Genomic DNA, 72089 nt, shown 5'->3' with positions numbered 1-72089 from the left:
ATCTACATTTTACAATTCTAGTCTAGGATATAATCTTAGAAGTGAACTTTCCATTAGGTTTCTGAATTATGTTGTCCATTGCTTCAGCATCTTCTATTCATGGTTTGCAGGGAATGGATTATCATGCCTGAAGATAATTGTTTCAGATCGAGAAGCATGTTGGTGTATGAAACCAATATATGATGTCTTAATAGAGCTATCCAACTGGTAGGCTGCCATTCAAGTTGTATATTGCATATGGAGTGCATGTTCAACTACGCGTTTACAAGATGTCTTTTGCTTAGCTTTAGATGAGGTGCATCTGGATGGGGTACCACACTTTTTGACAACTCTGAATAACTATTTGTGAATGCTTTAGGAGACAACCGATTGAAGAAACACTAAAATTTTTTGTTAGGTTTCATTTTATGCAATAGTCAATTACATTTGGGATAACCTTCTTCTCTCCAAATAATAGGCTTTTTGCATACTGTATACTTCGAACTAACACATTGCACTTCGAACTATTGTTGACCATAAAATGATATCTTCTAATACGATTTGCTAATCAGAATAATATCATATAAGCTATGTTTTGTCATCTTAATAATCAGACTTGGACATAACCCCCTAGGGGTTGGCTCAAGTGGTAAAAACTTTGGGCTTGAGGTATGCTCCCCCCAGGTCTAAGGTTCAAATCTCCTTGAGTGCAAACAATCTCTAGGAGCCATCTGACTGGAGGATTTTCTCTTTGAATTACCTGAGGTGCACTTGCAGGAAATTCCTTGCCAAGGGCTTGTGTACCCCCAGGATTAGTTGTGATGTTGCTTCTGAACACTTTGTACCAATAAAAAAAATAATCAGACTTGGACATAAAAGCTGTCGGTGGTTGAAAACTAATAGTAGTTGGAGGATGTGATTTCTTAGTTGCGATAGTTTGAGATGCAAAGTCCAAAATATATGTAAGCTGTAGGATGAAAATTGTGATAAACTCAAGTTGAGCTAAGTTTTGAATGTTCAAGCTTGCTTTGTTTTTAATTCAAATAGGAGTCTACTTTGAACTGATAATCAAACTATAATTTATATTCAGGATTTGTTAATTTATTTTTCAAATGAATCTGACCTTATGTACTAGTTATTTGATTTACTATATTTGAAATATTATACATTTTCCTAATTTTTTTTTAATATTAGCTACTTAATGACTAATGATACCCACATAACACTTTTCGCAACACAGTTGTAAAGTGAGGTAATATGAGGGTATTTTTGTAAAGTGATATTATTTTTATAAGGTATTATGCAATAATACCTCTTATTTTAAAACATGATTGTGAATTGCGTTGTAAAAAGTATTGAGTGTTTATCATTTTTCTTGTTTCTTGTCGTCTGAGATTGGAAAAGAAAAGGCAATGATCATAACCAAATTCGTAAATGTAGGGGATAGATTACAATAGGACAAAACATTGTACCATGCAAAACCTTCCAATTTTCTTTGGAGTAGTTGCTCAATCATCCCGAAAGCGCGCACCCATTGATGCAGCTTGTAAAGTTGAAGTTCCCTTCATTCTTAACACATTGTATCCCTTGATGATAGCCCACCTCCCCATAAGAAAACAATAGTGGATGTTGACTACTGTATCCTTGGATACTTGCAACTTGAAGCAACAAGAAATTTGTTTGGTGTGTTAGGTATAGTTTGAAGGAAAGATCTAAGACTACTGATAGGTGATCGCATGCCAATCTTTCCAAGACACACGAGAGATCATTTATATCACTAACCCTCACCAAAATCGAGTGACAATTCCAAACACCATATAAGGCAACCATTTGTTTCCTCCTCTTTGCATACACCTTGCTGATTTTCTTTTGACGCTCCTCCGTTTCTTCCTCAAATACCAACTTATATCTACCAGTTCTAGTGGGAGCATGTCCACCAACCATAGCTATATGTCCTAGTGGGAAAAGCCTAAGATAACATACTATGTTGGTTAGTATATATGGCTATTGCTAAAAATTCATCACCTATCTGAAATGTTTACAAAACATTCCTAAAATAAAAGCATATAGAAGGCATAAGGTATTCCATCTTGTTAAGTAGCCAAAGTTTTTTTTTTTAGTCCGCTAAAGCAGAAGTGGTTTGTTCAGTCGGTACAAGTTATTAGAATTACAGCATTAGCCAATCAAGAGACGCACTTTGCGTGGGTTAAGATAGGCAAGAGTTGGCCTTACGAGTTTCATAGCACATTTACAGCAATCAACACTATAATTATTACTCTTACAATACAGGGAAACACATTCATTGCCATTACCTATCACTGTTATTATAAATATCAATGTTGAACCTAAGATTTCAAATTTCGTATAATTATATATCTACACATAATTGTAATAATAATAAATAAATTCAAAGAATAAAAGAGTTTCAATTTCAAGTTGTCTACACAATGAAGTCAAGCATATCAAGGAACCAAGCATGAGTAAGAAGGAAACAAGTTCAAATTAAAATCATAGAGTAATATTGTAAATCTCTTAAAAATTAGAAATTAGGATTAAGACTCAAAATTAATATTTTATCATAAAGCATTAAAATATATTTTCCACATGTGCATGAATATTTTGAAAATTTTGAAAGATAATTGATTGTCATCTTTCATATGTACATGACAAGATTAAAGGTTTGAATTTTGAAAATATTAAAAATGATTAAATGTCATCTTTCACACGTGCATGCTTTATTTGAATATTTTTCAAAGTAATTGATGCTCTTTTGACTTATGCAAAAAATAGATGATTTTATTTGAAAATTTTGAAAATAGTTAAGATAATTGATTGTCATCTTTCACATGTGTATGCTTTATTTGAATATTTTTAAAAGTGATTGATGCTCTTTTTGATTTATGCAAAAGGTAGATTTTGTTTGAAAATTTTGAAAAATAAAGTATGCTCCTTTTGTCATATGCAAAAAGTAAAAAGATTAGGTTTGAAATTTTTAAAAAGTGAATGATGTTGTCTTTGACATGTGAATCTTTTTAAATTTGAATATGAAATCTTATATGCCTATAAATAGATCATTTGAGAGCTTCACATTTACAACACCAAGAGCATACACTATTCATTCAAAGCTTTCATTCTCTCTTCTCTAAATATTGAGCCTTAAACCTTGTTCATTTTGAGAGATATATAGTTTGCGCTGTATTGTTCTTATTTCACTCATTAAGAAGTGTTTTCTTATAACCTACCAACTATCAGCTCTTGTATCAGTAAAAGGGTGTATATAACCCTTGTGCATATAAAAAGTGTTCTATACAGGGAATAGTTGAATCGCCATGTGTAAAGTGATTGCAAGTGTAGATGGTGTTCTACACGGATCCTTTATAACGGTGTTATTCAAATGTGTAATAGGTTTCTATCTCCACTTGAAGGAGGCTGAATAGTGAATTTGGGAATCTTCAAGTAGTAGCTTGAGGCAAGGATGTAAGCAGTGAGGCTGAACCTCGTTAACATACTGAGTTTGCTTCTCTCTTACCCTTACTCTTTATATTTATTGCTGTTTTGTATTTTATTTATATTTTATATTGTGTATTTGATTTATAATTGTTAATTTTTTAAATATAACTCAATTCAGCCCCCTCTTGTATTAGTCATCTATGCAACATTTTGTATCAGAGCAAGAGTTTTGTTATAAAATTAACTATCTTTTGAGTTAAGATCTTATGGCTAACATTGCAATTTCATTTTGTGAAGGTTAATCTAGCAGTTGGCCTATGATACCCCGTTTTTACGTGTATTTCCACTGAATGAGTATTTTAATTTAATTAAAATATTAGTTCTTTTATTTTAATTTATTGTATTTTAATTAGATTTATTTATTATATTTTAGTTTGATGTGGTGTTTAAATTATTTTAGTCGTTTTATAGTTTTTAAAATTGTTTTTGTCGGATCAGTTTCTAGACTCCAGGTGAGGATTGAACCTCATTTCTTTTCCACATCTTTTATTTTTTTCTTTTTTCTTTTTCTTTTTCTCTTTCCCTTTTCTTTTTATTTTCCTTCTTTTTTCTTTCTTCTTTCTGGTTCCCTCCCGTGCGCTCCGCTCTCTCTCTCTCTCTCTCTCTCTCTCTCTCTCTCTCTCTCTCTCTCTCTCTCTCTCTCTCTCTCTCTCTCTCTCTCTCTCGTCGTTCAGTTTTTGCCGCCGCTCGCCAGTAACGTGGTCAACACCACCCACCCAGTTCTCTTCCCCTCCGGCTGGTGAACCACCCCACCAAGTTTCACCTCCATCAGAGTCGCCGTTTGCCGCCGAGAGCCCCTCCAAGCCGCACGGTTTTTGTGCATTTCCGCCGCCGTCGTTCCACCTCCGGCCACCATCTCTTCACCACTTCATCACCTACCTCTTGCCGTCCTAAACCACTCATTTCTAGCCTCGATCCGTTGCCGGAGCAACTCTCACGAGCTCAACTCCGTTTTGCCGTTTTTTCACTTCCACCGCCACTCATGGCCAAAACTCACTTCCATTAGTTTCATAAACATCTTTAGGCCATTCCCTATCAATTTCAAGTTTTGGTTTGTCCCCGTTCGAAAGTGGGTATTTTACAACCCACGGCTATAGTGTATTTTACACTATTACGTTGCTTTTTCTCTGCCGTTTGCAGCTCCTTAATCCTTCGAAAATTATCATATAACATTGTAAGTATTTTCCAAACTCTATTTTATATTTAAATATATTATTACTTTTACAATAAATTCATTGACTGGTTGGTTAATTCCGGATTGAGTCCGAAGAGTTGGGGGTCGGATGGATTGAGGACGGAGTTGTTTGTTATTGTTGATTTTGTTATTTATTTGATGGATTGTGTCTTGAGGTGTGCATTGCATGATGCATTTATTAAATTGAGAAAAAACTGGTTTTATTTGTGTAAATGGGTTTTTGAGTGCGTGAGTATTACAACCCCAAGCTGAGATGAGGTATTATCTCGGTGAAGATCCTCTGATCACTCGGGAGTGGATAATACTAAGTAACATCCCTTGAGTTGTCGCTGGACGACGACCGGATCGCACGATATGGTAATGCTGTCGTGTCGACTCCGTGGTTCCTAGGCTGGCAGGGACTAGAGGATGGCCTAGTCTAGGTACACGCTGGGCGGGAGACTGGACATCGCTCGTTTAGGTGTCACATGTCGTTACTTGCAGTGTGGCACAGGAGCTAGAGTGCGGATGATCCCTAGGGGAGATCATGGTGCATGCGATAATTGGAACGGGTTTTGTATTTTGGATACGGGCTATTTTCTGGAAAAATGGCGAGATTTTGCTCAAGGTTGTTGTGATCCATTTTTTGAGAAAATGTTGGTTTCTTGATTTTGGCCATTATCTGGGATAATGACAATGACTGGTTTTAAAGGATATGTTTTTGGGCCAAAATTGGATCTTTGGCGTGCGTGGAAAAAATGTGGATTTATGAGATATGTGCATTTAACATTTTTTCATGCATATTGTTTGAGTTTAATATGTTTTTATCTTATGGCGTTTGGATCTTTACTTACCTGCGGCACCATTTTGGTACCATAGATTTTGGTGCAGATGTCGAGCAGCAGGAGGAGGCTGAGCCCGAGTAGGCGACTCTGCCAGAGTTTTGATTTGGAGTTTTATGCCTTATAGTTTCGTTTTGAAACAATATTTGAGATTTGTAATATTTTATTATGTATGTTTTAATCGGGTTTGTATAAAACAAAAAATTCTGGTACTTAGTTATAAGACTTTTTATTATCTGCTGTGTGTTTTTATTGTACACTTATTGCATGTACACACACTTGGCACTTGGCGATAGGATGGTGACCCGTGTTGTCATCATCCCGACGCCTCGATCTCCACGTATCCGTACGTGGGAATTGGGGGCGTCACATGGCCTCTACTATTTTATGGAGACAATTACTCATTTTAGAAAGTTAGAATGGGAATATTCATTCAGGGTCAAGGTCGAGAAATCTGGAAATGCATTGTAAATGGACCTTATATTCCAACAAAAGTGGTTGATAGACTAAGGGTCAAAAACGAAGAAGAAGAGTTTGATTGTAAAGACGATATAGACTTTGAATATTGAATTTAACTGTTATAAATTTATTATATAATACTCTCAATGGAAATGAGTTTAATAAAATAATGACTTGTGCTACTGTAAAGGAAATTTGGGATAATTTAGAAGTTACTTATAAAGGAACTTCGCAAGTCAAGAAATTAAAAATTTATATTTTGACTCATGAATATGAAATGTTTAAGATGCATGATGATGAATCTATTTCTAGTATGTACACTTGTTTTACTAACATCATAAACAACTTGACAGCTCTTGGCAAAATTTATTTCAAGGTGGAGATAGTAAGAAAAATTCTCAACTCTTTACCAAAATGCTGGGAATCAAAAGTGACAGCGATTCTTCAAGTTAGAGACCTCAAGAAACTTAAAATAAATGAACTCATTGGGTCATTTATCACCCATGAGTACATATTAAAAAGAGGAAAAGAAGAAAGAAAGTCAAAAAAGAGTTTCGCACTTAAAGCTGTTCCTCATGAAAGTGAAAGTGATGAAAATGATGGAAATGACGACAAAGATAAAGAAGTTGCGATGATAACAAGAAGAGTTAAGAGATTCTTAAAGAAAAATAAAACTCCTCTAAGAAAATCATTCAAAAAGTTTTCCAAAAAAGATTTAGGTAAAAATGATATTTTAATTTGTTATAAATGTAATAAGTCTAGTCATATCAAGTCAGATTATCTTCTGTTCAAGAAAGATCAAAACAAGGGTAAAAAAATAATGAAAGCAACATGAGATGATAATTCAAGTAGTTCAGATAGTGAAACAAGCAATGAAGAATTAACAAATTTTTATCTTATGGTTAAAGATGACATTGAGATTACAAATCTTGATAATATTGAAGATCGTTCATATGAAGAATTGTAAAATGTTTTAGAAGAGTTATATGATGAACTTGAAAAATTGGGTATACTGGATATCAAGTATACTACTTTGAAAAATAAAAATTTTTCTTTAACAAACGAAATTGATGTTTTAAGAAAAGAAAATATCGTTTTAAAAGATAAAAATTTTGAGTTGAAGAAGAAGAAAACTGATTTAGAAAATATTGTTGAAAACTTTATGAATGGAAAAAGAAATTTTGAAAAACTTCTTGCTAGTCAAAGATGTATTTTTGACAAGGTAAACTTGGGATATATGCCAAAACAAAAATACAAACCTTATAAAAACTTCTTTGATAATCCTTCTACATCAAAATCCAGTATTCAAAATTCTTTTCATAAAAATAATTTTAGCAAAAAAATATACTATTATAATCACTCAAATTTTTCATATATGTCATATGCTATTTGCAACTTTTGTAATAGAAATGGTTATAATCATCATGCTTGTCCTATTAGAAGAAAACATACAATGACTATTAAGGTCATATGGATACCTAAAAATCTTATTTATTCTAATACTAATAAATGAAGGATCCAAAGAACTGGGTACCAAGAAAAATCATTTTAATTTTTTTTATAGGTATGCATGAAGTTCTCCACAAGAAAAAAAATGGTTTTTAGATAGTAGATGTTCAATGTACATGACGGGAGATAAGACTAAGTTCTTTGATCTTAGATCTAAAAAAGAAGGACACGTGATATTTGGAGACAACTCGAAAAGGAATATCGTGGGAATATGTAAAATTGGTAATGAATCTTCTCTTATAATTGAAGATATTCTACTTGTTGAAAGTCTAAAATATAATTTTTTGAACATAAATCAATTATGTGATAAAAGATTTACAGTTACTTTCAAAATAGATAAGTGCATTATTTTGAATGATCATGATTGCAATATTTGTTTTATTGCTTTTAGAAGCAATAATGTTTATACAATCGATTTTGAAGAAATTACCTCACAAGATACTATTTATTTTTTAGCTCAAAATGAAACTAGTTGGTTATGATATAGAAGACTAGGTCATGCCAATATGGAATTTATTTCCAAACTTTCAAAAATGATCTTGTGAGAGATTTACCAAAGGGAAATTTTCTTAAAGATAAAATTTGTGATGCATGCCAATTTGATAAACAAACAAAAATTTCTTTTAAAATCAAGAAACATATTTCCACCACTAAACCACTGCAACTGATACACATGAATTTTTTTGGACTAAATAAAGTTGCAAGTCTAGGAGAAAAATATTATGCATTTGTTATTATCGATGATTTCTTTAGATATACTTGGGTTATCTTTCTTACTCATAAAGATAAGGCACATAATGTTTTTACCAAATTATGCAAGAGAATTCAAAATGAAAAAGGTTATACTATTTCAAGTATCCAAAGTGATAGAGGAAAAGAGTTTGTTAATAAAAATATTGAAACTTTTTGTGATGAAAATGATTTTATGTATAATTTTTCTGCTCCTCAAATTTCTTAACAAAATGGGGTAGTAGAAAGGAAAAATAGATCTCTTCAAGAGATGACAAGAACAACATTTAATGAGAACAACTTGCCTAGTTACTTTTGGGCCGAAGCGGTAAGTACTGCATGTTATGTTATAAATAGAGTTATGCTAAGGTCTAAACTAGATAAAACCCTTATAAGCTTTGAAATGAGAAAAAGGTCAATATTGGTTACTTTCATGTATTTGGATGCAAATGTTATGTTTTGAATGATATAGATAATTTAGGCAAGTTTGATGCAAAATCTGACGAAGGTAACTTTCTCGGGTATTCTACTAATAGTAAAGCTTATAGAGTATTCAATAAAAAGATTTTGACTGTACAAGAATCTATGCATATAGTATTTGATGAATTTAATACTCTACTCTCCAAGAAATTCGTTGACGAAAAAATAGGATATATAAATAATATGAAAAGTCTCAATCTTAACAAAGAGAACATAATAGAGGAAGTCCAACATGGAGATATCAGGAAAAATCATCAAAATTTAATATAATATGCAACCAAATAGTGGAAATTTATCAAAGATCATCCAGTGGAATAAATTCTGGAAGAACATTCATGAGGTGTAAGTACTTGGTTATCTCTTAGAAATATTTCCAATCATATTGTTTTTCTATATCAGATTGAACCTAAAAATATTGATGAAACATTTCTTGATAAATCTTGAATTCTGGTTATGTAAGAAGAGCTGAATCAATTTGAAAGAAATAATATTTGGACACTTATTCCTAGACCCAAAAATCATATTATTATTGGAACAAAATAGATTTTTAGAAACAAGAAAGATGAATCTGGAGTCATTACTAGAAATAAGGCTCGACTTGTAGCCTAAGATTTCAATCAAGAAGAAGGAATCGATTATGATGAAATATATGCACCAGTCGCAAGATTAGAAACTATTCGAACGCTACTTACATATACTTATTATAAATATTTCAAACTTTTTCAAATTGATGATAAAAGTGCTTCTTAAATGGTTTTATAGATGAAAATGTATATGTTGAGTAACCTCCAGATTTTGAAAATCATATTTCTCCAAATCATGTTTTTAAACTCACAAAAACACTATATGGACTCAAATAAGCTCCTAGAGCTTGGTGCAAGATACTCAGTGGTTTCTTGACTGAAAAAGGTTTTTCAAGAGAAAAAATCGACACAACTCTTTTCATTAAACACAAAAATGATGATATTTTTTTTATTCAGATTTATGTTGATGATATAATATTCGGTGCTACTAATGAAAATATGTATCAAGTTTTTGCTAAGATTATACAAAAAGAATTTGAAATGAGTATGATAGGAGAACTTATATTCTTTTTTGGATTGCAAATCAAGCAAGTAACAAGTGGGACATTGATCAATCAGTCAAAATATATTAAGGAATTACTCAAGAAATTTGGGATGGAAGGTGTTAAGGAAATTGGAATACCAATGAGTCCATCCACTAAACTTGATAAAAATGAATCCGGTAATCCAGTTGACGCGAATGTATATTGAGGTATGATTGGTAACTTATTATATTTGACAACCAGTAGACCAGATATTATATTTAGTGTGTGCTTATGTGCACGCTTTCAATCATCTCGAGAAGAATCTCATTTAATTGCAGTTAAGCGCATTATTAGATATCTTAGTGGTACAATTGAGCTAAAGTTATGGTACCCTAACCACACATCTTTCGATCTAATTAGCTAGCTATACAGTTGTAGATTATACTGGTTGCAAAATTGATCGAAAAAGCACTAGTGGAGCATGTCATTTCTTAGGTCATGCACTAGTTTCCTGATTTAGTAAAAAAATAAAATTTTGTTACATTATCTACTGTTGAGGAAGCATATATTGCTGCGGGTAGTTGTTGTACTCAAGTTCTTTTATGAATCAACAACTTGAAGATTTTAAATTCATGTATAATCACATTCCAATCAAATGTGATAATACAAGTGCTATAAAATCTTTCAAAGAACCCAATACAGCATTTTAGAATTAAGCATATTGAAATAAGATATCATTTTCTTCGAGATCATGTGCTGAAATGTAATATAGTACTAGAGTTCACAAACACACACGATCAGTTAACAGATATTTTTACAAAACCTTTGCCAGAAGATAGATTATGTATGATTAGAAGAGAAATAAGTATGATACATGCTATGAATATCTCTTAAAGACAAACCAGAATTAATAAAAATAGAAAAAATTTTTATAAATACTTTTACATAAACTTGAGATTCTTAGTCTTATGTTTGAGACGCTCATTCTCTTCATACAATATCATGCCATCCTTATCCATGAGAATTGACAAGCGGAATGAAGAATCCAATAGAAATTTCAACTATTTATTTTTCTGCTGAACGATTCATTCCCTTGTATGAGACTCTTGAATAATTCGCTGAAATACAACAATTTATTTTTTAAGCTTTTCAATCTCATGGTTTCTGGCTTGTAACCGCTGAGAAAAAGTAACTATAGAGGAGGAGTAGCGAGTCTCGAGACTCAAGTTGTAGATAGTATCGGAATATGATTTATTAGTCAAATTATTATTTTCTTACTGAAACATGGCACCAATGACAGCTGTAGAAAGGATAGGAGGTTGAGGTACAAAATACCTCATGGATGGATCTAGAGAAATGTTAGAAGAATGACTTATTGAGAAAAGAATTAAAAGCGTAAAGCGAGAATGTTGAAAGTATGCAGATGAGTTATAAAGATGAGAATAAGATTTGATACAAATTGGATGAAATTTAAGATTGATTTTATAGAAACTCAGAACCCTTAATCTTGTTTGTCAACAACATTAGACGATTGTTCAAATCTCCAGCCACACTTGTCGGGTCACAGGCAGCTTCAATTTTTCAACTATCTATAGTTTCTACTAATACACCGTTTTTTTCAGTCCATTTATTTGCCGCGGATCATTTTTAATGATGTCAAAAGTGGGAGAAGTTTTAGACTATAATATTAATATTGTTTGAATTGCCAAACTTGTTATATATGTTTTGAATTATATTTATACTTTTATTTGAAAAACTAACGCACATTCTAAGGGGAGGTTAAGTATTAATACAGGTTTCAAGTTCTATCAAGTATTTGTCATCATAAAAAATGGGGAGATTATTGAACCTAAGGTTTTAAGTTTCGTGTAATTATATATCTACATATGGATTTTGATAATAACAAATGAATTCAAATAATAAAGGAGTTTCAAACTCAAGTTGTTTACACAATGGAGTCAAGCACATCAAGGAACCAAGCATGAGCAAGAAGGGAATAGTTCACATTAAAGTCATAGAGTAATGTTGTAAATCTCTTAAAAACTTGAAATTAGGATTAAGGCTCAAAATTAAAATTTTATCATAAAGTATTAAAATATATTTTCCATTTGTGCATGAATAGTTTAAAAATTAAATATGAAAATTTTGAAAGATGATTGATTGTCATCTCTCACATGTGCATAACATAATTAAAGGTTTGAATTTTGAAAATATTAAAGATGATTGATTGTCATCTTTTAAATGTGCATGCTTTATTTGAATATTTTTCAAAGTGATTAATCCTCTTTTTGACTTATGCAAAAAAAGATGATTTTGTTTGAAAATTTTATAAATAGAAAAGATGATTGATTGTCATCTTTCACACGTGCATGCTTTATTTGAATATTTTTAAAACTGATTGATTTTCATTTTAACTTATGCAAAAGGTAGATAATTTTGTTTGAAAATTTTGAAAAATAAAGTATGCTTCTTTTGTCATTTGCAAAAAGTAAAAAAATTAGGTTTGAAATTTTTAAAAAGTGAATGATGTTGTTTTTGACATGTGAATTTTTTTAAATTTGAATATGAAGTCTCATATGCCTATAAATAGATCATTTAATAACTTCACATTTACAACACCAAGAGCATACAATATTCATTCAAAGTTTTCATTCTCTCTTCTCTAAACTTTGAGCCTTAAACCTTATTCATTTTGAGAGATATATAGTATATATTGTATTGTTCTTATTTTACTTATTGAGAAGTGTTTTTTAATAACTTATCCACTATAAGCTCTTATATCAGTAAAATGGTGTGTATAACCCTTGTGCATATAGAAAGTGTTCTACACAGGAAATAGTTGAATCACCACGTGTAAAGTAATTGCAAGTGTAGAGGGTGTTCTATACGGATCTTTTGTAGCAGTGTTGTTCAAATGTGTAATAAGTTTCTATATCTACCTAAATGAGGTTGGATAGTAAATTTGGAGATCTTCAAGGGTAGCTTAAGGCGAGGACGTAGGCGGTAGGGTCGAATCTCGTTAATATACTGAGTTTGCTTCTCTCTTACCCTTACTCTTTATATTTATTACTATTTTTTATTTTATTTATATTTTATATTGTGTATTTGATTTATAATTGTTAATTTTTTAAATATAACTCAATTTACCTCCCCTTTTATATTAGTCATCTGGACAACAATCATCAATAATATTATTATTGTTATTGTTATTGCTCTTAGAACCGTATTAGGCTGGTGGATGCCCATGAAGAATGGTTGGGGGCGGGTGTCGGGCTGGGCATTGGCCTCACCCGATTCTCAACAATCTACTTCGCCCGTGTGTGTATATAAATATATATTATATCACTATTTTAAAAAATATAATTTTTTTTTTTTTTAAAACGAGACCGTTTGGAAGAGTTAAAAACTCTTTGCGTCTTTTTGTTTTAAGTTAGAATTTAACCTCTCACCCCTCCCCCCCGGGGGACCGCAGTTGTCTTTCCTCTCTTTGTCCTCTTGATTTCATCCTCTTGCAGTCGTTGGTGTCTTACAATCTCACTGTCGCCACTTAGTCTCTTGGACTCTCCCTCTTGCCTTCGCCTGGGCATCTCTCTCTCTCTCTCTCTCTTCGTGCATTGAAGTTGGACGGGACGACGTGAGTGCCAATCTTCCCCCAAGTAGCCGTAGCACCCCTAGTTACTATGTTGTTGTTTTATTTTATTTTTAATTATTATTATTATTGGTAGCGTCTATTAATAATAATATCACTACTATTATTATTAATATTATTAGCATGCCAATTATTACTAAGATGATTATCATCATTATAATTCTCATCACCATAATTATTCTTATCTTTGCTCTTATTATTATTGCCATTATTAATATTGTTAGCATTCATGTTATTACTATGCTTATAATCGTCATTATTATTATCGCCTATTTTACGAGTATTATTATTGGTATTATCATCATTCACATTATTATTATTACTATTATTATCATTGTTATTATTATTAGTAATAATATTATACTCTCAATTATTATTATTATCATAACGTCTTTTCCTGTTTATATTATTGTGGTTTTTTCCTTGTTTTTATATTCTCATTGATGATTAACAAACCTCTACATTTTCTTTTTTTATTTAATTCGCTCGCATGGTTACAAGCCTGTATTTTTTACTTTTTATTTAGAACAGACCCATTCTCATTGTTCCAAATGGTAACGAATGGTTTGGATCTTCAGACATTAATACGTAGCAGACAGTCGCACAGTGTAGGCGGAGGATTTAAAGGATTCGGATGAGCGAACCAAGCATTCTAAACTTAATAAAAGGAAAAAAATTGTTTTCTATTCTCAAATTAATTTCGCTTGCATATGTGTTGGTTTTGGTGAGTAATATTCAGGAAAAAGAGGGGCAAGGACATTCACAAGTCCCAAAAGGATTTCTTGAATCAAAAAAGAAAATTCGTTGTAATAACTCAAGATTTAATTACCCAAAAATTACTTAAGATTAATAAAAATAAGTCAACAAAATCTAGTTGATAAAAGGTTGAAACAGCTCGATTCTTTGAAAAATCCATGCAAAACACAAAAATACGCTGCCATTCCCAACAAGCTTAGGACCTAGGCTTCTCCTTTTTCTCCTTGAATAGAGCCAGGAGGGAGACACCTGAAACCTTCACGACTTTGAACCTAACACCGGGAATATCACCGACAGCATGACCCTTTCGACCAAATCCGGCAATCAACACCTCATCCTACATACAAATATCATGTAATCGTGGTCAAACATAAGCAGGAAGGCATTGAAGATGAGACCATGCGTTACTTGAGGTCAAGAATACTCACATTTTCTTCAATGTAGTTCAAGCAACCATCGTTGGGGACAAATGCAGCAATCTTCTTCCCATTTTTGATCAGTTGGACTCTGGCACATTTCCTGATAGCAGAGTTTGGCTGCTTGGCCTCGATACCTCTGAACATCCCAGAAATCCGTATGGAGAAGTTAGCAAATGCTCAACTTTCAAACATATATTCAATCACTCATAATTACTAGGAAACTAAATGATCAATTATGCACGAGTGAATGGAAAAAATGACTAAATAGTCTTACATCTTCTCAAGGACAATGCCTTTTGCATGGGAAGACCCAGCAAATGGCTTCTTCCATTCATTTCCAAGGTGGGACTTTTTGTAAGACTTGTCAGCCCACCTTTGCCGCCTACGGTGGGACTTCAGCTTGCGACCAGCTCCCATACCACGTGTCTTCCTGTCAGACAAATTTGCAACAGATCAGGAGCTCATTCATTTCAATAAAGGATGTTTAACATATCAAATCCTGAAAAACAGCTCAAGTCTAATAGATTGCCAGTGGGCAAGAAGCAAAAATCATAAGATTTAAACCATCATCTGTAACAAGACTCAAGGTCCTAGTTTGTTTATTATTGTTCCAAGCAATCATATAGGAAAACATTCCAAAGAAAAAAATCAACCAGTTTAATTGGAGACTAGCAAGGCCGCCTATGTAATTGAACAATTAACAAGTACTAACAGATCAGAGATCAGAAATACAACAGTGGAGCAAAATGTTAGCAATTCCAAGGTGTTTTTGCTCCCACCTAATTTATTTATTTTTTTTATAAGTAATAAGAAATTTTATTGACATGTAAAAAGGCATCGCTCAAGTACACAGGAAGTACACGGGAAAACACCTAGACACAAGCTAAGAACTAGAATAAGCTAAAAGCAAATCATGAAGATTATCTCCATTCAATACACAAAGTACTACAGAAAAACTCTATGTTCTCCCATTGTGCATCCTCTATCTTTAAAGCACCGCCCATTCCTTTCCAACCATAAGCACCAAATCAAACATGACCATCTTCCATATGGCAGCAATGCAACAAATCCCCTTAAAAGTCAACATGCTAGAAGATCCACCACTTGCTCAGGCATCATCCAAACAATACCCGCCCTACCAAAAATCTCATCCCACAAAGTCTACAAATGTTTGACAACTCAATTATTCTCAAGTAATTCTCAAATATTTCCTTTCCAAATATCACTCAATCACAGAACACTTTTCAATTTCAACTCTTTAACTTTTTCATCTAATTATTACAATTTTCCCAAGCTCTCAAATAAAACACTAAAAACAATACAACGTTTTCAACTTACAAAACAAAAATTATATTAAAATAATTTTTTAACTTTATTAAAATTTTATTAAACTTTTTCTCGCTCATTTCCCAAAACTCAATAAAACATCTTAACTCAAACTATTTTACTACTATTCACAGATATACTGAAATATTCTAAGTATCCAAACAGGGCCTTAGCCACTTCACAATGAAGGATAAATGGTCAACAAATTCGCCATCTTTCTTACACATTAAGCACCAATTTACAACAAATAATCCATGCTTTTTGAAATTATCCGTGGTCAAAATTTTTGCAAGGAAGTTTAACTTTAACAAATTTATTTCTTATTTATCAAGAGACTACAGGGAATTTAACTTTATACATTTCATTCACTTTTCCAGACTGTTTGATTAATTTCTACAAATTTAATAAAGAAAAAGGCATCTAAATCAAATTCTCTATACCAAGGAAAGCTTATAAAAATATGTAAACCAAATCATCAACTTGGTAAAAGAAGTCTATTGGTTATGATTAGCATCCAGATATCAGCCGCGAGACAAACTAAATTTTGAAGAAATACTAACGTTCAACTTACAAAACAAAAAACCACATTAGCCTTGAGATCTAGCAGGCCACCAGTAGCAAATCGAAGCCATTACCCCTATTCTACATGGTCATTTTTCTTGCTTTAGAGTCTAAACAGGATGGCTTCCCTTTATTTAAGCCCTCGATAGTCACGGATTCCCATACATATGACCAAAATAAAAATTTGGAAAAGGAGACATTCTGCATCAGCAAAGTCGCAAATCTAAAACCCTAACATGATCATCCCATGTCCTCTAATGTGAGTTTCAATCTTTTTCGTAAAAATCCAGCCAATCAAAACAACATGAATCATGAGCTAATATTTTATTCCCATACATTACTCCATAGCTTCTCCAACAGCCGACGTTGAGTACGAAAATCATAAAAACCTAAATCTAAGCATGGCTTTGCGGATTGAAGTCACTCGACATTAAGATTTCGTTTGAAGAATCGTAGTACGCATCACAGAACCCCATATTCAAAGTAAATAGAAAACCTTCAGCGACTACATATCATAAAAATGGAAATAAATTGACAGATGTTGAATAGAGCAGTGTTATGAAAATGAGAGAGATCCAAAGAGATTAATTCGGCCACATACCCCATGGTGACGGAGGGAGGATGAGTTCTTCAACTGCTACAAGGGGTCGGAGGGCGAATAAGAGGTTAAAGAAAGCAGCCGCAGGGTAAAACCCTAACCCCTAAATACGAACTATTTATAGGGCGTGTAAGTTGGTTGTAGCTGGACTGGACCAGAAATACAAGTTCGGGACCAATGTCAATTTGGGCTTTTATTTAGGTGGCTAGATCCACCATTCGGCCCATAGGTTAATAAAATAATATGAGAAGCAAAGGTTTATTGTGTATAAACCTTAAATAAACGAATAAACGAGTCTCGCGTAAATCTTTATAAAAATAAAGTAGGTTCAATTAATAAATAATATATATTTTTATACTTTTTAGTGTTGGATTTTACATTTTTACAAATAGACTACGTAGAGTTTGTTTATTTGAAGTTTGTACAAATTATTACCCAATGAAAAATTCTATATGGCCGAAAGCCTTACATTACACAGTTTTACCTAATCAATGTGATTTTTTATTTTTATCTTTTATCATAATACTTAAATATGTGTGTGTTTAAATAAAAAGATAAAAATGATAAATTACATATTAGTTAGGTGAATATATGTGGAGGCTTTTTTGTAATATTTCTCTTACTATCCAAACACATAAAACACAATTTGATTAGTCTCATCTGATTGAACTCAACTCATCTCAAGTAATACTGTGCATAAATCAAACATTAGGTAAATTGACAAAAGCAACATGACCTAAAAAAGCAAGCCTCATCTTGACATGAGCAGAACCCCCACTTTTCCATTTTACCCCCTTCTTATGCTCCACCTCTCTCCATTCTGTTGAATATATTTAAATATATTTATAAATAATATTTGATCATTATAAATGCTATTCAATTATTTTAAATACTATGCAATAATTGGTGAGATTCACAACTATCAAATCTCTCAATAAGTTAAAATCATCTCATCTCACTTCTAAATTTAAACTCACAAAATTTTAAGAACCCACTCATCTCAACTCAATAATTTTGTTACCATTCATAAATCATTCCAATTCATTTTATCTCAACTCACTATCTAAACCTCCCCTTAGTCTTGAAGTGATATACATGTAAATTTTCTATTTTTGTACTTTCTTCTTGGCACTAGGGGTGCTACCCGCACCATACGGTGCGGGGTAGACCCCCCCCCCCCCCCCCCGCCCCTGCATGGGGCATATGGGAAAATTTTTCCCCATCCCCCGCCCCTAGTGTGCGGGGGTGGGGTACCCCGTCCCGCATGACGGGGTACGAATTGGGGGGCAATCCGTCCACCCCTGCACCCCCTTCTAGGCCCAGAAGCAATTTCTGGGCCAAAAATGATCCAGAAACCTCAGCAATTGGTCAAAAATGGCCCACAAGCTTGTATTTTTTGTTCAAAAAAAGCTTGTAGGCCATTTTCAGCCCATAAAATTATAAGTAAAAAGAAAAAAAATTTAAAAACCAAATTAAAAAAAAATGTTATGAATGGTAATTGATTTTATGGCTAATAAAAGTTACTAGTCTAAGAGTCTAATACCTAATAAACTAATAATAATAACTAAGCTATTACAAAATTGAAAGGTTAAACAATTACAAAATTACAAATATAAAAGTGTCCAATGGATATTGTATCAATATTACAAATCATTGAATACAAAATATGAACAAATAATTAAAAATTGAATATTCTAAAGAAGCTTGTCAGCTGTGGCTTGTCTTTGATTGTGAGTCTATGACACTTGGGGCGGCTCGGGTTTGAACACATTTTTATGTTGCAGAGGTACTAAACGTCTCATGTGTTTCTACAAAAATTAATATTAAAATTAATAACAATGAAATTGAAATGAATATAAATAAATAAAAATAGTAAAATAAAAAACAATTACCAGGTGGTCCAAATCCAGACTGATCACCACCCTCATCAGTTTCCTTAAAATCTAAAATATCCGAAACATGAATATCCTTTCCGATCGTCCAACTCTGTGTGCATATCAATGCCTCTACAGTTATAGGAGACAATGAACTACGGAAAGGATCTAATATACAACCTTTGGTACTAAAGGCTGACTCTGAGGCAACGGTGCTAATAGGGATGACCAAAATACAGCGGGCAATCTCAGAAATGATGAAATATTTCTTTGAGGCATTCTTCCACCATTCTAATATATTGAAATTATCATCATCATCTTGGACCATATCTGCTGACAAATAGTTGTCTAACTCAAAAACCACCTCCGTAGATTAATGGACTAGTGTGAGATTCTGTGCGAGGGTCTTAGTCCACGGCATTCTGCGCTTCTTTGTATGAGGCCCGGTCACGGTGTCTGTAGAAGGCGTTGGGGTAGTTGTATGTGTCTTCGATGTAGTACCACCCTTAATTGCATTAAACTCATCATACAATTTTTTCAGGGTATCTTGGGCCAATTTACCAATAAGTTCAGTCCATACCTGATCGTGAACAAGTCCTAACCCATATAACAAGCCTGAAACTTTCAGACGGGGATCAAGAATAACAACCACATATAACAAAATATTCATTCTAATCAAATCTCCCTAATACTTGTCATATTTAAGCATCATGGTCACTGCAATCCCCCTCATCCTTTCATTGGAACCCCTACGCATATCTTCTAATTATTCTTTTACCCTACATATTTGTTAACAAAACCCATGGGATGTAGGGTACAAAGAACCAGATATATTCAATATGACATCGTAAAATAATTCGAGAAAATCAACGAAAGTAGAAACTACCATACAATCATCATCATTAGGCTTTCGTAATCCCCCGTGCTTATCAAAGTATTTGACATATTAGATGTCTTCATCACCCAATAATTGAAAGGCTGCCTTATATTCTTGGGCCGCCTCCAACATCAAGAAGGTTGAGTTCCATCTGGTAGGAATATCAATACAAAGACCATTTTTTGATGTTATGCCTACAGCTTTTGCAGCAACTTTGAATTTCTCCAATCTAGAAGGAGAAGACCTCATAAATTTCACAACCATTCTAACTTGTGCAACTGAGTCATTAACATCTTTCAACCCCTCAGTCACAATTAAATTCAAAATATGTGCAGCACATCTAACATGCAAATATTCACCACTCAAGAATATCTTATTTGCATCTTTAAGATAATTTTTTAAATATCCCAAGGCGACATCATTAGACGATGCATTATCAACTGACACAGACAAAACATTTTCCTACCCTTACTCCTTTATTGCGGCCTTCAAGGCCTTCCCAATCGTCTCACCCTTATGATCAGTTATTTGACAAAATTTAATAATCTTTTTGTGCAAAACCCAATCAGAATCAACAAAATGCATAGTCAACGACATGTAATTCATATTTTGGATAGAAATCCAAGTATCGGTAGTGAGGCAAACTACCAAACCCGCCAATTGGACCCTCAAAACATCTTTATCACGAAAGTACATCTTCTTAATATCCTTTGCCACAGTGTGACGAGAAGGAAGTACAAATCTCGGTTCCAACTCTTGGACAAATTCTTGGAACCCTTTACCCTCCACAAACTGAAAAGGTAGCTCGTCTATGACAATCATACGAGCTAACTTCCTTCTACACTCATTGAGATTATATTTCGTATACCCCTTCAATGTTGGCCCCCCGGTCCCACTACTCTCATCCGCCATTTTAAAATCTAGTCTAGATTGACCATTCTCTACTAAGGATTTTAAAATTGGACTTTTTTTGCATTATTCCTCTAAATGGACCTTCAGTTGGGATGTATTATGTTTCCTATAGTGACATCCATATATTTTTCCACGGTGATTACATTTAGCTTGTGAGTTGTTGGGGTCACTACCCTCTAGTTTGGTAAAGTGTTGTCAAACTATGGATACAGGTTTCTTGCCCTGTGTGGGCTTCAAGGCAGGGCAAGGTGTACTCGTTATAGGGGTAGGAGTAGGGTTAGGTTCTGGGATAAGGGTATTGGCTGGGGCATGCGAGATATTACTGAAATCCGAAAACATTCCTGATTCTCCAACAAAAAAAAAAAAATATCCAAAGTGCAATCCAACACAATCATAAAAAACTGCATACAAATAGTAGACCCACACATCTTTTTAATTTTTTTTTAGGGCTTTCATTGATTGAAACCCCAAATGAAACTCCTAAAGGGCTTTTGAATGAAACCCCTCAATTAACATGTATGCATAAAATTATTAAAAATCATATATAATGTCATTCAAGTATTTAATATCATGTATACAAGAGTATAAAATATAAAATAATAAATAAATAAATTAGGGTTGATAATAACCATTTCATCTTAGGGGTTTCAATCAATGAAACCCCAAAAAAAAAAAAAAAATAATTGGGTTTCAGATTGAAACCCTAATTTAATTTGGGGTTCCAATCCGAACCCTAAATCAATTGAGGGGTTTCATTGATTGAAACCCCTAAGTCAATTGATGAAACCCAAAAAAAAAATTAGGGTTTCGGATTGGAAGAAATAATTGAGGGGTTTCATTGATTGAAACCCCTAAATTGATTTAGGGGTTTCAATCAATGAAACCCCAAAAAAAAATTATTTTCCAAAAAGAACAATCATCTTGGAATAACTTTTGGCTTGGTACTAATCGCAAATAAGCTTTTGGCTTCCGCTAAAAATGAAGCTGGATGATCATCTAAAGATAATTGAAAAGATTTTAAGTTTCAAATAACTTATATATAAATTTACCTTCAAGGTTAATCGATTATATGTATTCTTCCAATTCTCGAATGTCTAATGATTTGGTCTTTAACTAATTTTGGATGCAAATGAGGGCTTTAATAGTGGAAATGGGGCCGGCTAATATATCACGTGCTATGTCAGAAAAGACAGGATAATTGACAACGTTAACCCTTCACCAATCTAAAATATCAAAACCATGTGAGTTTTTATACCCCCCTTAGACATATACCTCTTTAGGTCCGATCTAAACTCCATAAAAACCTACTCCTCAAGGTATTTCGTTAACATGATATCAAATCTACGTGGAGGTAGTGCCAGCTCATTAACAATATTCGCAAAAGTAGTACTTGGCCTCCCTTGAGACACATTAGAATTGCCCCCATTAGCCATACAAAATGTGTTGTATTGCTCGATCGAGTAGCTTAAAAGGAGTTTAACATTTGCCTTTACCCTATCCGTGAGCTCATTCATTTTGCACTTTTTCAACAAAAACTTTAGTAATATCATTTGGTATTGTAGTATCAAGCACAAAAGTAACATATATCATCAAATTGAACCTATATGTGCTACCCTAATATTTGTCATACTTACTTTTCATATTTCTACTGATGCTACTAATGATAATATCATTACTTATATACATATTATTTAATATATCTTTAATTATGCACAGTTTCTAGAAATATACATTAGCAATCACATGCAAAGAATAAAAAATGTTCAATGTAACATAATAAAAAAAATTTCATCAACTCTACAAAAATCTGTGTATTTTTCCAATCATCACTGGTGGGATTCACTAATTGATCATCCACATGCACATAATATTATTCAAATGCTTGTTTATATTTTTAAGAAATATTTTTAAGAAATACTTAACATAAATTATATGGAGTTCCATCTAGTAGGAATATCTAAGCAAATCCTCCTCCTACTAATCTTTTCCTTTGCCGCATAAGCCTTGATTTTAGCAAATCTTGATGGTGAGTATTTTATGTCTGATAGCATCTCTAATTTTTGTTATAAATTTATAAACATCTTCCTGGCCATCCATAAAAATAAAAATTAACTTATGAGTAGCACACCATATGTGCTACCCATATGTGAAGACATTCCCACCCAATATAGTACAATCATTATCATTTATCTCCTCCTCATGTAATCAATGACAACATATTAGATAAGATGTTATCAACATTGGTGGTCAAAATCTTATCAACTCCTCACTCATGCAATCTCAATTCCAACACCCTCCCAATAATTTCGCCCCCATGGTTAGGAATTTGGCAAAAGTTGAGTATCTTTTTATGTAATCCCTTATTGCAATGAATAAAATGTGCATAATACATATATAGTTTATATTTTGTACTGATGTCCAATTATCGGTGGTAAGATAAATCATTTGACAATCCAACAATTTCTTTAACCATATCTTCTTTTCATTATACAACTTAACATAATCTATTCGTAAAGTGGTTTAGGATGGTAATGTAAATCTATATTCCAAATCAATCACATACTTAATAAACCCATTGTGCCCCACAAGCCTAAAAAATAATTCACACTTAATAAAAAATGTAGCAGTTTGTTGACGACATGTTTTGTATGCTTTTGGGCTGGGCCCTTAGTAGTTCGGATCTTCTATCTTGGGCCTGCAAATACAAAGAAAGCCTCTGGGATAGCAGTCGTAAAGGTGGCTAGGGGACCCTCCGATGCCTAAGTTAGTGATATTTTTAACGAAAGAACAGGGGGAAGTAGTAGTAGGAAGAGTATAGAGAATTTAACCCTAGTTTTGGTGTCTGGGAGTCATTTTTATATCTGCGTATGGGTACAGAGGCCCATGCCCTGTCGCGGGGGGTGGCGTGCTCCCTGTTGTTTCCTCAACCATGCCCATTTAATGTGGCGTGTCCCTCTGGGGAAACATTAAATGTGGTGCGGCTTCTATCCCATTTGACTGGCGTTCTACTTTTTTCAAGCAATTCTATCCCATACCACATTAAATGTCACTTTTACCAAAAAACATTTAATATGGTATGTTGCCTTCACTGCCACGAAAGGGTCCTTCCTTCAATCTTGAGGAGGCGATAACTTCAAGTAACGCCGTTCTAGAGAAGGCCACAATGGAGGCCATGGCAATAGGCATGGAAAATTGGTCTCCTACACTCCTCGGTGTCAAATCTGTAAGACTAAAGGACACACTGATGATCGCTGTCGAAGCCATTACGAACTTGCTGAACCTACTGCTCAGCTTACTGAAGCCTTCACTAGTGCATGCTCCCTAGCTCGAAGTCTGATTTGTTCATTGATAGTGGTGCTTCTGCTCACATGACACCCGACTCCTCCCAATTAGACAAGGTTGAGCCCTACCATAGTAAGGACTGTGTAATAGTGGGAAATGGTGCTTCTCTTCTTATTACTCACACTGGCACTCTCTCTCCCTCTTCAAATCTTAAACTTTTAGATGTACTTGTTGTCCCTCGTCTTACTTATCAAAAATTTGTTGTCCATCAACAAATTAACATTTGATTTTTCTCTCTCTGTTACTTTTTCTAAAAATCATTTTGTTGTACAAAACTAAGTAACAAGAAAGATGGTGGCAACTAGTAAAAGCGAAGATGGTTTTTATGTGCTGGAATGTGGAAATTTGATGTTTGTTTTTGTCCTTAAAAATAAAGCTTTACATGCTTCCTTTGAATTATGGCATGCATGACTTGGTCATGTAAATCACTATGTTATCTTTTTCTTGAATAAAAATAAATGACTTGGTCATGTAAATCACTATGTTATCTTTTTCTTGAATAAAAATAAAAAGACAGTTATTTCTCACTTCTTTATTGCCTAATCCGTCCCTTTGCTCTACTTGTCAACTTGCTAAAAGTCATCGCTTGCCTTTTTCATCAATTGCTACTAGATCTAACTCTGTTTTAGGGCTCATTCATTGCGATATTTGGGGCCCCACTCTCGTCAAATCTAACTCGGGATTTGCCTATTATGTGTTATTTATCGACGATCATTCTTGCTTTACTTGGCTTTATCCCATGAAACTGAAATATGAATTTTTTGATATTTTCGTCCAATTTTAACGATTGGTTGAAAATCAACACTCCACAAAAATCAAGATTTTTCAAAGCGATAGTGGTGCTGAATTCACAAGCAATCGATTCCAATCTCATCTTTGAAATTTTGGCATTCATCACCAAATGTCTTGCCCATACACTCTTCTCAAAATGGAAGAGCTGAATGCAAACATCGTCATGTGACTGAAACTGGTCTTGTCCTCTTTTTTCACTCACATGTTCCTCCTCGGCGTTGGGTTGATGCTTTCAACACAACGACTTACATTATCAACTGGTTGTCTATGCCTGTTCTTGGTGGTCCTTCACCCTTTGAGGTTCTGTATGGTAAGTCTTCAAATTATGAAAATTTCCACCCTTTTGGTTGTCGTGTCTATCTTTATTTACTTGATTATGCACCCTATAAGTTTGCTCCTCGCAACTTACCGTGCATTTTTCATAGCTATAGTTCCTCACATAAAGGATTTCGTTGCTTTGATACTACCATTTCTCGAGTCTATATTACATGGCATGTTCGATTTGATGAGAATTATTTTCCTTTTTTGAGTACTTCACGTGCTACTTCTCCCACTGACATTGTTTTTTCAAATTTTTTGGAGCCATGTTCTCTTGAACTACCTTATAGCACCTCCTTTTCTACTACTACACATGCCACTATTGATCGTTGTCATTATTGTGATGATGACCTTACTATTAAGTCTTTGCAGGTTCCTTCCTCTACTGCAAAGTCAGTTTCTCCTACAGATTCCATGGCTTGTTCAGGTCCCTCTTCTCCAGCACCTACTTCTGCTTTGGAGTCTGTTTCTCCTGAAGATTCCATGGCCACGTCACGTGCTCCTGCTCTACCAGCTCCTCTGGCCTCTCATCCCATGGTTACTTGTGGCAAATTTGCCATTTTCAAGACTCGGTATCTTGCACATCTCAACTTTGTGTAGTCTTCACTGCTGCTTCATGCCCTGCTCGCCACCTCTTGTGATTGGGATCTTGTTCCTAGGCCCTCCAACACTAATATTGTCAGTTCTAAATGGGTTTTTGGGAAAAAATTCCTTTCCGATGGATCCATTGATCACTTCAAAGCATGCCCCGTTACAAAGGGCTACACTCAGCTTCTCGGTCTTGACTACACTGATACTTTTAGTCCTGTGGTCAAAGCCTCCACAGTTCGTGTTGTTCTCTCCCTAGTCATGTCTCTCAAGTGGCCATTACGTTAATTTGACGTAAAAAATGCATTTCGCAATGGCATCCTTCATGAAAATGTTTACATGGAGCAGCCCCCAAGCTATGTTGATCCTTGACATCCTCTCCATGTTTGCAAATTGAAAAAGCTCTCTACAGCTTGAAAGCAAGCACATAACAAGCACCACATGCTTGGTTTCGATGCTTTATTTCCTTTCTCTTAAAATTTGATTTTTTTGGCAGTCGCGCGGACCCCTCTCTCTTTGTCTTTAATTGGAAGGATGATCTCATTTATCTACACCTATTTGTTGACGACATCATTCTCAAAGGGAACAATTCTTCTCTTCTCAACCAATTTATTCAGCAGCTGCACTCGAAGTTTTCCATCTAGGATTTAGGCTTCTTAAGTTACTTTCTTGGACTCGAGGTTTCTCCCATCCCAGACAGTATTTTTCTTAGCCAAACCAAGTATGCTATTGACATCTTGGCACGAGCTCAATTACTTGACAGCAAACTAGTTCATACACCCATGGTTGTCTCTCAACGGCTCTCCTCCGAAGGTTCCCCATTTGTAGATCCTACTCTATATTGCTCCTTGGTTGGTGCCTTGCAATACTTGATGATTACTTATCCTAACTCCGTTCATTACATCAACTCTATAAGTCAATTTCTTCATGCGCCCACTGATGATCAATTTCAAGTGGTCAAGCGAATTCTTCGCTATGTCAAGGGAAAACTTCATTTTGATCTAAGGTTCACTTCGTCCTCCTCTACGGCCTTAGTTGCATATTCGGATGCCCTGACACTAGACGCCCCACCTCTAGCTTGGCAATTATATTGTATCTTGGAGTGCCAAGAAGCAGTCAACTGTTTCTTGCTTGAGCTGTGAATCCGAGTACCTTGCTCTCACCCTCACTGTTGCTGAAGTTCTATGGCTCACTCATCTCCTACATGATCTTCAGTTCACCTTAACTCACCGGCCTCTCCTTTGTGACAACAAAAGCTCTATTTTTTTAAAGTTCAAATCTAGTGTGCCACAAGCATGCTAAGCACATTGACCCTATCATTTTCTGCGTGAGCTTGTTGTTGTTAGCACTCTTCACACTCAGTATGTTTCATCCCACTTGCAAGTTGTTGATATCTTCACCAAGAGTGTTTCATGGGCCCTTTATGTTTTTTTCCGTTCCAAGCTTCGAGTTTGTGTTAATCCCACTCTTAACTTGCCCCCGGGGGGAAGGGGGGGTGGGGAGGTAGAGGAGTCTAATAAATCATTCATTGATTTACGGAATCCTCCATGATCTTTACCTCATTGATTGTAGAAGATGTAGTTTTATTTCTTGTGATTGTTTTTCCCTCTCGGGCATAGATATCATCTCTTTTTCCAACTGTACTTGGCTTGTACACATATTATAAATGGAAAACTCTCCACCCCAAAGAAGTGTGGTGGTTTCACAAACATTGTTAAAAACCAAAACTAAACATTGTTATAAAATAAAACTAAGTTACTTCCTTTAGTAAGTAGAGACCAAAATGAGATATAAATCTCGGTGTATTCAACAGAATTACTTCAGCATTTGGAACAAATCAACAGCATAAGAGTTCTCAAAATAATTATCATTGTGAAAGTTCAAAATACATAAGCTATATCAAAGCAAAGGAATCCGGTGGCAAAGATAGAGGCCATTGAACAAAATTACTAATGATAAGAAATTCTATATTTCATTATGTAATTCTATACCGTGGTAATCACAATGCTCCTATATTTATGTCAATTGAATAAAATATGGAGCTCCTTTTTCTATAATTTCAGTGTTTCTATCTAGTCTGTGAATAGTGTGGAATTATTATAATTAGCAAAACAACCAGGAATTTCAAATTTTGGAACTAATAATGTATGTAACAACTAACGGAAAACGTAATAAACAAGCAAGACAAACATAATGAACGAGCAACACAAATAGAATGAATTTGGGTCCAAATAAATTATGTCATCAACTTTCAGACAATGGCCCGGGGTCCACAACCACCATTAAAAGCACCAAAAGAATTTTGTCATGTACTTATCCACGATATCAAAAGCCCCATCTCTCCCCACTTGCGCACTTTTTTTAAAACTATTTCTACTCAAGGGATTTAAGATGGAACAAAACAAGTCAGTTATTGCTTCTAGGCTTGTTTATGGGTCAATTGAGATATGTGAAAAAGATATGGGATGGTGATAATCAACCCATGAAATATATAGTGATCTTTATAGGGTCTTCAAACATTCTAATGAGAGAGATAGAGAGAGACTTACTGAAAGGTCAACGGCGAGACAAAAAGGATAATGAGAGTGAGACAATGGTAGAAGCTTGAAGGCTAGAATTGAGAGAGAGAGTGTGTGTTATGGCTGAAGAGTTAACTATATATTAAAAATGAAACGACATCATTTTGATACTAACTTAATTTCTTTATAAAACCCGATACCCGAATATCATAACCATACCTGACCCGGATTTTACCTAGACCAAAAATCGAAACCGAAATCCGGTTACCCAATTAAAATATTAAAAACTAATTAAAATATTAATAAGTCTATTTTACTAAGAAATAATAAGATATCAAACATAAAAATAATTGAAAATCCAAAAATCTTAAATAAAAATATATCATTTATAAATTAAAAAAGGCAACCCAGGATGATTATACAATTATTTTCTTAATTTTTTATTTAAAAAATAAGAAAGGAAAATCCCGATATGAAAAGAAATGAGGATTAAATTACTTTATCCAAAAAAATAAAAAAGAGGATTAAGCAGAGAGAACATTCCCCCAAAGTCACATGCGCTCACACAACCAGGCGCCGACCGAACCTTTTGCCAGCCGACAGCCGTTACGCGCACGGCGTTGATGTTTACCACGTGGCTCGATCCCTCAACGTCAGTCCCCCCCCTCTTTCTTCACAGAACAGACTGTGGCCTCATCCTGCGGTTCGTATTCATCGTCTTCAGAAGATCATGGACGGGCTGAATATCAGTTAAAACTAAAGCAGTAGGTTCAATTACACAGCATAAAGTAGGTAATCTACGAGGACCAATCTTAGATTCTCACAGCCCAACGATTTCATTGTTGGAAAGTTGAAAAGACTACATATATATATATGTATAGCATATCAGAAGATGTGATTTTGTTGCCTTTTTCTTCGCAACAAATAGTTTCTCTCGCTTTGCAAACATGGTGGTCGGTTAGTTTCTTTTCTTTTTGGATTCAATAAAACTGCAGGCTTCAGTTTCACGCTTGCAAAGTTGCAAACTCATCTCCCTCCCTCCCTCCCACCCTCATTCTCTGACTAGCTCAACTGAATTGGAGTTTGAGGCACTTTAGTGGGTTTCCCAGTTCTGTACTCTTGAGCTTTTTGTGTGGAAATGTCGGAAGTGGGAGGATCGTATACTAGGCGGGACGACCTGGCGGGTCTTGAGGAGGAGTCGGGGATACGATACGCCGGGGAACCAATCGGAATCTCGACGCCCTCGTTTGCAACGACGAGCTCCGAATACGTATCGGGTGACTCGCGGACCCGTGAATCGGAGAGCCTCAAGGATCAGGCCAAGGGATTCATGATGGCTTGGGGCGAAATACTCCTGGAGTTTGGTCGAGGCTGCAGGGACATTGCGCAGCAGAGCCTTCTGACCGAGGATTCGTATCTCGTTCGAAAGCTTCGGAGGCCGTACTCTAAGGTTTCGGGTAAATTGAAGCACCTGAATGAGTTTTTACCTGAGGATCGCGATCCGGCTCATGTGTGGTCCGTTATGTTCTTCGTTTTCATTCTTGCACTTGCAGGTGAATTTCAATGCATTATGGCATTAAATTATCTTTCTCCCCTTCGGTTTAAGTATGTATAAGAAACTACGCAATTTGCATGAAAATGGTCTATCAAAATCTACTTCGAAAGCTTAAGTGGAAGAAGGTGTTAGTTAATATTTGCCTGTAATTTGCTTATAGTCGGATTTATGAAAATCACTTGCCTTATCTGTCGGTTAAGTTCCATCCCTCGATCACCCTATTGATGGTTTACGATTTGTGAATTTGATCCTACATATTCAGCCATAAAGTTGTGGTTCCCGTAACAAAAATCAACAATTTTGAAAAAAGAAGTTATGGCTACTGTAAAATTAGATAATTTTCCGTCATACGATTGACCAGATTCCGTTTTTTCGACATGGTTTAATACTTGTTTTGTAAGTGGTGGACACCATTGCTTTCATGTTGGTTAGTTTGGCACCGTCTTTTAGGGTTGTTTGCAATAATTCCAGGGAACTCAGCGCAAGTGTGATTGTTGTCACTACATTTTTCTATTGAAACTTGTTGAGATTGAAACCTACCTTCATTTTTTTGGACAGAAACCTCCAGTAGTGTCATAGTAATCGCCATTCATGAAGGTTTCGTTCTTTTCCCTTTCTGGTGTGAGATAGAGATGGTTTTATTGACCTTGTTAAAAATGATGCGCAGCTATGAACGTAAATACCAATCATGACAGGGTTCCACCAGTAAAGAAAGTGCGGATACATCCTCCCACTGCAAGCCGTATACTGCTTCCAGATGGTAGACATATGGCTTATCGTGAGCAAGGTGTTCCAGCTGATAGAGCAAGATTTTCCCTTATTGCTCCACATCCTTTTCTTTCCTCACGACTTGCAGGTACAAACCAATAAATCTTCGACCCTTTCAAGTGATATCTAGGGGACTTTAGCTTGTGGTATTGGTGAAAACTAACAGAGACTTGGTACTGATCTTAAAAAAATTTCTGTATGAAAGGTATACCGGGTGTTAAAATGTCATTGCTTGAAGAGTATGGTATTCGATTGGTCACATATGATCTTCCTGGTTTTGGGGAGAGTGATCCTCATCTCGGTCGGACTCTTAACTCATCAGCATTTGATATATTGCACCTGGCTGATGCGGTTGGTATCTGTGACAAATTCTGGATGCTGGGCTACTCAAGTGGAGCGATGCATGCTTGGGCTGCCCTCAGATACATTCCTAAGAGGATTGCAGGTATATCAGCATATTGTTGATTTAGAATTTCTAAATCTTATATTGATATCCAGTTAATCAATGCATGTTAATTGGTTGTTTGATTGGGCTTATGCATTGAAGTGTATTGTGTCAATGCTTACACCAATTGATATGTTTCTACATATAATTGGTGTTTGGTTTCATGGTCATGTTGCTAGCCTATCCTCTTATCTTTTGCACTTATCGCTTATTCTTTCTTTTTTCATTATGCAAACACAATAACTAGGTAAAAAAAAAAAAAAATTAATTTTTGTTGGATCATTTTTAAATATGCAGGCGCAGCCATGTTGGCCCCAATGATTAATCCATATGAGCGGGGCATGAATAAAGAAGAGATTAAAATGATTTGGGAAACCTGGGTGCCAAGCAGAAAGTTATTTTACTTCTTAGCTCGTAGATTCCCAAAGTTACTCTCCTATTTCTATTGGCGAAGCTTCCTATCTGGAAAGCATGATCGAATTGAGAACAGGTTGCATCTGTCGCTGGGAAAAAGAGTGAGTCATACCGTCATCTTTGATAAAAATCTCAAAAACTGCATAAGTTTCATTTTGTTCCTTATTTTGGAATGCTCAATGGAACTTTTTATAATCAGTTGTTTACAAAACTGAGATTTTTGGGTGAAATGTATGATTTTATCTATATTTCAGTTGAAAATTTCAGTAGTAACTCAAATATTATATATAATGTTCCACAATCTTACCTGTCAAAAACTAATGTTCCATAATCATAGGTGGCAGCCTTCATAAGCTGTTCACTAAGAAGCTTTTGATAGCTTATGATGATTTCTATGACAATCTTGACATGATCAGGATCAAATGCTGGTTGAAGAGCCAATATTTGAAGAGTATTGGCATAGGGATGTGGAAGAGTCTATCCGCCAGGGCAATCCAAAACCATTCATCCAGGAAGCCGTGCTTCAGGTATCAGATTGGGGTTTTAGCTCAGCAGATCTTCAGGTGCAGAGGAAGTGTCAGAGAAGAGGCTTTCTTTCTTGGCTGAGGTCATTGTACAGCCAGGCAGAATGTGAATTGGCAGGATTCCCAGGCCCAATACACATATGGCAGGTTACCTCTTGCTTCTTTGTTGTTTCTTGATTTCCTGCCCCATTATTTGCTGCTTAAAGAATAAAAACAGAAAAACAAAACAAAATTCTGTTATGCCTCTAGAATTGGTCATGAGAAGAGGAGACTAAAGTCATCTTCTTAGAGTTTCCCTAAAGAGTATCAGACCTTCAACTTCCCCAAGAGGTTTTCACTGATATGTGGTTTTCCGCCGTCTGATGCGCTGTGATATTGGTCAGGGCATGACATGCTGTAAAATTTAAGTTTGATAGCACGGTACAATATTTATACAGCTTATTTTTACATTAATGTTGGTTTTATTTATTTATTTATTTTTCTGAATGCTGAACAGGGAATGGATGATCAAGTAGTCCCACCACCAGTGACTGATTATATAGTCCGAGGTCTACCAGAGGCCATTGTGCATAAGCTCCCAAACGAAGGCCATTTCTCTTATTTCTTTTTCTGTGATGAATGCCACAGGCAGATATTTTCCACACTTTTTGGTGTACCCCAAGGTTCACTTGACAGTTGAAATGGATTGAACTCCATTGGAAGGAGAGAGAAGTGCTGCAGATTCAACCACAAAATGATTATTGCTGATGATAAATTATGACCAAAATGTTAGATTTTACATGAAATTCGGATAAAATACAAGTTGCTCCTATGCTTTCTTTCGGAGCATGAAAGAGGGTTTAATTACTGTCCTTTTCATAATTTTTAATGATAAGAAATTCCATTCATAGAGTTGAAAAGCAAAGAGGCTGCAATTTTACTGCGATTCTGTGATTTTCTGCTCTAAGGCTGCGTTTCAATTGTTGAGCTAGCTGAGCTTATTTTTTTATGAATAATAGTGAGTTAAGATAGTGAAATGAGTTATGTGAAGTCATCAAAGATGAGTTTAAATATATTTGGATATTAAGATGAATTTAGTACTATTTATGAAAAATTAAAAAAGATTATAAATCTCACTTATAAAGAGATATTGAGTTAAAAAATGTTGTAGATTCCACTTGTAAAGAAATATTGAATTAAAAAAGTTGTAAATTTCATATGTAAGGAAGCTTTGAATTAAGATTAATTTAATAATTTAATAATTATATATTTGAATGTTAAATTCAGTTTAAATTTAGACTAAACTGAGTTGATCTCAATGCATTTGAACAACCAAACTTTTCCTAAATGTTTTCTTTTTCTATTTTCATTGATAACAGCACTTTTCCTCAGTTACACCTCCCCCTCCATGTCAGGCAGTAATAATAATTTTGTACACAGATCATCGCATATGGCTGGGTTTAAAACATTGAGATAAGCAGCAAACTTTCAATAAAACCTTGGAATGAGAAGAAAACTTTCAATAAATACTGAATGCAACAATCTGATCATCGTTTTGTGGATTGCCTTTGACACTGCTCCATGGAAGACGATTATGGTTTAGTTTAGACCGAGGTAACATCATGCCAAAGAGCAGGATGGAGCTTCAGAGCTTTGTTTATCCAATTTTTCTTTGCTAATGCTCCTGGAGTGGCAGGAAAGAATGGGGCTTTCTTGATCGCCAGCTCAAATTGCATCACAGGAAAGCCCTATATCTTGCTTTGAAGGTGTCCATGCATTTGTGTTTTTTTCTTTTTTTTGGCACATCGCACATTCAGATCGGAAGCAGGAGTCATGTATGATTAAGAGAGATGTTTCGTTTCTAACAAATAAAGTTTATAAATTGACGAGATAGATTAGAGCATCATACTAGTAAAATACACGTGCAACACCATTATAGTATAGATATACCTATTACATCAATCATAAAAATTCTATGTCACATACATAATCTGAAAAATATTTTGTTTACATATAAATTTAATAAAAATAAACTTACAAATTAACGCAATTTGATTTAATGTATCAAATTGTCATTTCTTTCTATAAAGTAAACCTCCCGTATCCTTGAGTCAATTTGTAAGTTTACTTTCATTAGAGAATCTTTTCTGAATTTGAAAGTCTAGCAGCCTAGCCCAAATCTATAGGGAAGGATCCCTGAATTATTTACTGCGACCGGCACCACAGGAAGTGTATATTTGGCATTTTGGTGTGGTAAATCAATGTGTCAATCCCAGACCAAAAAGGCTTCATTTCTACAAAATTGGCATACATTTGATCAACGTGATCACAACCACCAATTCTCACAAATAATGAGCTATTAGTGTTTACACTGAGTATAAAAATATGAGAGAGAATTAGCCAAAGCGAACGGCAGTCCCAACACCATGATCCACAACCAGATGAGGACTAAATAATTATTACCCCAATTATAATCTTCCATCTTACTCTCATTGACATCCATGCAGAATTCCAATCGAGTTCTGTCATGGTCACAAGATTCACAAGTCTCGTGACAAATGGTATCACGTTTCTTTTTCAAAATCTGTCCAACTAGAGGTTATAAAGAATCAACTGGCTGAAAAAAAATTTGATGTGACAGTAATGGGAGCGTGTATGCTCTTAAACTCACTAAAACTTTTTGCAGAAATGCCTTACATGTATGGAAAGTATTAGCCCCATCAGAATGCAGAGCTGCCACCCTTGGTCTTTCCCAGCATCAGATCTTTTGCTTCATTAATTTTAGATGCGAGGTAATGACTACCCCCGGCATCAGGGTGATTGGCGACCATCACCCTCCTATGTGCTTCCTTAACCTTATCCACTGGAGTTCTTTCCCTGCAAAACAATCAGATAATGAGGAATAATAATAAGAAGCATATGAAACACCTATGGGAAACGGAAAGAACCACAACATTGCATAAACGGATATTCTATAATCTATAAATTTATTAAAACCAATGGTTGCAATTTTTCAATATGGAGGAGGGCCGAAAAACACATGGCACCTTCAAAACGTAATTTGATTCTTTAAAGTCAGGTCTATGTCACAAAACCCACCAGCTTATCAAGTCATCAAATTAATATTCAAAACTGAATCAACATCCATCAAAGTGGTCTGAGAACTGAACTTGCCAAATAATTACCAGTGTGACAGCTGGCAAGGCCAAAGTGGGGTTGGGTGATTAGGGGTAAAAGCCAGGGTCAGGAATATGCTGCTGCTTCTTCTCCTTGTATTATTTTGTATTATAACACTACTTGCTAGAAAGACTAAATCAACCTGAAAACCTCCATTTCAGAATCAAACTACCTCAAATCACTAAAAGGAAATTCCATGTGAGTTCAGAGGAAGGTCTGATAATCTCGTTCTAGTTATCAGTTAATATTCTAATCACTTTTCTCAATACTTTTTTGAGCATGCACTTTGTCTCTGGGAAAAAAAATTCCCATGAGTCCACAAATGGATTGAGAATTGAGGACCTGAGGTAATAATGGTGCGTAAGAAAGGCTACCATCTATGAAACTCGTTTCTCCTCTTCTCCCACTTTGATTTGAAGGAGTAATCAATTGGGAAGAGACAAGCTCAAGAGTCAGACAGACAAGAAATTTCAATTGAAACTCGTTTCTCCTCTTCTCCCACTTTGATTTGAAGGAGTAATCAATTGGGAAGAGACAAGCTCAAGAGTCAGACAGACAACAAATTTCAATCCAAACATTGCTTGAGCTTGATCTGAGCCTGAAAACCATTTTCCATTACTAAACTCTGGATTAGATGGCCAAATGTACAGCTCAAATTGGCTTGTACGCACATCTACTAGAGACAGGAATGAAAACTACCACCACTAAGCCCAAACCATGCTTATCCCGAGTTACCATCCTAAACAAGCACACATTCCAGATTGAAGATCAAGGAGTTTCTCACACCAAGGAGGGACCTTTTGTTGCTCACTATATTATTGAAATGCAGTAAAAAGGATAAATGAAAATCTAAAGAGCAAAGTGGACATCATCTGTAATTCAAATCAACAAACACAAGTATTCAGTTAAAATACTCAATTCAACAAAAGACATCAAGCAACTAGAATGACAAAAATCATAAACTGCCATAAAATAGGTCCAATATACCTGATTCCAAGTATTAGAGCAGCTTCCCTCCTAGTCATAGTAGTCTGGAAACCACCATCATAAAATTTGCGCATTCTAGGTACTGATGGTCTTGCCTTGAATGCCTGCCAAGCTTGAATGCTATACCTACCAGCATAAGCAGTGGCTGCAATAGCAAGTCCTGCTAGCAATGGTGCAACCTGATGCAGATTTAACATTTAAGCATCATGTTGTACTGTTAGTTCAAATTAATCATGAATCTAAATCGTGATGGATGAGCAAAATGAGCGATGGACAATATTTAGGGTTGTATATAAACAAGACTTCGATAAGCCACTCAAGATCAGCTTGTTCAAACTCGAGCTCGGCTCAACTTGTTTAATAAATAAGTCATTTGTGAATACAAAACAAAATTGTGATCAATTATTAAATGACAAAACTTGTATAGAAGTCGGCTCGACTCATTCAATCTCAAATAACTTCTTATTAATTTATTTTTATTAGTATTATCTTTCACTTTACAATGAGAATATGTAAGTACTTCAAATATAAAATGAAATTATGTTCCTAATACTATACATCTTGCTTGAACCCTAACAAGTAACAAGTATAGTCAATTTATATATATGTATATAGAAACTATATAATGATATTTACAAAAACTCAAAACTTGTTACTTGTCATTGAGAGTTAACATTTTTATGACAGTCGAATAATGTAAGTTCTTCCATGTAACATTATTTGATTATGTCAAAATAATGTTAACTCTCAATGAAAGATAAACATCTTGAACTTTATGACCCCTTGAAAGAGCCAATCCCTTCTATATCAATAAGCACATTAATATCACAAACTTAAAAGTTACATAAAAAGGAAGCCAATAAAAGAGAGTCTAATGCCTTTTCTCAAATTTAAAATAATTACACCTGATGGTCAAGTCAATTTCCCAACCAAAAATACAAGTCAAAAAGAAAAACCTATAAAAATTTCTCGACCAAATTAAAAAGTTGAGGGGGAAAAAAAAGAGAAGACAAGTTTGATTGAATCAAAACGGAAAATGGGATTAAGTTAGAAACACGGAAAACATAATGGATAATGCAATTCCACTCTGTTTGAGCAAAAGCCCCTAGACTAGGAATCATCTCAATCAAGAAAATAAAACCCTAGAAAATCTCTGTAAAGCATCTCCTTCACGCGAAGAACATAAGAAGTCAGCAAATAATTTAAATAAATAAATTAAAAAAAAAAAAACATAACAAAACAAAACAAGAGAAAAAAACATGAGGGGATGAGTTTATGGAAGGCTCACCATTTCCTGGGATGTTCCCCGAGAGGACGAAGTTGAAGCGGACATTCACAATCAAAGGCTTTCAGGACGTGTGGTTTTGCACTGTTATGCGCCGCCTTCTGTTCTACGCCTTCTGAGAACACGACTTCTTTGAACCGGGAATCATTCGACAAGTGCTGCTGGTTTTATAACAAGAAATACTGTATTTCATCCAAACAAATATTTTTAAGAAAAAATTTGGATCTTAAAAACCCTCTGAAAATTTATATATATAAAAATAAATAAATAAAAAAGACTGCGAAGATTAGGACCTTGTGCAAAGGTCGAGTACTTGGGTTCTTATTTAACAATTCTTACAGCTACCTAGACGGATTTGGGCGTGGGCTTTGGTGGAGGAACCGAAGGGTTGAAACGGTGGCCACTCGGCTTGGTGGTGTAGGTCAACGTGCGACAGCCGTGCTTGGGTCTTCAGCGCAAGAGAAAGAGAGAGATCGGCTGAGAGAAAAATCATAAGATGGAGAGAGAGAAAAACAGAGGAGAGACATACGAACTTACCGGCGAGAGGCGGCGCAGCCAAGGCTGGGATGGCGTGGCGGCGGACAAAATACAGAGAGAAAAAATAATAATAATAGAGAGAGGAGGGAGAGAGATTAAGAGGCACTGTAGCTTACCGGTGATGGGGGGTTGCGGTGGTCGTGCACGGCGCGGCAAAGCAAAGGAAGACAAAGGGGCAAACGGTGACGGGGAGAGAGAGGGTGAGAAGCCGACGGGGAGAGAAGGGGGAGAGAGATCTACCCAACCGGAGAGACGGCGGCGCGAGTTTTGGGTGTGCAGAGCGAGGGAGAGGAAGAGAAAAGAGGGAAAAAAAAATGAGGGAAACTTTTACTCGTTTGTTTTCGCAATGATTTTAGCGTGATATTTATTATCTACCATCACAATTTTTATAAATTTTTATATAAAATAAAATAAATAATTTAATTTTTTTAAACTCTAATATAAGAATAATAAAATAATACTATATACCATACATTTATCCTTTTTTATTTTATTAAATAAAATGTTACATATTAAATTACTATTAAAAATTATGAGATGAAAGGGAGAAAAAAATAAATTAGTAATATAGTATCTATCTATAGATACAAAGGAGATGGATTTCTTAGATACATGGAATGGGCTTTGTGACCTAAAGTTGGGCTTCAGGCTGGGTTTGACAAAATGTATGACATTAGGCTTCTTTAAAATAAAGACAAAGAAGTATTTCCGAGCGAAAGAGATAAAGAAGTAACGAAAGTAAGAGCATTGATAATGGTTTAATTATTATCAAATGGAACTTAAATATGATCTTTTAGTTATAATATAGACTTCTAGCTAAATTAGTTCATATTAGACTAGTTATTTTAAACTCTAAATAATAATATAATATTATTTATTTTAATAATATTTGATTTTTTTTTTTTATACTTAAGCTAAGTAAAAATTGCAAGAACAATAAAAATAACAAAAAATAATTAATAAAGTCATGACCCAGGTAACACCATATGTCATTTACATCACTGTTCTTATTAAAATAAGTGATTCGCTGGTGTATTTTCACAAACACAAAGATGAACAAACCTTGCACTGCACCAGTCGAAGACCACCAATAGCAGAAAATAAAATGTACAGTTCAAAAATAACAAAAACAATCTGCAAATTATCCCAAAACAACCCACAAATTACCAACACAATTCAGCTTCAATTACAAAAGATGACCTCCAGTTCATAAATTGCCAAAACAGTCCTATGGAAACAGATTCACCAGAAACTTCAGGATCTCAACCTACTGCATAACACTCACACACAATCAAGCTCCTCACATGAAATGTCCAGTTCAATGGATTAGTGGAAAGCACCCCCTATTGACCACTACAAAATTAATTGTTATGTAGCCATTTGACAAGAAGAATTGCAAGGTGGGCATTGGCACTATCATCAAAAACTGGGAAAGACAACTCATGGAACCATGAAGATGAACAAAATATAGAGAGTTAGTGTAACAGCCCGATAGAAATTTAATGATAAAATTTCTATTGGCTTTAGGAATCTTGTGAAGTTCTCATAAGTTTTCACGAATCTATTAATCGTATAGGTTTTAGTCTAACTACATAGTTAATGTTATTACTCACTATGGTATCAGAAATATGTTTTTAATTCTTGGAGATAGTTATAAAAGTTTTAATTGGACACATGGAAAGATCTTAGTCACCCCACTCTTCCAAGTCTACTCTCAATCTTTAGAAAATAGTTTAATCTGATTTTCGTAAATATTATTGGGTAAGAGAGACCTACACTCAACTCTCACTCCAGCCTCATCTTCTTCTATATTTTGTCCATAAATACCTTCAGCCACTCCCCACGAAATTATCTTCCTTTACACATTTCATTGAAAGAACACCAAACTCTCTAGGACAACTTTCAAGTATTCTTTTGCATACCCATTTTGAAGTTTTTGTAAGTATTTTATTATAAAGTCTCTTTCATACAAGTTGTTCTTTTTTTAGTCTAGTTTACGAGGATATCTTATTTATTCCATTTGAAGATCATTTGGTCAGTTAAATATTATTTAAACTCTAAAAAGGTCATTCTGGGAGATAAATTGGAGAATATGTTATAATTTGGAGTTTTTGACCAAGCTAATGGATAGATATTAGTCCGAAATTTTTATGGAGGATTGTTAACATGTGTATATGATTATTGGTTGAGGATTGTTGCATGATTAAAGGTTTTGATGAAAGATTTTCTTAAATCTAGAAACTTAGAAACTGGAAGAGGAAAAACAGTTTCTGTTTTGAGAAAGTTTAAATCTTTGGTGGTTTAAACCTATTCCAATGGCTTTGATAATTTTATTGAAGGATCTTAATCCTCTTATATACATGTTATAATATTATTTTAAAAATATTTGATATTAGTTTCAAAGATATGAAATTTTATGCAAAGAAATATTCGGATAGGCCAAAGTATGGATGTTCTTGGCTAAATTTATATTTTGGTTAATTTTTAACCATGTGATCTTGAATTATAAGCATATATATGTTTTAGGACATCTTTTTAAATTATGTGATCGTTTGAAGATCATATCTTTATAAGTCATAGATTAAAAGGTTAATCAAAACAAGTTAGAAACAAAAATTAATGGAAATAGCATATGAGAATTTTGGCCCTATGGAGTTTTAATAATTGTGATTAGTTTTAAATTTTTCTAAATTGATATTTGAGTTTAGGATAAAATTTACATGAGACATGTAAATTTTGGTAACTTTTGGATTTAGCATGCAAAATCCTTAAGTTATGAGTAAAACGATCATTTTCCTACATGTAGAGGGTAAAATGGAAATTTTACTCTTTAAGCTAGTATTTTCTATGTTTCAAATTATTAGTGATTTAGTTATAACTTTTAGAATCACTAATTATAGTTCCTTGTGATCGCGTTTGAAGTTATATAAGAAACGCGGAAATCAAGGTAAGTTAGTTTTTAACTTACTAGCAGTCTACTGTGTATGTGTGCTAAGTAAAGGAACTACAATGTATGTATGTGTGTTATCATATATACCATGTCATGTTAAGTTATCACATATTTGTCTGTTACACAGAATTTTTTCTGTCATGAGTTTCATCTGTTACACAAGATATTTTGTCATATATTGTAAGTACATAATGTTAAATATGTCATCTATTACATGTATATCATGTCATGTTCACTGTTGCAAGTATGTCAGGTTAATTATGTTTCCGTTACATGTGATATCATGTTATGAAATATTGTGTGCTATATGTTTAAGTCATGTTACGATAAAACCTTATCTCAAGTTGGTCATGTCTTTCAAGTTATGTTCAAGTCACGTTATGTTACGTCAGGGCTTCTGTCCTTTCGTATTCTAGTCACGTTTCATCTTGAGTTACATTCAGTTTCGTGGGGTCCACAACAATTGTGGCACATGAAGTATGGGGTCACAGCAATTATGACGCATACAATACGTGAGACACAGCAATTGTGACACGTAGAATACATGAGGCCACAATAACTGTGGAGTATGTATTTAACTGTATTGTGACACGTAAAATACATGGGGCCACAACAACTGTGGAGTATGTATTTAAGCAGTAAAAGTCAAGTTTCAGATCAAGTTCATGTCAAGTCAAGTTCAGTTCACATTTCAATTTAAGTAATGTCAGTTATGCTATGTTGTACATCAAGTTATACTTTAATTACTTATGAATTGGATTATGCATTCATGTTTTTACTGTCATCCATGCATCATTAGCTTGTATGGAAGTTTTTGTTAACTTACTGAGATTTTGTAATCAAATCTCACTGTGGTAGTCCCAACTACCATTCCTCCCGAATGGTAGATCTTGTTACAGGACCTGAAGGAGAATCAAGAGCTGACCAATTAGATACAGTTGACTGAGCGACGATGCGACGTCAATGTTAACATAATAGTTAACGTAAATTACCATTTGTACGATGGAGTTGCATTTCCAGTACTTTTTGGATCATAAGCATTTTGGACTAGTATTGTGATCTTAGTTGTTCAGTGGGTCTTTATATATGAAGTATGTTTTAAGCATTTGAGATATTTTTAATTTGGTGCATAGTATTGCTAAAGAAAAAAATTTATCCGCTGCGAATATTGCATAATGTTAAATGCATGTTAGGAACATTGCATCTTATATGTCATGAACGGGGGCAGGTAACCTTGTATTGCATGTCTCGACCTTTCAAATGTTCGTCCGATCCCAAACGGAATTTGGGGGTGTCACAGTTAGTGGTGTCATTGCACAAAATATAGAGAGTAATGCAACAATGAAACTTTAATAAACAAAAAAACTACAATAAAATATAAATGATATTATCAATATGGCGTAGAATCAAAACCCAAATGCCATTTGATTGACATTGTTGATCTAAATGAATCCAACATCTTCTTTTACAATTTGAGTTGGTAGGCTTGGTCTGGGTCTTTTCATAATTTTATATAAGGAACTCTTTCATGGACAATAAATATGCAAATGAAAATCAGTACATTTCAATAGCAGTATACTTCAGTACATTTTAGTAGTAGTTTTACACTACAGTAGATGTACCCAAATAATTTCAGCAAGTTCAGTACCAAACATAGAAGCAAGTTCTATAGCAGGTTCAAAACAATGCATTTAGCTCAGCATGCCCAAACATAGAAGGAAAAAGCAAATGAATGATAAAAGTCGTAAAGAACAAGCCAATATCAACTGCTGGCTTAAAAGTAGATGGATTAACAACATGTAAAATAAAATAAAACCCAACAAAGATGGACCAAGTAGTTGCATTAGCATTGTACTAAATTTGCTTCACTTTTATCTTTATGTGATTTGATAAACAAACCATTGAAATAGCAAGTTTGTACTAAAAATGTAGAATGTAGAATGTCACTGGATTGATCTTGTACCACTCTATGGGAGAATGAAAAACAGGGAGATTAGTTATTACTTTGTCTTTGCATTCTTCATCAAAGCAATGATTCTACAGTGATATAGATTAATTATCTAAATCGAGATTAATGTGCAACTGTTAGGAAACAACTATATTTAATAGAACATAAATGGAGGGGCACCACATCTCTACTTACTTTAAGTAAAAAAGAACATCATAATGGCATGGAGATTTGTAGGAGGGAGGGGAATGGAAGTCAGAGAGAGAGAGATAAGAAAGTTACCACTGGGGAAGGGTAGGTTTGAGATTTTTCAATCACATATATGCCTCCCATGCTTCTAACACCCTATTTTTCATTATAAACTAGTAACTTAAATTTTTCTATGAAAACTAAGAATGTAGCCATTCCCATAGGATCCCACATCAGGGCAATCAACAAATGAGTTGCACAAAAAAACCAAGTTCTGCATCCATACTAGAACAGATCATTCCAACAATAAATAATTTGCGACACAATATGGGTTGAAAGATAAGACATTTGGTTGACCATGCTTCAAACAACAGAAAGATAGAGATCATTTCAGAATAAAGCCACAAGTACCCAGTCGATTTAAAACCTTCCAAATCAACAATTTTGTCAGAGGCAGTAGCCTTAAAGAGGATATCTAACCATCTTCTTAACAAACCCCATCTCATAAGTTCCAATCCCACGGTAGATATAACTAAATGGGAAAAGGTAAGTAGTGTAAAGAAAACAAGCTTCATGCAAGACCAGAACAAACAGAACCCACGGGACATCTTGCAATCATCACAGGAAAAAAGCAAGGTTTTCATTGTCTCAAAATCACAGAATCCTAATGAAATTGAAATAGAACTTCAGTCAAAAAAAGAAAAATTGCAATATGCCTAAATTATTTAGTACTCTACATTTGAACAACGAAACCAAAAATTTAACGCCCTACTAACCAAAAATTTCGCATTTAGCTCAGCAATTTAGCTGTACAAAATTTTGCATTTAGCTCAGCAATTTTGTTGTGGCAAATTTGTGGATGAAATGGCACAACCTCCTTGCAAAGAAAAATACACGGAGATTCAATCACTTGATGAAGAGAAAATGTGAGAAAATAGAAAGAGAAGAGGGAGAGGAAAGCCTTGTGGAGAACACACAGAGAAGAGAGAGAGAGGAGCGAGGAAGAGAGATTACCGTTTGGGGTAGAAGACGACAGCAATGTGGACGATCGACGAAGAGAAGGGGCCTTGAGGGTTGAAGAAAAGATTCTTGCGATGGAAAGAAGTGGGGTTCGCCTGGGTCGAAGAAGTGGAGAGTTTCAGGAGAAGAAAGAAAAGAAAAGGAAATGGGGAGGTTTCGTCCGAAAGAAAGAGAAAAAAATGACAGAGAGAAGCGGATTGCTTGGTCGAAGAAGAGAAAATGGTTTCTGGAGAAAGAAAGAAGAGAAAGAGGAAATAGGGAGGGGAGGGCTCGGGATGAAGAAAGAGAATAAACGAGGGAACGAGTTAACTGAAAGAAAAATAATAAAATATGCATTGGCCCCAGAACAGTACCTCGCCAAGTTTGGCGAGGAGTTAACAAACACTGTAGTATAAATCTCAAACTTGAAAGATATAGCTAGACCAATGCAGATGTTTTTTTCTCATATTTACTTTTAATTTAGACTTGCATTGGCAAATGGCTAGGCCATTGCCAATGCTCTAAGGACTTATTGTCCAAAGCCTAGGGAGGGCATTCGAACCGCTATACCTAAACAAAGTAAGAGCTCAAAGTTTGAATAAGAATTTGGAGGAGGAGAATAATTAAAAGAAGCGAATGAAATTGAACTGATCAAAATTATTGAGAGTGGATCAAGAATAGTGAAAATGAGTAGTTTTGGCAGGACCCACAGTTATTTTTGTATGAAAAATAAATTTAGAAATGGTTAATGGGTACAACCTAACAATTCAAGAAAAGCCCATACTGACTACATTTGAGCATATACTCCCAAAAGTATCTGTCAAGGTTACAAATGAAGCCACTTGAGGGTCCCTCTCACTACCTTTTACATCTGATGTTGTCAAGATTACAATTTGGAAATGGTTAATGGGCACAACTTAACAATTCAAGGAAAGCCCAAACTACATCTTAGCACATGTTTCAAAGAAGACTAATCAAAATTACAATTGGAGCCACTCAGGGATCCATTGCCACCTTCCTATCCATAATTTGGGATATTACAATCTCCTATCAATCCCCAATGTCCTTGTCAAGCCATATCCATCATCAGTGGCACAACCCCAAGTTCCAAACTTTAGTTTGGGATTGGCTTTCATGCAATTTGTAACGATCCAACGAAAGTCTGAGTCACATTTAGACCTATATTCTAAAAATACTAGTCAAAGTTACAATTGGACTCTCTTGAAATTATTATAAAAGGTTTTAACTCCTCCCCCCCCCCCCTCCAAAACAATGTAGGGTCCCATTTACTACTATACTATCCAATATACACAATTTAAGGTATTACAAAACCATTCCCCTCTTCTCGTTTTCTTGCCCATATATTTCCATGTAACATTATTAGACTATGTCATAAAAATGTTAACTCTCAATGAAAGAAATATCTTGAATTTTGGTATCTCGCAAGAGGGATCAAGCAGCCTTAGGTATTACACCCATCTCTTTGGTATCTCATGGGGAAGGTAGATGTCAGACAACTAAATAGTCGGTTCACACTCCGTCGTGATGGGGACAAGGTAATTTGTTCAAGCGGTCAAGAGACCGAGCCCACTCTCTTTCATGGGGGAGGCTGGGTCGCTAGGGACCCGCCTGTTGACCCTCACAGCGACGTAGTCTATTTGAGCAGTTTGTGACTGTACCTATTCCCATCCGTTGACATCACATGGGAGGTAAGTGAGGGATAGGTTGGTGCTAATCCCACTCTTTGTCATGACAGATGTCAGGGTAAGTTATCTGGTGGCCGAAGGACCTAACCCATTCTCCCTTGCGGGAGGGATAAGTTGACCTTTGGCTCATCTCTCCCTTTGGAGCCATGTGGAGAGGTAAGCACCAGGCAGTTTGAAATTGAATCTGCTCTCGCCTATTGATGCTCACGAGGAAGGTAAGTTGTTGGGCAGCCGAGAGCTAGCTAGCACTCCTCTGCTTGGAGGATAGAACAACATTAGGTGTGGTTTATCCCATTGGTGCCCCGTAGGGAGGTAGGTTGTCTTTGGAGATTCCATTGGTGGAAATATGTGTTGACAGAGATACGAGTTGATAGAGATATATGTTAATGGAGATATGGGTTGGTGGAGACAGGCGTTGATGGAGATATTAGTTTTATACATTCCAATCCTAAAAAATTCATGTTTTTCATTAATAAAGTTTGTACAACAATAAGAAACACAAATCACAAATTTACTAGGCTCCTTGGGGGGGACCATCAGGAGTCCTTCGCTCAGTTTCTCTTCATTGTGGGTTTTCAGCCTTTCTTGGCCTATCACCCCTATTGGTGCTTCTCTCCTAGGACCACCTCCTTCACACTTGTTTTGGTCGGCAGACAGCGAGTCTATTGATCATCCTTTTGGATGGCAAGCACCGATCGATCTAGCCAAAATTCCAAGCCCTTCGATGGAGGCTCCTCTCTCCTTCCATCACACGGTCTCCCTTCTACCTTCTTGTGAGCTGAGCCCCTAGCCAGGGCCTTCACCTTATTGTCTGCTCACTCCAACTCTTTCTTCCTTGGCTCAGTCAAACCATGAAGCATATCCTCAAGGTTGATGGAGTTGTCGGCCTAATCTATGAACTCCCACAGGATGGCGGGGATTCTCTTGGCTAGCTCTACCATGAACTGGGACTGGGGCCATACTCCCCCTAGAAGCACTGCCAATGTGATCTTTTGGTCTTAATCTTTCATCATTATATGCTCCTTGTTGAACCTAGTCAAGTATGCTTTCAGGCTCTTGTCTTCCCATTGTTTGATGGTGAAGAGGTAGGTCGCGAGGTGCCTTCTTCTCCTGCTCACCATAAGCTGTGTGAGAAACAATCGGGCCAGCTCTCCGAAACTGTCTAGGGAACCAGGCGCTAGGGACCCAAACCACACCCTTGTCGGTTGCTTCAAAGTCAATGGGAAGGCTTTACAAGCCACCTCCCCGAAGAAACCATGCAAGGTCATGTGCCCATTGAAGGTTTCAAAGCGCTCAAGTGGGTCTTAGGTCCCGTCATACATTTCCATGGGTGGAACTCGAAACTTTGATGGTAAGGCATCACCATCACTTCCTCACTATATAGAAGGCTTGTCCTGGTAAGTAGTAGGTCCACCGATGATGAGGTGCCCATCTTCCTGGCCATCTCCTTATATTTTCTCTTAAGGTTATGCAGCTCATTCTGCATATTCCTTCTCTCCTTGTCTGTGTTGCCTTCTTCTCCAGCATTTATGGACCCAACATGTTCGTTGTTACTTGGTTCCATGTCATACCTTGGCTCATTGGCAGTTTCCTTGAGTGGCTCGTTCTCCTTTCTAAGGACGCCCACCTCTGTGGTTAGTTTTTCAACCAGCTATTCTATCGCAACTAACATAGCTTCCATGTTTGCTGACAAAGGCCACGTCAAGTCTATAGGCATACAAAGGCCACGTCAAGTCTATAGAGATCCCACAGATGGCGTTACTATTAACGTTGTGTTTTGCACGCCTTTGGGCCGAGCACTTAACAAATCAGGTCTTTTATATTGGGCCTGTGAACACAAAAAAAAAAAAAAAAAAAACCACAAGATAGGGGCCTTGGTGGTGGCTGGGGAGTTCAGTATAGTCTTAGAGCAGATTATAAGTAAATAGAGAGTTCAGAGAATCTAAAGAGAGTTCCTTATACCTGAGAGTTGCCTTTTATACCTCATCTCTGGGATCAGACGCCCACGCTATGTCAGGGGGAGGTGTCCCCTCTACAATTTCTTCCGCCATACTCTTTTAATGTGGTGTGGATCTCTATAGGGTGCATTTAATGCAGCATCCTGCCTTGTTCTGCCAGGGGATGCACACCGTCAAACTCTTCCTTCTCCTCCTATCAGAGGATCAATGGCTCCTTGCTATCTGCTCCCACCTGTCCGCTCAAGGCTACCTAGAATTCAGTTCCTGTGGGGTGGTGTGCTTCTCCCTCCTATGTGCCAGCGTGGACTTCCTGCACTTCCAAGGCTGTAAACCGACTTCTGCTAGAGGCCAGGAACCCTTTTAACTAGGCTAGTGGATTGTTCAGTCAGCCTGGGCCCCTCATGGTATTGGGCTTAGATTCTAGGCTTTAGGCCTGGGGAACCCTCTAACGTATGTTATACCTTTTATTATGAATATTACTAGAGCATTTTTCACCCTATAATAGTATGATAGGATGACTCTTTCCATTTTTAGAATGGTGTTTGGTGGTTGGTTGACATTCATGACTTACACAAATATAAATAGATGGTAGAAAATAAGGGATACAATGATTCCCGTAGTTCCATACAAAGACTTACGTCCATAAATCTTCAGTGAAAAATCTGCTATAAATAGCTTGAATCCAAGCTTTCATTCCTTTCTATACTCTCAGTTACAGTGGTCCAAAATGGAGGTGAAGAAAGCTAGAAGATGACTCCCTAGCTCTCCTCGTGTAGAAGTTAGAATCCCCATGCCATGGTCGTTCCCTCTCCTCTCCATATTCTTGCTTCCCCTTCAAATCGAATCTCTTACTTTATGTTTTATTTTCTGCAAGTTTATCCTCTCTCTCATTTAAGTCATTTCATTATTTTGTATCTCTTTATTGACATATTCCCCGTCTCTTTCTCTCTTTATTTCTATCATCATGCACGTGGACTTTTAATACAACATGAAACCTTGGATGTGTTGAAGCAATGACACACTTTGCAGACACAATGCATGGTAGTGCGCATGGCAAGGCACACACCACCACTGCTGTACCAGATAGCACAGACCACAACCAGAAGCAAACAAGGAACTCATGCACAATGGCTATAACAGAGCTTCTGCCGAAAGCATCTTCAAGAGAACCAATGAAAGAGCTCCAAGTGTCCTAGGTCTAGAATATAATTTTCAATCCTTGTGTAAATCTGAACTAATTCTTTGGATAGTTTTGGGATATAAATAGCACACAAATGTAATGAACATTAGGTTGAAAAAAAAATACAAGAATACAAAGGAAAATTTTCCTCTCTAGTTGCGCCATTTCCCCAAGCACCTTGAGTACATTGCAATTTACTCCTTACGTGTCTTTTCAGGATGGACATACAACTCTTGCATATTTTATACCCAACAAATATTAAACATAAATAGAAATGTATACATGCATTAACAAGTTGGATGAAGAGTTCGACCTATAAGAATGATATTATATATTAGATTTAGTTTGGATATTACATTAGGAGTAATGCTACGTCTAGTCGAAGACTGCGCAAGTGCCGTACAATCGTCTTGAAAAAGAGTATAGTTCACTCTTAAAAAATTAATATTTTTCACGTGACTCTCATATTTATTCACTTTTTTTTTTTAATAAAATTGATTATGCAATGCGCTTGTACAGTCACGAATGTAACTATCATTTCTCTTACATTTGATGGTTTGGGTATCCTAAGATTATGATATATATATGTTTATAAAACAACCCAGCTTTTAACTTTTAGGTTGTTTTTGTTTGTTGAACTAAATTCAACTTATCTCAAAATCAATCATTGATGGACCCCACTACTTTTTCACTTTTCATAAGAAAGATAAACTCATCTCAATCTACGTCATACATTTCAACTTAAAAAATTAATCACATCTCAACCTAAAATTGTTAAACTCATATCAATGGGACTCACAAAATATTACTATTCACAACTCATCTCAACATCCAAATCTAGCCTAATAACTAACTTTTATCATTCTCACACCACACATAATTTTTTAATTTTTTTTCTTAGCACATGTGTGGTGTATGTATAATAAGTAAAAGATCTCAATTAATTTAGAAAAAATAAGATTTAAAAATTTAAAAATAAATCAAAATAAGTATGATGTATAGGTGTACCGATAATGAGCAGCAAATTGACAAGAAAGTAGAAGTGATTATTTGGAGCATGACCCTTCTCTTGGGCTTTGGGCTCAAAGACCATTCAAAGCGATTTATTGGTCCATTTTTTAATTTTTACTTTTAGCTTGATGGAACTCAATTGGCCAGTTGTTAGGGATTTCCACCTCTTTATTTGTAATATTAATTATATACTATTTTTTTTTATTCAAATCCTCACCAAAGGCGAAGGAACACCTTCCTTGCATTAGTACAACCAAACAAAACCTTAATGAAACCTGAGCAATATAACTCATAAACTAGTAAAATAAGGCGAGCACAAGGAAACAAAAAGCTTAATGATGTAAATATGGTAAGCCTAACTTATCTAGCCGAATGTACCCTTCAAAAAACTTGTCAGTGATGCTTCACCCACAAAACTACATGTCAAACCTTCCTCACCTCTACCAGCCAAAAAATCCGCAGCTTGGTTTACTTCTCGAAACTAATGCCGGATTAAGAAATTGGTTTAAATATATACTACTTGCGATTATTTATATACAGTTTTTTTATATAGTAAAAGAAAGAGTAATGTGCATCCAGCACGAAGAGGAGGATTTGCCCTCCTCTCTCAATGGTGGCACGGTGTATAAAATGCAGAAATTTGTATGCTAGAGAATTCGAAATCTGCAATGGCAACATTTGAATTCCAGGTTTTATTGTCTGCAACATGGAATTGAGGCCTCAAATCCTCATATTACAATTTTTAAACCTCTTTAAGTCCTCAGACCACTCCAAATTGTTTTAACAAGAAAAAAAAAGAAAAAAAAAAGCTCATAAGAACTTATAGAATAAGAGAGCAACTTCAAGCCAGTTGGGTGTGTAATTGCATTTTACACCAACAAATCACAAGCTGCCACATGGGGAATGCAATTTCAGCCGGAAAAATTTAGTTGAAGTATATTTGTGTACTAATTTGTACACTAATTTATTGTGATTGGTCAAAAAATAGATTTTATTGAAAATAATACTAATTTAAATTTTAAATATGAAAGAATCAGTATTAATATACAGATTAGTGCGTGACTTTACTTATATATAACAAAACCCATTTCAGACAGCCTAAACTTGAACATAGGTAATTTTTTTTTTTTTTATTAGATCTTTCCCCTTTCTCTCCCTCCCTTCCTCCCCCATCCCGTGACCTGGCTACTCTCCCCCATCCTTCGTTGCTCTCTTTCTCTCCCTCTAGGAATTCATTTTAGCCCAAAATCGTGACCTGTAACAAAGAATCTTGCTACATTTTCTTTCCCTCCCTCTTTCGATTGTTGCTCTCCTCAAGGACCAAGAGAGCTGTGGCCATCGACGAGAGATTTGTGAGGGTATTGTCTGCGTTTTTATCTGATTTCATTGCCTTTTAAATATATGTTTGGATGTTGAGAAAAGTGCTGCCCTAAAAACAAGGAAAAAAATATTATCTTCCAAAGAGTCCAAAACAGATGAATGGAAAAGAAAAAAAGAAATAAAACAAATGAAACTTGAAAATTAGCAAAGGAGTAGAGTCGTAACATGTTTCCCACGAACAAGACTACAGAGAGAGAACCAAAAAGGTGATATGTGCTCCACACAAATTTCGGGGGAGAAGAGAAGAAGAAATCTGGGAGAGGAGAAGAAGAAAGTCGGGGAAGAAGAGAAGAAAAGAGGGAAGAGAGAGGGGCTTTACCTTGATGCATACCCAACCGTAATTTCTACAAACTAACACCCGACAGGCTTTAAGGTTTTTCCATAAAATAATGCTAAGAAAAATATTCCAAATAGACAAGCTCTGCATTGGCCTTTTGTTGAAAAGTGGATCCCATTTAAAAATAATAAGTTATTTTTATGAAAAATTCTACAAGGAATAATCTATTTTTTTACAAAAATTTGCATAAGACTTATCTATTTGACACTTGTACAAATCATTTCTCGGCATCTATTTTGGAAAAATATTAGAAAATATTCACAATAAGGTTGTCATCTCGATTTCACAAATATCCATTATACATCACTCTGTAGTCTGTAGAATCAATAAATTTAACAGAATAGAAACTGTTCGTGGAGGAAATAATCAAAGACAGAATAGGTTCAAACATGTTCAGGATGTAGACAACGCAAATGGAGAGAACACCTGAAGAAATAAGTAGGAATTGAGTAAAACGCATTACTATTTCAGGAGAAGAATATAATCCCGCCAACTCCGACGACAGGCAAAGGCCAGTCTATAGCCAGTCCACCAAAGGAGCAAATACTAAGTAACGATATATTCAAGGCTTTTTTAAAAAAAAAATACTGAATCCAAGAATCAAATGACCTTTATTTCTCTCCTTGCCTCCAGAAGCTCTCCAAATCCAAATTCATTTAATTTCTTTCTCTCAATTTTGACTAGATGTTATTAACTGCCCACTTCATTGCTCATGTTGTTTTCCACATTGAGACTGACATCAATCTTTGGTGGACCAGAATGCCGCCTTGGCCTGGCCGGTGAGGGTGGAAATGAAAGCCGTTTCTTTGCAGGCCCGAAAGACCCCTTTTCTGGTGTCCCGTTCTTCTCTGCCACCAAGGGACTTTGCAATCTGGTTTTTGCTCTTGCGGACTTGGTGGGTACCATATAACTCGGAACTGCTAGAGAGCTTGCCAGACTCTCATCGTCCCTCACTGATGACCCAGCAATACTATGCCTTCGGAACTGGCCAGACTGCAAACTAACCATGCTTTTAGAATCATCATCTGGAGCATATCCTCCACCTCCACCTGGACTTGCTGGTTTCACTTTTTTAGCTACTTTCGAGGAAGCTGGCCTTGGGGTTGAAGGGGACTGGAAGCTATGGTGGCCTGTCTTTTGACTGGCAGTTGGGGAATGATTATCATAATTGAGCTGGTAGCAGGCAAAAGATTTGCAGATCTCTCCACCAACAATGCTGTGGCTAGCACTCTTAACTGATGAGTGGTCATAGTATAGTTCTTTCTCTTTGGTGCTACGACTCTCCCATGGGCGGGCGGCCATCCATCTTTCCAACCAGCTCCAACCCCAGGTGGGATTGGTTGGATCCATAAACATTGGGTTTACAGATCTTGAACCATTCTTCCAAACTTTCTGTTTAGTGGTTCATTCCAAGGTTAGACTCGGAGGTTGGTGCATTCAACATTCAGATTTCAGAGTACTTAATGCAAATGTGATTCACTACCTCACTGGTAAGACAAATGAAATGCAAAAGCAGTGACGGGACCAGAAAATTTTCCAAAGGTGGGCCGAATCTATCTATGGTGAAAACAGTTAATAATTATCTAGATATCAAATGAAAAGACAATACATGTAACGTGTATATTCCAAGCCACGCATTCAGGTTGAAATGTCAACAAAAATGAAATTAAGATTTGAAGTTTGCAGGTTGAAAGGTAATAAAAATAACAAAATATTGAATAAACTGAAACATATCTCTTACTTCTTATGAGAGTTTGAGACGTAAAATACATAAAAAGAGTTATGAAATTATATTATGTGGGAAAAGGATTATCCTCAAATTATGAGAACCAAAAATGGTCAGACATGAAGAATCAATGTGGGCTCATAAAAATTATAGGATATATTGGCAAGAGAAATAGATCACCTGATGAGAGAAAGCATATGCTAGTGCTCTCTCTCTCCTCATAGCAGCTTCATACTTGCTAAGAAGATTTGCTTCAATTCGTTCCTTTGACTGAAGGCTGTCATCCCATTCCTCCCCAATCTGTCATAACATCAAAACAAGTAAGATGCAGCGAGGAAAGTAGGAATGAAGCTTAGCACTAAAAACTATAATTCCACACACTTTTCTGGAAAAATTTGAGCTGACTCTCACAGTTTAACTCATTAAACATATTACTAGGCATGAGAGCAAAATAATTAAACCTGGCTGCCAGATTCTAGTCATCAACAGTGCCCCTAAGCCTTTTCAATAAAAATAATATCCCATCATCCGGTGGCAAAAAATTAGACTGTGAAACATTGCTATGTGATTAGCATGGTTTTATTAAATGCTACAGAATAAAAAAGAAACAACAGAGACCTGTAAGCTCTCAAGCTCGTTTGCTCGTTTATGTAGGAGTTGTTTCTGGAGAGCCTGATTCTCCTCTGACATCCTGATCCTCCTGGAACGGATCTGAGATTGCACACGAGCTAAAGTCTGCATGCATCTGAGGGTTTTTGCAGCTTGGCGTTTCACAACAGGCCCTTCCACCATTGATTTCAGCCTGACCAGCCCCCTTAAAGCCCGCAATGCCCTTCTTGCCTGAATACAATAAAATGCAAAATCCTTAAGAAAGCCACATTACTCAGCCCAAAATTTCCTGTAACACCTCGTAGCAGCCATTGATAACTTTAAACTTGAGCGATCTGTAAATTAAATATAGCTTCTAAAAGAAGCCGATCAACTTGGCTTCTAATAAAAAAAGTTGCATCAATAACAGAGCGAAGAATAAAAATGAAAATAAATAAAAAGAACGTAGCATGCACCATGTATCCTCGAAATGCTGTTTGAATCCTGATTACTGCCACTTCCTCCCTCAGTTTTCCTCCAAACTGAGTAACTGTAGCGAGTCGAACTACTTCAGCAGCTGCTTGAGCAGCAGCAACAGCAGCCTCAGCAGTGGCGACTGCAACAGAGTAAGCATGCTGCCCCTGCTCATTATCTCCATTTGTTAATTTCACCTCTTCGGGCTGAGCAAGAGGTGGCACTGTGGCAATCCCTGAAGAGGCAGAATTTGAATCCAATTGCTTTTGCTTCCCGAACCATTTCTTTTTCGCTTTACTAGATTTCTGGAAAACAGTCACTAAAACTGTCAGAAACCCATTTAATCATTAAAAAAATCCAGGTACTCAAAAGATATAATGGATTTCTCCAAACCTGGTCAGTCTTCTCCTTGGACTCTGGGCTAAGAGCTTTCTTTACACTAGAAAACCAATTTCCCTTCCTTGCCATCTCCTTATCATTCCTCAATGTGATCCTTCTTGAAGACGATTAGAAATTTAGAAGTTTCAAATTTAAAACGCTAATTGAATAACCATTTTGACAGTCACTTCAATAAATTTCCAAAACATAATGAATTTAATCTTCGATCACATAAGATAGAAGAGAAAAATGAAAATCCGGACAAAGAGCACCTCTTAAAAGGAGCAGCTCTAGGACTGAAGCTTCTGACAGAAATCTCGGAGGAAAAAAGAGGCCGCCCGGGGTGGAATGGGAGTGGCAGGGAGAGAAATTTCCAATGGTTAAGATTGAGAAGCCTTTATTATATTATTATATTAAAAAAAAAACTAAATAATTTCATAATTTCTATGTCCTACATTGGGTTGAGCTCAATGGTTATTTTATCAGTGAGAATAACCGTAAATCTAAGATAGCAACTCACCCTTTGCCTTAATTTCCCCCTACATTTTCTCAGAAAAGAAAAATAAAATTTCCCAAATTTAATATGTCTGTCTATATGGCAAATCTGTAAATGGCCAGCTTCTAGTTACAATGCTGCTAAGACCAAAGTTTATGTTTCAATTTTGTCCCAATAAAACTGGCAACCCATCAACAACTACATTGAATCTACAAACAATCATCAAGAAAAGAATTGAAAAACGCATAGCATCCCCAAATGAAGTAAATGTTATTTCTTTTTACTTCGGGAGTCCAAGAAAAGAGAAAGAAGAAGTACCTGTAGACAAAGTGGCAGATCGAAGCTCTTCACTTGAACAGGTAGCCCTTCATCTCTTTCTCTCTCCCTCTACAAAACAAACAACCAGAAAGGATCTTTCACTCGCACACCTCCCTCTCTCTGCGAATTCCTCGTCGTAAGGGAGAAAAAAATCAGATCTTGCCAAGAAGATTACAATGAAGAGAGAATATGAGGAAGACCAGCTGGTTCCGCTTGGAGTGACCCCACTTCATTAAGAAACACCTCCGGTTTCTTGGTGAAGGAATCGCTTGCTGCGAGTCTCCCAGAGACCTCTCCCTGATCTCCTTTCCTTTACCGCGTACTAAAAAACAGATTTTACTGCTCCCAACTCCAACTCCAACTCCTCGTAACTCAGCAAAACTTGACTGCAAAGCTAAAAGATTCACCATTATTATACCTTGCCGCTGATGCGGGAAACGAAAACCAAAATACTTACCCCCGTACGTGAGACTTGTGAGTTGAGTTATTTATAAATATCGATCTTTCTTCTCATCTCATCTCATCTCATCTCAAATATTAATTTAATTTAATTATTATAATTTTATTAAATTTTTACATAAAATATAATAAATAATTTAATTTTTTCAAATTTTAAAATAATAATAATATTAAAAATAAATATTTTAATAATATTTTATTTAATTTTTAATTTTCATTTCAACTTAACTTATCTCAACTCAGTATTAAAATCGCAGCTGAATGATTCCAACTTGATTCATAAATGTTATGTCCGACTCCCAATTATTTTAAAAAATTTTACTCATCATCTTTATACTACACATACCCTACTTAATATTTTTTTCTCTTATCAAAATATATTGTATAAATGATGAATAGAAGAATTCAACAAATTTAAGAAAAATAAAATAAAAATAAGTGTGATGCGTAATGTGTGAGAATGATGAGTAACAAAACTCAATTATTTAATAAATAGTTTGTTTATAAAATTAATATCTGAATATTAAACAAAACGCATTCGTATAAACTATAAAGTTTATCTAGATCGATATTGTAGAAAAATAAATGGATAAAATCGACGTACAAGTCTTTTTTTTTTTCCTCACTTAAAAGTGATTTTATCCATTCATTTTTTGACATGATGTATCTAAGAAAATTTTAATTGGATGTAAACCAAACTTAAATTTAACTTAACTTCGATTTTGGTTTATAAACAAAATTTGTATTATAAGCTTGATTCAGTTCATTTTAAAACTCATATTATATACTTTTATAGTTTATATATATATATATATATACACACTATAAACTTTACTTTTTGCAAGTTATATAATATGCTAAGTTATTTCAAATAACTTTGCATATTATATAACTCAACATATATGAAATATGTATTAAAATGTTACTTACCTAACTTTCATCAATTAATTATAACTCCTATAGCATGACTATAGAGCACCTATGAATATAGTAACACACTAACTAACATAATAACTTGTATATATAATTCTCATTTAGGCCTGATTTGGGTACTAATATGAGATGAGACTTATATAATTATTACAACTTTTTAAAACTTTCACATAAAATATAATAAATAATTCAAATTTTTTCAAATTTTAAAATAAAAATAATATTTTATTTAATTTTTAATTTTTATCTTATTTTATCTTATCTCATATCATTTATATAACTAAACGAGGCTTTAAAGTATAGTTGATGCTACTATAACCAAATGTCAAATATCATAATCACTATGGTTTATAAATAGAATTGCAATTGATTATTCTTGATGAATTAATTACAACACATTAATTGACATGACTAAAGATAATAGAATTGATAATTAATGAGAAATAATTGATAATTAATAACATTTCTTATTGTAGTTTTCTTACAACTTTTAAAGTGAGTTTCTAATATAAAGAAATTCTCACCATTTATGATATTTTCCATAATTTAATGTCACATTATAGAGTGGTTAAAAGATAATGATTACAAGATTGGATATTATTTTATTATGAGTAATATTATACACTACATTCACATTTCATCATCTTATTATGTAATATGTGACACATCTATTGTAATAAGATGATAAAAAATATCTAATAAAATAGTGATAAATATGTTACATCTTACATAGTAAAATAAAAATAAGATAATAGTATAATATATAAAACTTTTATTTTATTATATATATGATTCTCCACTAAAAATCTCAAATTTTGGTACTCCTTGATCTCTAACTAAATACATAAAACAAACCTTGTTTTGAATTTTGTACTCTCCAATATCAAACAGCTGAGAAGTTATAAGGAATTATATTATTTTGAGCAATGAGGTTTTTCTTCTATATTAGGGGTCATTATCAATGTTGCCCATTGTTAATATATTATTATACAAATGATGGTTAAAGAATTTATATATATATATATTTTAGAAATACACCTTTTCTGCTAAAAACTGATCTGATGTTGACATTCTTGGGTTTATGATTAAATACAACAACTTTCTTTTATTATTTTTTGAACTCCTATTATTTATTTATTTATTTATTTATTTATTATTCTATAATTAGGGATCGTTATCAAAATTTATATGAATATTTATATGTATATATAAACTAACAATTAATAAAATAAATACTTATATGTGTAAGTGTGTATCATGTATATGTATATATATGTGTATATATATATTGAAAAAAATCACATACTTGAGTTGAGACACAAAAATAAAGGAAAAAAATTAAAGAATAGACAGATTATTAAAAGTAATAATACTTTTAGTACATGGAAAGGGGTATTTGAATTCTAAAAGTACAATTTTATCCATTATTTTTCAACTTATTTACAAGAGAGCCATTTTTTTAATTTGAATTTTAATTTCGGACCGGAATTACTATTCTGGTCGGAATACCGGAATCTGGCCGGAATTGACCAGAAAGGCCGGAATTTGACCGAAACGATCGGAATTTGACCCAAAACGGAATAGATACCTACCCCATTCCGGTCACTGTTTCGGCACGAAAAATTCCGGCCATTCCAACCGGAACGAATGGTTTTTAAAACTTTGATCGTTATAAATTTTTTCTATTGTTAAGGTGTAGTTTGGATGGCGAGATAAGATGAAATGGTTTTAAATGAAAGTTGAATAAAATATTATTCGAATACTATTTTTAAATATTATTATTGTTTTGAGATTTAAAAAAAATTGAATTGTTTATTATATTTTATATGTAAATTTAAAAAAGTTATAATGATGAGATGATATGGGATGAAATAAACTGTTTCTATATCCACGCGGGAAAATGATTCTTTTAGATTTTTTTTCCCCACAAATTAGATGGGATTCGATTGTTTTTTTTAAAGAGTTGTGTGTAATATTTTGATGATGCACCTACTCATAAACCACATAATTAACTAATTGAATTAATGCTTCAAAATTTCTACTGCAAAAAAGAGTGCTGTTATCAATCTCACAACTACTGACCCATTATTGGAGTTAGGTGTGAATTGAAAATTCGGGCTATGATGCTGATTAAGTAATAAGTAGTAGGTCGGCTTGCTTAGGGCTTAATTTGTTAGCAAACCAAAACCTTTGATTCTTTATTAATTTCACTCAATTCATTAAAAATGTTTGGCAAGGTAGGTGCAGGTACCACAAAAATAATTTCATCTGCTAGTAGAGTGGAAGGTAACATTATTTCATGTAATTTAAACCATCTTTTAATACTTTCGTAAAATATAGTTTCTTATCATGTAATGTTTCTCTTAAGGGTGGCAATTTTTGTTTGAGGAGTGCTAGAGTCACAAATATAATCTTATAAATTGACGTAATTTTATGTGATTTGTTAGATTTATTTTATAATAAAAATAACTTTATAATCTGTTAATTTCGTGCAATCTGATGAACTATATTAAGTTACATCAATTTATAGAATGGGGTGACACAAGACATCATATAGTTCTCAAACTCAAATGGATAGAATATTTCTCTTACTTAAATGGGCCAAAGTTCTCAATCTCGATTCGACTTGATTTTATAATGGATGACACAAGACATCATCTATTAATAAACGGTAAATCCATATAGTTTTTAATTCCTACCTCTAACTTACTAACTATGCTCCTCAAACTTCTACAATTATTCGTATAGAATTTTCTGAACATGATGTCATCTAGATCTGTTTTTGTTCTATGTATCCTATCAGGACAACTGTCAATTAGCAATATATAATCAATATATAATGAAAATAATGTAATTAACTTATCCAGTCGATCATCTCCATATATTTTTACGTCCTCATGTCTTATATATCATTTCTTTATATGGCTAGCTAATGGAGCCCATACTTGTGGGTCTCATCCCAACCTCAGCAACTAAAAGCAGACATATTAATAAGAGTAATATTATATATAATTATGAAATGTATAAGTATCATATAGTCGTTTTGAAAAATAGTAAAGTCTAAGATCATATTATGAGAAAAGTAATTAGAACGCATCCCCCCTCTCCTAGCTTAGCATAACAATCTCTTATGATCTTAGTGATAATATCAACCAGATGGAGGACCTCCTACATACAAAGAGTAAGGATAGTGAAGTACGTATATTTGTCAAAAAATACCTTTTACACAACTATTCTAGAGAGAGATGGATCAGATGGAGAGGGATCGAGGACGGAGAGAGAGATGGAAAGAGAAAACTTAATTTCTTCTCTTTTTCCAATTAAATTAATTGACTTTATCATTAAAGGTTCCATTTTTGGTGCATAGCCAAGATCATAATTCCCATTTCTCTTTCAAGAAGGCACTCATTCCAGGGTTTAGGTGTTCATGATGATGGGTCTTGGTTCATTGGCCACTGTATATACAGAGCAAAGGTCCATTGAACGGGACACCAAATGAAAGCATTCACTGCTCATGTATTTTTAGCTGGATCAAGGTTCACCAGTTGCCACTACTGCATGGTCAAAAGCCCATCGTACAAGTAGCTCCTACCACAAGTTTTAGAAGACAGAAGATCACCATAAAAGATCTAGTGAGAAAATCATTATATGATAAAGACTAGAGCAACTAACCTTATTACCAATATATATCGAAATTAGGAAGTTAAGAAATTAAGCTTTTGCAGGAGAAAATAATGCATGTTCAAAGGGCGCCCGTCAAGGCAAAAATGGGAACTTCTTGTAACAGCAGTTGTCCGAACATGCATGTGCTCGATCCGATCTTAACAATCGTCATACGTACGTAGTAGTAGCAACACTCATATAATGGAGCGAAACCGGCATGCATGCCAAACAAATTGCCAACAATGTCTCTTTGCACACTCAAACGTCTCCCATCGAGCCGATGGCCGCAAGTCTGATATTGGCAAGAAAACTTTCAAAGACCAACTTAGAGACACGCAAACCAAACTTGACAGTGTGATTATTGACACATCACAAAAGATGGCACAGCTTGTAGTTAGCTTCTTGCATGGTGTCACAAATGCTTCAGTTTTAAAAAGTTCTTGTCATCTCTAAATTATTATTATTATTATTAACCTTTTTATATATATTGAATGCTGAAGCACATGAACTGCATGTTATTCTCTAAGAAAAAAATCTGTTCCATTTGGTTCCAGTTAATATTGCATTTGGTATTGTATCTTTGCTCACAAAAATAAATAATACTGAATCTTGGTCTATAAGAATTTGGTCATGTTGACTTATAAGAAAAATCACAATGGTTCATTTTTAATTAATTTACACACATTTGCATTCCTTTTTAATTCTTGTTTACTACTATATTTAAAAACATCAAATATGACCTTTGAATATTCAATAAGAGATATTATTGAATAAAAGTATGCTTATCTTGCCGATCCAAAAAACAAAAATGACTGAACTTTCAAATTTTTGTGGTAAATTGATAAAGAATTTACAACAAAAATGAGAACTCAAAAAGAAGAATGAGCAAGATCAGGATGTTCCATTATGCCTGATGGATGATTACAATACAAGAATCATCGATTATTGATAATTTTTTTAGTGAGCTGTCATATCGGAAGCATGTTTGTGTAGCTCATCGATGCATCCTGATCATATGTAAAGACTGAAGAAAGAATGCATCACACACTACAAGAAAGAGTATGTAGTTCATTGATGCATCCTAATCAATGTATACGATAGACTACCTCCAGTCAAATACTGTGACTCAGATATGACGCGGATGAGGAAGTATAGAGGCATATTAATTGGCTTTCCCCGTGCTATATATCCGTAATATTAGTAAAGCCTTGATTGATATCATGTGAGACAATCAAATTTAACATGCAAAAGAAGGCTTGACAATCTCCCTTTTGATGACCTTGCTGCCGTTATATGGAGGAGCCGAATCGTCCAACATCAACTGATGAACCTCATCGTCTGCTGGACCATATCTCCTGGAGTCTCATCCTCGATATCATCACCACCGTCTATCCCTATAGGCGATGGCAATGAAGGGTATGCACCTACCTCATGGGAGATGCTGAGAAACTTAGCAATACTATTGCTGAGAACGTAACACTGACTCTTTGAATAATAAAAAAAAAGTTGTCATTAGGCCCCATCTTTGATATAACCTAATAGAACTCATCGACCATAACTAGATAGGCCACCCCCTTATGCACACAGATTGGACCCCTCCTCTATCATGGATGATGGATGACAGACTCCTTCACTCCCAAACAAAATTGCGAAAGAATATGATCTTTGTTCAACCAAATTGGGCCTTCTAGTATTACTACCCTCGTTGCTAGGTTGCCCCTCCCTTCCACACTTTCTTCCAACATATTCCATGAATTCACTGTTTAGAAAAAAAAAACAATAATCATTTACAAATAGATCCAACAATTGAACAATGTAATTATGTTATATTGAGTTGCGTTTGAATAGAAACAAATACCGTTCAAACATAAATTTAACCTATTCAAACATAAAGGGATAACATTCTAACGGGATGAGTCCATTTGAACAGGTAGATATATAGTTTGAGGAGAATCATCCTATAGATAGGAGATACCGTTCAAACTATTATTTTATCTATTCGAACTAAGTAAAACTGTTTGTACGGTGCCTAATATGGTTTCAAACATTAACTCAACGTTCGAATAGGTTACAGTTATGTTCGACTAGTCATCTAATGATTTGTTTAATTCTTGCTATTCAAACGGGTGTTTTACATTCAAATTGAAAGAATTGCTATTTGGCAAAGACCATTTGAACATATTAAAATCCATTCTAACGAACAAACCTCATACAGTTCGGACGAATGGTCATATGTTCGAATTGATCTAATAACTATTTGCCAGTCCAAACAGAGTTTAAACTATTCAAACTAATAAACGTCAGTGCGTTCAAACTAGCTGTGTCAAGTTTGAATTGAAAGAATTTCCATTTTCTAGAAACCATTCTAAGAGATTGATATTCGTTCCAACACATAGACTTCAAAGCATTCGAATGGGTTGTCACATGTTTGAACGCTAAGAATGGTTGTTTGGACATTTGAATAGCTTTGAAGCCATTCGAACGTACAAATCTCAGACAATTCGAATGGAGTGTGTCACGTTTGAACTATCTGATGTGTTGTTTAGCAAAAAGCATTTGAAAAACATAAAAGCCATTTGAACGAGCAAACCTCAACCATGAACATCCATGGTAGAGTCAACAAATGGGTCAGATGGCATACGAAATCTCAAACCCCATTTTTAACACACAACTAGCATTTTCGAGCCTATCTACCATGTAGAATAAAGGGATATGGATTGTTACCTGTTAAATGGAAGTCTTAGGTTAGTCTCCGATAGAAATTGGTGGCGAACGATGGTTTCAAACGAGGAGATTGAAGTAATAAAAGGTTCAATGCTTCTGGGTCATAGTGTAAAGAAGATTTGTATTTATGTTCAAACAATATATGTCCGTTCAAATGGTCGATTCATATTTCTATCAAGGACTCAAGTATGTTTGAACATGCGTATAATAAGTTTGAACGAATTCTTTGTAAATTAGAACAGAAAATGGTGTGATTTTAAAAATTCAAACAAACAATCACCTTTCGAACATGAGTATAATATGTTCGAACAGCTTGTGCATGGAATAAATTTAATATAATCAGATTTGTGAATATAACATACAATATATATTTAGTGATTCATGATTTTTTATATTAAAATATAAATTAATAAAAAGATAAATTATATTAATAACTAAATACCACAAATCTTCTATATTCAAGTTTTTTCTTTTTAATTACTTAACATTTGTGCATAGAACAACTTAATTAACAATTTAGTATAGTATACTATACTATACTAAAAGAAAGCGTAAGGAAAGCATGATAAAGAAGAATGATTTAATTAAAATATTAAAGGCGTCCCTTGAAGCCGATGAAGATGAAGCTAAAGAAGATTTTGAATCTGAATCAGATGCATCCTCCAAGGCTCGAGTTGTTGAGATTCCAGTTGTTGATAATGACCCATATAGCAACTTCTTTGGTCATGATTATGAAGGCACACCAAAGCTTTCGGATGATTGATTCGCTAAAGCAAATTGCCAAATATTTCACAAGACTACTGATCTTCTGACCTTACTTTTAGACACTCCCATTATATTGCTTTTGGAACAAGAAGACGAAACAGACTCCCATAATTTCAACTGAAAAAGTCTATCATCTGCCATCACCAAAAGATATTTTGGCTTAATGAATAGTAAAAAAGTCAATTTTAAATTCACTATTCACTGTTTGACTATTTTAATATATTGTAAAGGCACTCCCTTGTTTTATAAAAGGGGTACCTCACTTCAATTCAAGGCAAAATGAAATAGAGCGGAGACTTGACTTCCTAAGAGCCTTTCTCTACTCTCTCCTGAAGTCTTCTCCACTCATCTTCTCGCATTCCATTACTTTATATTGTAATTACTCTTGTGGATAAGATTTTCAATAACAAAGAATTTGTTTCAGTACTTGCATTATTTACTTTTATCCAGTCTGATTCTAGTTATCTGGTCTTCCGGTCATCTAGTCCTATTTACTTTTTGTGATGACCCGCTTTTGCGTGTATTTTCACTGAAGGGTTGTTTTTAATTTAATTAATATATTAGTTTATTTATTTTAAAATTAATGTATTTTAATTGGTTTTTATTTATTTGATGCGGTGTTTAATTTAATTAGTCGTTTTACGGTTTTTAATGTCGTTTTCGGCAGATCTGTTTTGGTTTCCGGAGTGAGAATTGGACCTCATTTATTTCCTACATCTTTTCTTTTCCCTTTTTCCTTTTTCTCTTTCTCTTTTCTTTCTTTTTTCTTTTTTTCTTTTTTCTTTTTCCCTTCCTTTTTCCCCTCCCCTTCCCGCGCGTAACCCCCCCGTTCGTCTCTCTCTCTCTTCTCTCCCATGCCGGAAACTTCATCAACCCAGACCCACCGCCACCGGCCACCGTGCGGCACAACACCCCTACCAAAATCTTCCCCTCCCTCCGGTGAACCACCTCACCAATTTTCACCGCCAACGGAGCCGCCGTTTGGCCGGAAAAAGCCCAGCAAGCCTCACGGATTTTGCTTCGATCCGCCGCCGTCACTCCACCTCCGGCCACCACCTCTTCACCACTTCATCACCGACTCCTTGCCATCCTAACCCACCCATTCCCGGCCTCTAATAGTCACCGGAACAGCTCCCACGAGCTAGCTTTCTATTTTGGGAAATCCGGCCATCAACCACCGTTTTCGCTGCCACCCACGGCCAAACTTCACTTCCATTAGCTTCATAAACATCCTTAGACCCTTCCATATCAATCCCGATCCTTGGTTTGTCCCCGTTCAAAAGTGAGTATTTTACAACCCACGGCCACAGTGAAATTTCACTGTTACGTTGCTTTCCTTCCATCGTTTGCAACGCCGCGTGTTTTCTAAAAATACCATATAGCGCTGTAAGTATTTTCCAAACCCTAATTTTAGATTTAAATATATTTTACTCTTTCAATAATTAATTGTTGTTAGTTGGCTGATTCCGGACTGAGTCCGAGGAGTTCGGGGGTTGGATGGATTGAGGACAGAGTGCTTGGTTTTGCTTGTGTGTGATTGCTTGATTATTTGGACCATGAGGCGTGAGTTGCATATTGTGTTTATACGTATTTTGTTTTAATCGCGAAAATCCTGTTTTATTGGCGTAAATGGTTTTTGGGTGCGTGTGTCTCACGAGCCCAAGCCGGGATGGGTTATTATTTCGGTGGAGCTCCTCTGGTCACTCGGGAGTGGATAATACTGAGTGACATCCCCTGAGTTGTCGCAGGGTGACGACCGGATCGCACGATACGGTAATGCTGTCGTGACGACTCCGTGGTCCCTAAAGTGGCGGGGACTAGAGGATGGCCTGGCCAGGTACGCGCAGTGCGTGAGTCTGGGCATCGCTCGTTTAGGTGTCACATGCGTAGTCGTTACCTGTGATGTGACACAGAGCCAGGGTGTGCGGGTGATCTCTAGGGAAGATCATGGTGCATGCATAACCGGTTTGTTTTTATGGTTTTCAGATGTGGGCCATTTTCTGGGAAAATGGCGATGTTGGTTTTCGAGACTTTTGATCCATTTTCTGGGAAAATAGTGGTTTGGGCCATTATCTGGGATAATGGCGAGACTTGGTTTTAAGGGTTTTTGTGGGCCAAATGAGTTTTTGGCATGCGTGGAAAAACTATGGTTTTATGGCGCATGTGCATTGGTTTTTCTTTCACGCATATTGTTTGAGTTTTATATGCTTTTATCTAGTGGTGTTTGGAGTTTACTTACCTGCGGCATCATTTTTGGTACCGTAAATTTTGGTGCAGAGATCAAGGATAAGGAGGAGGAGGCTGAGCCCGAGGATGCGGCTCCGCCTGGATGCTGATGTTATGTTTTGTATTTGGTTTAAATTTATGTTTGTGTTTTGTAATATTTATTTACGTATGTTTTAAACAGCTTTGTATTAAACAAGAAAAATTCTGGTACTTAGTTATTGACTTGCTTTTCGCTGCGTATTTCTCGTGCACATTCATCGCTTATACACACACGTGGCACACGTCGATAGGGTGATGACCCGTGATGTCATCATCCAGACGTCTCGATTTCCCCATGTTCGTGCATGGGGATTTGGGGGCGTCACACTTTTTATCTTATTGCTTCATTTCAGCACTTCGTCTCTAGTTATCTGGTCCTCCTTCCATTCTTCTTTATCATGCATTCCTTCCGCTTTCTTTTGGTATCAAAGCCACTTGCTGGTTTTGGTTGCTAATAGATTGAGTTTTTCTGCTCATCTTGTTCTTGTGCAGCTTTCCATCACTTTGTTTTGTGTTTCTTAATTCCTGTTCATGTTCTTCTTCTTGTTGGCACCACTCCTTTTGTAATTGACATCCTAAACCATCTGTAAGGCCCATTTGAGCTAGGATAGTGTGTAGGGCAAGAGTGGGTATGAGGTTGGACCAAGGGTATGTGTTACAAAATGCAATAGAAAAATGAGTAAGGGTAGGGTTAATAAGTACTAAGTTTTATTTTGGTTGTTTCCACAATGAAAATGATGTTTAGATCTAATTCATCTATGAGGTTCAGGTTTTGTATACCGCCTGATATTATTAATGAGGAAAACTTTTCTATTGAAGAAACTGATTCCATTTATTTCAATTGTTGGAGTATTCCAAAAATTGATGCCAAATCTATTTACAAAACTAGTTGGGTTTAGTCTACTTTCAAGATAGAATTCAATGTTAAAACTATTGAACAAACTTATGCTATTTCAAAAACATATGAAAAATATTGTCTGTTCAAAAGAAAATTAATTCAAGATTTCCTGGTGAAAGGTTACAAATTTTTGCACATTGGTTATGTTCAAGTTGCTGTTAAACCTCTAACGAGGAAATGCATCAATATTTCGGTACTTCTTTGTTTAAGAGATGCTAAATTCAAAAAATTTGAATCCAGTATACTTGGAATGATTCAATCTTCTTTATTAAGTGGTCCTGTCCACTTTGACTATTTTCCTGATTTAACTCTTGCTTTAAATGATCCAAATATTTTAAAAGCTTTGACTTTGAATATTTTGACCTCTAGTTATGATATGAAAGAAGGAAGCAAACCTCTTGCCATAGTTTATCGTATTTACTATAGAGTTTTAAAAACTAATTTAAATCCTAAAGCTATTTTAAAATCTTCAGGAAATAAGACTGTGTTAATTCAAAGTTCTACTCCTAATGCAAATGTCAAAGTTTCCAAAATGATTTATTGGAAAGATATTGCTCTTCCCAATGAAAGGACCTTAAAATATGAAGTTTCCGCTGCTAAGGTATTGCTTAACTTTGATTACATCTAGCAATATCTTGATGATACTGTTAAAATTAGTTTTGATCAACCTCTAGTTATTAATGAAAGAAGAGATTCTTTCGCTGGAGCTAGATCTTCTTTTATTTTCAAAACCCAAGAAAAATGAGATCAACATCTCAAAACATTTCTGGAGGATTCTATTAAGACAGCTAAACTTATCAACCCTGATTTAAAACTGAAAGGAGTCTCTACTTTCTTTTGGGCCGCTTCTACTTATTACACCATCAAGGAGTCTCTAATAAAGTTCCTGATGCTAATTCAGACGCTACCATATATACAGAGACAAAGAAAATCATTCAATAAAATAATTTTATTAACCAAAGTCTCCATATTATTGGTCAACAATTGGACCGCATTGAAGATACAATAGAAAACCTCTTTTGACTTCATATTCAAATATTTCAAAACCTATTGAAAACCTTTTATTATTTTACTAGAGAATAGGCCAAAAATCTATGAAACCAAACATGGCCTTTACGAGTCTTCTCTCTTTTTCTCTCTAGGAAAAGGATGTGAAGTGAGGTCCACCAAGATTCTAACAGAATTAGAGGTGGTGGGGTGTGAGAAAGCATAACTGTTTTCCTTCCCTGCCGTAGGCTAGTGGCATAGAGTGGTGGCTTCTGGTGGTCAGTATGGTGAGGATTCATTTTTCTTTGGGAGTGAACGAGGGAGATTGTTTCTGTGAGTAAGCTAAAGAAGTGGAGGTAAGATGAATGAGCTTGAGGATCGATGGAAGAACTTGAGGTTGACAGAGGAGGAAGCTCTGAACATCGAGCTAGATGATGTAGGCTTGGAAGAAATAAAGTTCAAGGAAGAGGTGTGTTTGGTAGGGAAGGTCTGGATTGAGAGAAAAATAAATAAGAGGGTGGTTGAATCGGTTATGGCAAAAATCTGGAGGATCAGTAGAAGGGCCAAATTCTATGTAGTTGGGCCGAATATCTTCGTGGTAGAATTTGGCAGCATAACAGATAAGCAGAGAATTATGGATGGGAGGCCTTGGCTTTTTGATTATCACCTGTTTGTGCTCCTGGATTATGACGGGTGTACACCTCCACATAAGAGGCAGTTTAATGTTGAGATATTTTGGATATAGATGTCTGAGTTGCCTCTTAAATGCATGAACAAAACTAAGGGGGAAATGGTGGGTGGCACAATTGGAAGAGTTATTGAGGTTGGTATAGGAGATGATGGGTGTGGATAGGGGCTCTTTCTAAGGGTCTTAATCAAGATAGATATATAGAAACCACTAGCAAGAGGCAGGACCATAAACTTGATGGGGAGAAGTTACTGGATTCCTTTTGAAGTATGGGAAATTGCCTCATTTCTACTTTAAATGCGGTTGCATTATGCATGATGAATTAGGGTGTAAGGGGGAAAAGGAAGGAGAGGCTCAGTTTGGGGTTTGGTTAAGAGCAGGGAGTAGATCGAAGTATAAGGATGGGTGGATGTATACGGAGAGAACTATGAATGTCTCTATAGAAGGAGTTCATAGTGGGGAAGGGAGTGAAGATGTAGGAAGGGGGAAAGGTTTAGAAAAAGAGAAGGGAGGGGTAGTGGGAATTGAAGTGGAGTGTGTCCCTGTCACTTAGGAGAGTGAACTTTTAAACATGAAAGGCAGTGAAAAAAAGGGAAAGGCAGTGGATGAGGGGGAAAACAGGTTGAGAGAGAGAGAGAGTTGAGCATGATGTAACTGAGGGGGGCAAGGGCATAGGGGTAAAGAAGGGGATCTTAAAACAAAATTTAGAGGAGTTTACTAGGATAGATGTAAGCAGTGACTTGTCTGAATTGATTAAAAGAGGTAAGGGGAGGGGGGTTTGGAAAAAAAGAGCAAGGGAGGTAGGGAAGAAGAGTGAGGGTCCTACTGAATCTTTATCACCTTCAAAAAGATTGTTGAGATCCGGGGTTGATAAAGAGAATGTTGAGAGAGTAGATAAAAAATATAAATGGATGGAATGAGGTGAAGTTGAACCAAAGGAAGGTAGTACAAATGAATTGGTGGTGGCTGTGATGCAACCCCACCCGTCCTCATGAAAACCTTGAGTTGGAACTGCTGAGGGCTTGGGAACCCTTGGGCAGTTCAAGATCTCTGCTATTTGGTGGAGGAAAAGAAGCCCAGTGTAGTGTTCTTAATGGAAACAAAATTGAGAAAAACAAAAGTTGAAAATTTAAGGAGGAGGTTAAAGTTCGAGGGTTGTATGGTAGTTGAATCAGTAGGGTTGAAGGGGGGTTTGATGTTGATGTGGGACCATTTGGTAGATGTTGACGTGGTGAACTATTCTGAATGGCATATAAATGTATGGATTAAAGAACCAGATTGTGCAGATAAATGGCTGTTAACAAGTTTTTATGGATAGCCTGACTCTAGTTTAAGGGAAGAAACATGGAGTCTATTAAGCTCTTTAAAGCCACAGGGTGATAAAGGTTGGTGTGTGATAAGTGATTTTAATGAAATTTTAGCTCATGATGAGAAGTGTGGGGGAAAGCAAAGACCAGAAAGACAGATGGTCAGATTCAGAGAGGTCTTGGAAATGGGGGGGTCTGTATGACTTGGGTTGGAAAGGGGATAAATTCACCTGGAGTAATAAGCATGAGGATGAGACTTTTACAAAAGAAGGGTTAGATAGCGCAGTTGCTAATTCAATATGGATGGAAAATCACGTAGAAGGATGGGTGGAGGTGTTGGTGGCCAGGAGTTTAGATCACAGACCTATCTTCCTGAGTAAGAGTTTAAAAGTAGGTTTGGGTGGTAGACAAAATAAGTTGTTCAGATATGAGGCCAGTTGGGCTTTAGATGGTAATTGTGAAGAAATTGTTTAAACAATTTGGCAAGAGGGTACTAAGGATGGGACATCTACCATGGAACTTCTACACAAGCTGTCTAAGACTGAAGGTGCTCTTTCGAGTTGGAGTAAACAATTGGCTATTGACCAGAAAAAATTATTAACAAAGAAGACTAATCAATTGAGAGAGTTACAAGAACAAGAAGGAAGCCATAATACTGCAGCTATAAAAGACCTTCAAAAGGAATTAGGGATCATGATGGCAAAGGAGGACCTGAGGTGGAGGTAAAGAGCCAAGGTGAATTGGTATCAACTTGGAGACAAAAATACCAAGTTTTTTCACTATTGTGCAAACCAGAGAAGGAAGGTCAATAGGATTCAAGAAGTTATTGATGAGATGCATAGAAGATACACTAGTCCTGAAGATTTGGCAGGGACTTTCAGGGCCTATTTTGAGAGGCTGTTTTCCTCTTCTGAGCCTGGTAGTGGTGAGATTGAGAATTGTTTAAGAAGTCTGAAACCTTCTGTTACTAGCAGGATGGATGAACAGCTTTCCAAAGCCTTCACTAGAGAGGAAGTTAAGGTAGCTGTAAGGCACATGACTCCATACAAGTCACCTGGGCTTGATGGTTTTGGGGCCTGTTTCTACCAAAAATACTAGCACCTTATAGAAGAAGGAGTCAGCAACTCAGTTTTGGCCTGGTTGAATGGTAATTCTTTATCCCCTCTTACAAATTATACTTATATTACCCTTATTCCTAAGAAAAAAGAATCCAAACTGACTAGTGATTACAGACCTATAAGTCTTTGTAATGTGGCTTATAAAATAATGGCAAAAGTAATGGCAAACAGATTAAAAAGTGTGCTAAATGTTATTATCTCCCTTAACCAAAATGCTTTCATTCCTGGGAGATTAATCACTGATAATATCCTGGTAGCCTTTGAGGTTTTGCACACCATAAAAGTGAGGAAGAAGGGGAAAGAAGGGCATATGTCCATCAAGCTTGACATGTCAAAAGCTTATGATAGGATTGAGTGGCCTTTTTTGAAAGCTGTCATGGAGAAAATGGGTTTTCGTTCTAAATGGATAGAGCTGGTTATGAAATACGTGTCTTCAGTTTCATATTCAGTTCTTGTTAATGGTAAACCAAGAGAAAAGATCATGCAATCGAGAAGGTTGAGGCAAGGAGATCCCTTATCTCTTTACTTGTTTATTTTATGTGTTGAAGGGCTTAGCGCTTTATTAAACACCTCAGACCAGAAGGGGGAGACAAGGGGAGTTACTGTCTCTAGGGAGGGACTAGAGTAAACCAACTCCTCTTTGCAGATGATTGCATTCTATTTGGAAGAGCCAAGTTTGAGGAATGGGAGAAGTGAAAAAGCCTTTGGCTAG

General features: G+C 35.4%; 5 protein-coding genes across 26 annotated transcripts in view; 2 read left to right on the top strand and 3 right to left on the bottom strand.

Moving 5' to 3' along the window:
• LOC122279602 (endochitinase A-like) overlaps positions 1–451 on the top strand; it is a 4902-nt gene extending 4451 nt beyond the window's left edge. For both annotated transcript variants that reach the window (XM_043090317.1, XM_043090316.1), the window contains one exon: positions 111–451. The gene's annotated coding sequence lies outside the window, so the exon portion shown is untranslated. The remainder of the gene's footprint in view (positions 1–110) is intronic.
• Positions 452–14199: 13748 nt separating this feature from the next.
• LOC122278295 (40S ribosomal protein S23) lies at positions 14200–17197 on the bottom strand. Its single transcript, XM_043088480.1, has 4 exons — positions 17043–17197; positions 14829–14984; positions 14564–14690; positions 14200–14472 (listed from the first exon to the last, which is right to left on the bottom strand). The coding sequence occupies exons 1-4, from the start codon at positions 17045–17047 to the stop codon at positions 14332–14334; spliced, it is 429 nt and encodes a 142-aa protein (XP_042944414.1). The 5' UTR covers positions 17048–17197; the 3' UTR covers positions 14200–14331.
• An 11663-nt stretch (positions 17198–28860) lies between these two features.
• Positions 28861–32996, top strand: LOC122279125. 2 transcript variants are annotated; one of them, XM_043089482.1, is made up of 7 exons: positions 28861–29814; positions 30375–30413; positions 30484–30672; positions 30790–31029; positions 31327–31544; positions 31860–32114; positions 32464–32996. In XM_043089482.1, the coding sequence occupies exons 1-7, from the start codon at positions 29400–29402 to the stop codon at positions 32644–32646; spliced, it is 1539 nt and encodes a 512-aa protein (XP_042945416.1). In that variant the 5' UTR covers positions 28861–29399; the 3' UTR covers positions 32647–32996. The 2 variants fall into 2 exon arrangements, with proteins under 2 accessions (XP_042945416.1, XP_042945417.1); XM_043089483.1 differs by lacking the exon at positions 30375–30413 and having other exon boundaries at positions 28869–29814.
• Positions 32997–34233: 1237 nt separating this feature from the next.
• Positions 34234–38289, bottom strand: LOC122279123 (mitochondrial import inner membrane translocase subunit TIM14-2-like). 16 transcript variants are annotated; one of them, XM_043089470.1, is made up of 6 exons: positions 37933–38289; positions 37689–37843; positions 37399–37577; positions 36111–36289; positions 34644–34823; positions 34234–34538 (listed from the first exon to the last, which is right to left on the bottom strand). In XM_043089470.1, the coding sequence occupies exons 3-5, from the start codon at positions 37441–37443 to the stop codon at positions 34667–34669; spliced, it is 381 nt and encodes a 126-aa protein (XP_042945404.1). In that variant the 5' UTR covers positions 37444–37577; positions 37689–37843; positions 37933–38289; the 3' UTR covers positions 34234–34538; positions 34644–34666. The 16 variants fall into 16 exon arrangements, with proteins under 16 accessions (XP_042945404.1, XP_042945400.1, XP_042945403.1 ...); XM_043089466.1 differs by having other exon boundaries at positions 34234–34823; positions 37933–38288; XM_043089469.1 differs by having other exon boundaries at positions 34234–34823; positions 37399–37556; positions 37933–38288.
• Positions 38290–51847: 13558 nt separating this feature from the next.
• Positions 51848–56012, bottom strand: LOC122279817 (protein IQ-DOMAIN 2-like). Of its 5 annotated transcripts, none has more exons than XM_043090664.1 (7): positions 55571–56012; positions 55029–55061; positions 54772–54874; positions 54381–54683; positions 53935–54156; positions 53497–53616; positions 51848–52982 (listed from the first exon to the last, which is right to left on the bottom strand). In XM_043090664.1, exons 3-7 carry the CDS (start codon positions 54844–54846, stop codon positions 52281–52283), a joined length of 1422 nt encoding a protein of 473 aa, XP_042946598.1. In that variant the 5' UTR covers positions 54847–54874; positions 55029–55061; positions 55571–56012; the 3' UTR covers positions 51848–52280. The 5 variants fall into 5 exon arrangements, with proteins under 5 accessions (XP_042946598.1, XP_042946599.1, XP_042946596.1 ...); XM_043090665.1 differs by lacking the exon at positions 55029–55061 and having other exon boundaries at positions 54772–54871; positions 55571–55639; positions 55746–56012; XM_043090662.1 differs by lacking the exon at positions 55029–55061 and having other exon boundaries at positions 55571–55639; positions 55746–56011.
• Between the last annotated feature and the right edge of the window lie 16077 nt (positions 56013–72089).

Source organism: Carya illinoinensis, chromosome 10 (genome assembly GCF_018687715.1).
Source record: "Carya illinoinensis cultivar Pawnee chromosome 10, C.illinoinensisPawnee_v1, whole genome shotgun sequence".
In the NCBI taxonomy this organism is placed as follows: Eukaryota; Viridiplantae; Streptophyta; class Magnoliopsida; order Fagales; family Juglandaceae; genus Carya; species Carya illinoinensis.
This window is presented reverse-complemented; position numbering and strand designations above follow the sequence as displayed.

Bases quoted from the DNA above. Each gene is read 5' to 3' on its own strand.
- LOC122278295 (XM_043088480.1), bottom strand. The intron at 14,691-14,828 runs GTAAGACTATTT...TGGGATGTTCAG, and splicing joins GGCATTGTCCTTGAGAAGAT to AGGTATCGAGGCCAAGCAGC. The intron at 14,473-14,563 runs GTGAGTATTCTT...ATTTGTATGTAG, and splicing joins TGAACTACATTGAAGAAAAT to GATGAGGTGTTGATTGCCGG.
- LOC122279125 (XM_043089482.1), top strand. From the start codon at position 29,400: ATGTCGGAAGTGGGAGGATCGTATACTAGGCGGGACGACCTGGCGGGT. The intron at 31,030-31,326 runs GTATATCAGCAT...TTAAATATGCAG, and splicing joins CATTCCTAAGAGGATTGCAG to GCGCAGCCATGTTGGCCCCA. The intron at 31,545-31,859 runs GTGAGTCATACC...TGACATGATCAG, and splicing joins ATCTGTCGCTGGGAAAAAGA to GATCAAATGCTGGTTGAAGA.
- LOC122279123 (XM_043089470.1), bottom strand. From the start codon at position 37,443: ATGTCCGCTTCAACTTCGTCCTCTCGGGGAACATCCCAGGAAATG. The intron at 36,290-37,398 runs GTGAGCCTTCCA...AATCTGCATCAG, and splicing joins GGGGAACATCCCAGGAAATG to GTTGCACCATTGCTAGCAGG. The intron at 34,824-36,110 runs GTATATTGGACC...ATTGTTTTGCAG, and splicing joins GCTCTAATACTTGGAATCAG to GGAAAGAACTCCAGTGGATA.
- LOC122279817 (XM_043090664.1), bottom strand. From the start codon at position 54,846: ATGGCAAGGAAGGGAAATTGGTTTTCTAGTGTAAAGAAAGCTCTTAGC. The intron at 53,617-53,934 runs GTCTCTGTTGTT...ATGTTATGACAG, and splicing joins ACGAGCTTGAGAGCTTACAG to ATTGGGGAGGAATGGGATGA. The intron at 52,983-53,496 runs GTGATCTATTTC...ACCACTAAACAG, and splicing joins CATATGCTTTCTCTCATCAG to AAAGTTTGGAAGAATGGTTC.